At 43.1% G+C, this 72089-nt stretch overlaps 3 protein-coding genes across 3 annotated transcripts; 1 reads left to right on the top strand and 2 right to left on the bottom strand.

Moving 5' to 3' along the window:
- Window positions 1–2600: 2600 nt before the first annotated feature.
- SLC6A20 (solute carrier family 6 member 20) lies at window positions 2601–15925 on the top strand (the record flags this gene model as incomplete). The annotated part of the gene is made up of 11 exons (XM_082479928.1): window positions 2601–2721; window positions 6634–6774; window positions 7453–7544; window positions 8167–8394; window positions 9958–10068; window positions 10471–10712; window positions 11601–11763; window positions 12252–12456; window positions 13599–13758; window positions 14689–14854; window positions 15776–15925. The coding sequence occupies 11 exons, from the start codon at window positions 2601–2603 to the stop codon at window positions 15923–15925; spliced, it is 1779 nt and encodes a 592-aa protein (XP_082336054.1).
- Window positions 15926–17204: 1279 nt separating this feature from the next.
- SNRPD1 (small nuclear ribonucleoprotein D1 polypeptide) lies at window positions 17205–23597 on the bottom strand. Its single transcript, XM_082499054.1, has 4 exons — window positions 23407–23597; window positions 22591–22667; window positions 19788–19979; window positions 17205–17385 (listed from the first exon to the last, which is right to left on the bottom strand). The coding sequence occupies exons 1-4, from the start codon at window positions 23418–23420 to the stop codon at window positions 17309–17311; spliced, it is 360 nt and encodes a 119-aa protein (XP_082355180.1). The 5' UTR covers window positions 23421–23597; the 3' UTR covers window positions 17205–17308.
- Window positions 23598–26215: 2618 nt separating this feature from the next.
- Window positions 26216–65811, bottom strand: SACM1L (SAC1 like phosphatidylinositide phosphatase; the record flags this gene model as incomplete). Its single annotated transcript, XM_082499547.1, is given in 21 exon segments — window positions 26216–26281; window positions 26285–26418; window positions 27092–27149; window positions 27848–27940; window positions 28023–28116; window positions 28555–28627; window positions 28717–28786; window positions 29011–29149; window positions 32568–32666; window positions 35945–36024; window positions 36119–36187; window positions 36650–36736; window positions 36924–37009; window positions 37792–37893; window positions 40644–40677; window positions 42303–42362; window positions 46481–46630; window positions 47879–48006; window positions 50555–50629; window positions 52245–52342; window positions 65661–65811. Coding segments are annotated over 21 exon segments (1851 nt in total). The 5' UTR covers window positions 65717–65811.
- Window positions 65812–72089: the final 6278 nt, after the last annotated feature.

Genomic DNA, 72089 nt, shown 5'->3' with positions numbered 1-72089 from the left:
AGGTTTACATAGGGCAGGTCTCATGCTGTGCCATCAGTCCCTGGCCTGCTGTGGAGATGAACGCTCATCCTTTCTCACCCACTTCCCCCAAACCCCACACTCTCACATTTGTTAGGTACCAGGGGAAAAAAAAAAAATCCTTCTAATCAGTCTTTAATGTGACCAGTGAAATGATCAGAAGTTCTTGCACGTGTCTGTTAAGGGCTCATCTTTGTCTTCGCAGATAAAGCCCAAGTCCTCACCCAACCCAAAGGAAGGAAGTTCAAAGGAGACGAAATCTTGAATAGCATCAGAAATAGCATATTGATTATCTGAAGTGTGTGTGGAAAGTCCCACAGGAAGAATCCGTGTTACCCGTTCAAATACCTTCCAGTATATTTAAAGCCTGTCTCTCAAGGAGCCACTGGATGACAGGCGCTATGCTGAGTGCCTGTGTGCATGACTGCCTTTAAAAACCTCATAGAAGTTTGTGATCCGAGCTGCTTAGCTGCTTATGAGCCTGACGTTTGTGGGAGCGGCAAGGATTCATTTCATTGCATCTGAACTTCCTGCTCTGGCCTGACCCAAGCCGAGGACAGCACACCTCTTTGCCTGCACGGTCTCGCCAGTCCATCAGTAAACCAGTTTGAAATGTGCTGGGAAGGAGGTACAGAGCCGAGGAAATGTTTAACTTGATTATGCTCATCAGTAGCAGTAATCTATTCACACAGAAGCATCCCACGTGCTAGCAATGTGCTATTTTTAAGGCTGTCCCGTTTGCGAGTTATTAAATGCTGTAAGTTATTTATAAGCATCATCTGTAATAAATCCCGCAGGCAGTGACAGACATTTAACTTTTTAATAATTTACAAAAATTTTTGTGATGTGGGACCGTTAACATATCTGTAGCTACTCGGTGTGTGTCTTTCAGTTTAATAACTTATGGACCTAAAATTGCCTTGGATTTTTCCTTCCAGCAGAATTCAGGGTTGCCCATGTGACACATTTCCAGGGCTAGCTGGCACGTTGCAATTCTGTGGGCGAGACAAGAACAGCAAGGATGTTGCAGAAGAGCCACGAGCTTCCACAAAACTGTACTCTGGGAGGGTTTGGCAAACCCTGATGTTGTCCAATGACAACCTCAATCTCCAGCAGCATTAAAACATGCCGTGAAGAATGGATTCGCTTCTGGGAGACACGTAAACCTTTTGCAGTCACCTTTTCTAGCACATGAAAAAGTGGCGTCCCGCTTTGTGACTTTGCTGCTACATTATTCTGCTGGTCCCAACAACTCTGCATGACGTACTCTGCAGTTTGGGCTCGTGTCCAAAAGCCCCGTGGTGGGACTTCTCACCCGTACCCACAGCTGGATGCCTCGGCTCTGCCAGTGCCTTGATGGGACGCTGGAGCAGCGCACGCAGCGCTTCCGGGGAGCAAGTTGCTGGCGCTGGAGGGATGAGACTGCCAGCAGCTCAGCGGCTCTTATTTCTAAAATGAACCCAAAAGGTGCCCAGTCCTGGCATGAAAAAAACCCTCATGTTTAGACAGAGGAGGGAAGCTGAGTCCTTGGACTGGTTCAGACCCTTTTTATTGCTACAGATGCTGCCGGTGGCCTCCTTCACTGGGAGACCTGTCTCAAGTGGTTGAGCTCAACGTGTACCTTGGCGGGGGCCCAAGCGCGCAGGGTTCATGTTCAGACCTGGCATCTCAGTGCCCGTTCAGACGACCCAAAGGTCTCCTATGTCCTCCTGCCTCCACAGCAGGCCACAGACACCTTTTCCCAGGGGCTTTTGTGAATATTTGGTCCTTGCTGCTTAAAAGTATTTTGAAAGAGCAGACCCTCAGAAAAGTTCGTCTGCAGCAGTGGGATTTGAGCATGCAGGTAAGTGAAAGGAGACTGGGCTGTTTCGCGCTCTCGCACACACACAGAGCACGTGGAGGGAGAGTCGTAGTCCTGAAGACTCAAACTGAAGTGTTGTCCTCAAGGCTGCAGGGGACCTGCATGGCTGGTAGGGACTGTTTCAAGGCCACTTCTGGAACTGGGGAGTGTGCTGGGCCAGTTGGGCTGAGCTCCAGTGTGTGAGTGACGGGATGCTCGAGGACCCGTTTAGGACAAGGGACACTGGGAATAAAAGCCAGCTCTGATAGGCACTAAGCTCAGTCCTAATGGTGTGGGAATCCCTTCTCTGTGCTGGCACCTCACACACACCGATGCCACTCCTAGGGAAGAGAGCCCCGTGGGGAAGGAGTTTCCCATTTCCAAAACCAGGCTGCAGCCCCAGTGTTATTTCCTCCCTGTGTCAAGTCAGCATGTGAGCCGAGAAAAATCCCCGGGCTCACATCCTTCCCAGAAATGCTGGTCAAAACCCAAGCAGCTATTCACCCAAAGTACCAATTTTATAGTTCTGTGTGTGTCTATAATCTATTTACCAGCATTCCTACTTCAGTATGTGCCTGTTAATAAGATTAGTAATTAAAAAGCTTGATAGGAATTGGCAAGCGTAGCTCCTCCGCCTTTCCCTCCCCTCCAAGCTGGCGTGGAGTCTGAGGCAGGGCTGGCAGAGTACCTGAAGGAGAGAAGGCAGGAAGGCTCTCCTGAAACCTCTGCCTGCAAGTAGGCGATGGAGAAATCCCGGCCGCTGTGGGACAATCCCCTGCAGTTCGTTTTCGCCTGCATTTCCTATGCTGTGGGGCTGGGAAATGTGTGGAGGTTTCCATACTTATGTCAGATGTACGGAGGAGGTAAGTGTGGCTTATGTTTCTTGCTTCTCTCGAGGAGGAGTGTGGCAAACTTTAAATCCAAACATGTGTTATCTGTGCTAGCGCCCTGTCCACCCAGCGGGATCCAGGGCAGAGCGGGAGGTCAGGCTTTTTGCTGGTGTGCAATCTTTCCTATTGCTGCTCTATTTTACATATTCTGTAGCATAAGGCTTTTACCTGACAGCTGCCCCAACACAGTGGCACTCGTTTCCTAGAAGTGCAGTGAAACAGTGAGAAGGCCCATGTTTTGTAAGAAGGATGGAGGTAGAATGAGAGATGTGGGTCCACATGGTATTAATTTATTACTTACTTGCCTCATTGAACCACTCTGAAGGAATCAGAAGCTAGTTCACTTCCTTGTTCATTCACTGGGAACATAATGCGAAAGGGAAATGATTATGCTGATTTAATTTAAGGATCAGCTGTATCGTTTCAAACTGCTGTCATTAATGTGTTGTCTCTTATACAAAGCCTTACTTTAGGAGGTGATAACTTGGCTGCAAATCTGCCTTGGAGCTGACTGAAACTCCTTAATCAACAGGAGTTCCGCAGCTAAAGCCTCCCAGGAAGTTTTGAAAACGGAGTAAGTTGGTTTGGGCTCAAAAAAAAACAAAAAAAAACAACAAAACACAAAAAAACAGTTCTTTGAAAGTTTATCACTCTCTTAGGTCCAAACTGGAGAAAGATGATGTGTATATCATATACCAGCCACAGATGTTCTTCCTTACAAATCAAAAGTCAGTTAATTAGATTAATTAAAAAAACAACACTAATAATCTCTTCTAGTATACAGCTACCACTGGTTAATGACCATGTTTTGAAGATTCCTTATAAAGAGCCTCTCTTTATAAGACATCCCAGTTTCATACTGCTTCTTGCACTGCATCTGTTGTTGTAGTGTTGGACCCATTTCAGCTGCGCGTTAAGTGCTGTGATGAGCATCTGCCTCATTTATTTGCTTCTGGTCTGCTTCTGCCTTTTCTTCCTTTCAGGTAGAAACAGACTGGGATGTTTAAGTGCTTTTTGCTTGTTTTGTGCTTGTTTTGTTGGCTTGTAGCTTACTTCTAAATGGACGTGCGGTGGTGGGAGTCGGTTCACGCTAGCTGTTGAAAAGCCAGCTCAGTGCTAGGACGGCATCAGAGCTGCTCTGTAGGATCAGGTCAGAAAAATCCAAATAACACACTGGGTGAACTTAGAGTAGAAGCTAGATGCTGCAGTGGCTGAAGCTTTCTTAGATGTTTCAGATAGCAGAAGTGATAGACGCGTAGTAATTCTGGGTGTATTCCTCTACCCAGATGCTTCTGAGGGTAAGGACTTCGTGTCTGACACTGAACTCTAGCACAAAGCTTAAAATGCAAGTGTTTCTGTATGCAATTAAACTGCACGTGATTAGTTCGCTAGCAGCCTATCTTGGCAGACATCCTGAAGGACACCAAAACTCAGACACTGGGGTCTTTGCGTGGTTTATCCTCTTCTTATCGGCCATCAGTAGCATGAAAATCAGATGGTGGAAATTCTCTGAAATGTAATCAAAACTGGAACACTCGATTAACCAGAAAAAAAGGTTCAATAAACCCAAGTATTTTTTGAAAAATATGTTTTTATAAGAGTAGTTTCTCCACCACTTTTGTCCTCCCTGGTTACATTTCCCAGGGGAGAGGCAGCTCTCCCTGCTGTGAAACTAAAACCCCTGACAGCAGGCTTTGCTTTTCTTAATTGTTTTCCACTGCCCTCTTAAAAAGGATTTGGTGGCTTTCCAGGGGTCTGCAAAACCCACGCAAACGAAACATCATTTCAGGAACTTAAAAGCTGGATACACCAGGAACCGGGCTTAAGGGGGGGCTGCCAGCAACTGCTCGTTTGGCACCTTCCTTGTAGAAAAGCAGAGAGCCGGTCCCTGGCCTGCCCAGCAGAGCAATAGCATCCTTATCGCTGATGATACTCATAAACAGGGTATTTGCAGACTTTACAACCTCCGGCATTTCTGTTCATCAGCATATTGCCTCCTTCTTCTTGTTCACCTCCAGAAAGCTTGACCCCACCAGGGCAAGGCGGGGGTGCTCAGCAGCGCTCAGCCCTGAGCGAGGAAGCCCCTGGGCACCAGGTGGGATGCTGAGAGGAGGTGGGGGTGCCTCTGACCCAGCCTGGTGCCTCGACCAGACCCGAGGTGCACTCCACATGTGGTGCCAACTGCAGGGATCTGGCCTGGGGGCTGGTTTTTGCAGGTGGTTGGCACCGTAGGGAGCGACGCTGGGTGTAAATGAGCAGGGAAGTCAGGGGAGCTGTGCTGGTCCACAGTGGATAAGGAGCTGGTGCACGCAGCTGCCCTGAGTCACTTACATGAGACATTTTGGCTCTGCCCTCTAGGAAAAGTATCATCAGGAGCAAGATCTGCGTGCAAACAGGGTGCAGAGCAAGGGGCAGGGGGTTCAGCCCCAGCACCGCCAGCTGCCGGGGGGGACACTGGGGTGAAGACCAAGTCTGGAGGCACTCCTCCTCCTTGCGAGGTGGCAGAGCCTACACCAAGAACATGTCAATGGTGCTGGGAGGGTGGAAAAGCCTTCACAAAGGGCCTAATGCTGTTTCCCCCCTGCGGTACGTGGCAAAACTCCCCTCGGCGGCCACTGGGGCAGCTCGAACCCCTGCAGGATGGAGTGGCTGCTGGAGCTCTTAAACCTCCAACAGCTCCCTTGCGGCATAGGAAGTTATCTAACAGCCTAACAAAGGGGTCCTAATAATGAGAGAGACGGGAGGTGGGAAATTAATTCCCAGAATAAACCGGATTATTGTTCGGTGTTTATTTCCAGTTCTTTGCCTCAGTCACTGCCCGGAGTTCATTCCTCTGCAGCGCTGCACCGAGCCCATTGTAAGGAATGTTAATGCCGCAGATTAAATCCTAAATAAGAGATATTTACGTAAATATTTTTGGCTTGCTGTAAAAAGGGAAGCAGGAAAGCCTTCGCAAAAATCCAGTTTTTGACTCAGTCAGCAGCTCTTTCTAAAGCAAGCCCCAAGTCGAGGACAAGGATTTTTTTTTATTCCCCCCCCCCCCCGCAGAAATTTAAGCTGAAGTGCATCCTGGTTGCCAGGTGGGAAGGTCCTTTCCCCTCCTTTGCTGCCCGCCCATCTGGTCCTGCTGTTCCTCTTCTGCAGGAGCGTCCCTACAGCTCTGTGCCAGGGAAGCAGGGATGAGCAGATGTGGGGCAGGGGGAGGCTGTGTGCCTCTGTCCCGGGGTCTGCTCCCACAGGTGGGACCCTGGGGGAAAAGCCTTCAGCCCTTTGCTGGCACTTGCAGCCTCAGCATGGGATTTGGGGGGAGTTTTTTTGTAATTTGTTGTGGGTTTTTTGGGTTTTTTCTTTTAAGCTAGGCCAGACTTCAATATGTTACTTAAAACTCTATTCAATGCAGATGTTGCTGTTACTTTTTCATTGAGTGCTTCAGCTCCGCCGCAGACCACCGCACAAGAAGTAAATCTTTCCCTCGTCCTCTTTCTCTCATTATCTTTTACAAGGTTTGGCTGGCGGTTAGTTACCCTTTAACAGCCCCAGCCCCGAACATTGCTCGAATCGCCCGCAAAGCACCTGGGCAGCTCCACCACACCGAGGTGGCGACCGGCACATTTTAACAGCAGAAATCCCAGCGCTGCCAAGTGCGCGTGGAAAATTCCCCACACTCGGGCACTCGGTGCCCACCACCATCTGGGATACCACCTGAAACCCCATGAGATGTCCCTCAGGGTTGTGGTGTGCCCTCAATACACAAGGTGCCTGGACGGGACCCAACTCCAGCCACCTCCTGGGACACTAATGGGATGATTTGACCATGAATAGGGTGACCTGGTGTTTATTATACTGCTGATCTGCTGAAGGCCATCTGTTGGGTTTTTCTTGCAGGTGGCTTTTTGATCCCATATTTGATCATGCTGATCGTCGAGGGGATGCCACTGCTCTATCTGGAGCTGGCTGTGGGGCAGCGCATGCGTCAGGGCAGCATTGGTGCCTGGAAAATAATAAGCCCCTACCTCTGCGGTGTCGGTATGTTCTCAGTTTTCATCTTTATTTTTAAGTGCCTGGGGAACGCGGGTGATTTTTGAATGGAGAGTGTTGTCTTTCAGAGAAGAAACCAGGCAAGAACTGGGGTTTTACTGGGGTCTTCCCAGACTGAACAAAGCTGTTATCCGCATGCCCCACAGCATGCATTTACCCCATCCCTCGGCATCAGGGCCAGACCCTGCCTCGCTGTACCAGGTCCCCGAGCCCGGAGGTGTGGGTCCCCTGCCCTCAAGCAGGCTGCCAAAATCATGGTGTGAAGCCCCTGGGGCTGCCTACACTGGGCTTTGACCCCAAGAACATCGTCTTGACAAATTCACCATTGAGTGATAAAACAGTGCCTTAATTTCCTACCACTGCTGCCTACCGTTTACCAATGTCTGCTCCCACCTACATAGTTATGTTATTAAATTACTCTGATAGCCCAAACTATCTCTAATTTGCTTACAAGCACATTCTGTTTTTAACGATACTTTGAATATTCACGCCCCCAGGGGCTAAAGTATAAAATCCAGTGCAGGGTAGCCCTGACGGGAGGAGGAGGAGGCTGCAGCGGTGGGGGCATGCCCTGTGCACGGGGCCGTGCAGAAGCAAAGCCCCCACGGGGCGTTATGGGGTTTTGGGGTTTTGCCACTGACCAAGTGCCTCCCTCCATGTCCGCAGGCGTCGCCAGCGTCGTTGTCTCCTTCTTCCTCTCCATGTACTACAACGTGATAAACGCTTGGGCCTTCTGGTACCTCTTCCACTCCTTCCAGGTGTGTGGGCTCCCGGTGGCAGACCTTGGCCCCACTGTGGCCACGGAGGGTTGCAGTGGCTTTGCGTTGGTGCTGGATGTTGCCCAGCACCATTATCAGCCAGGGAGGAACAAAAGCTCCAGAAACCCATCCAGGGCTTTTCTGGGGTCAAAAAAGGAGACGGGGTGTCCCTCTCTTGGGGGGTCTCCAGAGGCATTGTGTTTTCTTCTCAAAATGTAGGTCAAAGCCAGCCCCCCGATGCCTTGCTTACATGTGCCTTGGTGGTCATGGTGTCCTGCACCCTGGGGTGGGTCTGCCCAAAGGCAGGGAAGAGGTTCAGCCCTGGGAGAGGGGATCAGGAGGGTCATCCCCAGGGAAGAGAGGCAGAGGGGGTCTGTCCTTGGGAGATGGTCATTCCCAAAGGAGAGGATCAGAAAGGGCCAGTTCTTGGGGAGAGGGTTGTTCCCAGGGAGAGGATCATCCCCAGGGGAGAGGGTCATCCCAAGCCCCAGGCAGCACAACGTGAGGACAAGCAAGCCCAGGGTTCGGAAAGCCACCCTCACCTTCATTCCCACCAACACCCTGGCTCTCCCTGCCATGCTAATGGTGGGCACTCACCCTGTGCTCCTCCCCTCCTTCACAGGACCCCCTGCCGTGGGCCACCTGCCCCCTGAACAGCAACCGCACAGGTTATGAGGAGGAGTGCGAGAAGACGTCATCCACACAGTACTTCTGGTACCGGGAGACCCTGAATATCTCTCCATCGCTGGAGGTCAGCGGGAGCGTGCAGTGGGAGCAGGCGCTCTGCCTGATGCTGGCCTGGCTGGTGGTCTACCTCTGCATCCTCCGCGGCACCGAGTCCACTGGCAAGGTGAGAAGCGGGCACAGCCGCACTGAGCCCCGGTAGGACACGGGGAGGATAAGCGGGCACCAAAACGGCAGCAGCCACGGCTGCTGATAATTGGGGTTACGGCATCTCCCCCGGAGCAGCCAGCCTTGCTGCCTCTGCCACCCTGTTAAGCTGCAAATGAAGAAGGCTCAATAAAAACACTGAGTGCTATTAAAATAAAAGAAAAGAAAACAGAAATTCCTTTAAATGCAGCCTCCTCTGCTGCAAAACCAGCTGCCGGGCTGCTGGCCCTGTGGAAAGCCACCTGCCACGGCAGAGCCATGTCAGGAGATGTCTGTTCCTCAGTCTTTGCAAGAAAAAAATTTACACCTACCGGACATTTTTGCTCACTATTTATTTGCAGCAGAAGTTATGAGAAAGGGGGGTAATAAAAAAAGCAATGTCCCGGCTGAGCCTGCACTAAGAAGCAAGCTGAGGGCTGTAATCCCCAAATCGTCTTAGCCGAATGCAGAAAGCCAGGAGACTGTAAACTAAGAATAACCTCTTAAACTTGCTGCAGCTGGCTTTGGGGGTAAAAAAAAAGAAATAAATAAATAGCCAAGGAGCATGGAAACAGCATCGTGAAGGCAGGGTCTTGTTGGGGAGGGAGGAGGGGGGCGCAGGGGGCTTCCCCTGCATCCCTTGTGCAGGAACAGCCGTGGGTTTGGGCAGTGGGCACAGGGCTGTCCTGCTGGGAAAGGTGAAGCTGCTGCATCTCCAGGTGCGTAATGGGGAAAGGCAGATGGCAGCAGGCAGCGGAGGCGGGTACATACCAGAGGAATATTTCATAATTCCCCGGACAATTCTCTTCCCATGAGCTTGGGAAGGTGTGTTTTTTGTGAGTTAGTTTTTATATATGGTTCTGGGTGAGCCATTGAGGTAATCCCAGCAAAGAGAAAAGTGATAGGATTCTCCCTCTTTCTCTTTTCTCCTCTTTTCTTTTTTTTTTTTTTTTTTTTTTTTTTTTTTGGGCAAGTGGCTTTTTCCAATGTGGACATTGAACATTTAGGTTCAAATTCAGGGGGTTGATGAAAAATTCATGGAAGACAACTGAAAGATTTAATTCCCCCCATGTGGGTTACATGAAGTTAAAGTCTTTTTCACATCTGAATTAAAATAGTTTCATTCAAGTTTAATTTTGACCTTTTATGGGACCTGCTCACCTTCCTCCTAGAGCAGATGATGGATGACTTTTGCCTAATGCCTTCTTGACAGAGGGCTGCAAACTGGTGTTACTCCACTAAATGCTGCAGAACCGAGTTTGTAAATGCTGCAAATATTTTAGATTGTGTTCTTATTTTTCCAATCAAAGAGAAGACCCTGGGAACAGTAGCACAGGTCTTTTTCAGTAATAAAAAATTGTTTCCCTAAAACCTAAATCTAAAGTTAGATTTATCTGAAAATATTTCTTTAAAGATTAATGCAAGGTAGCAAACACAATAATGGAAATTATTTATGTAAAGGAAGTGAGAAAGAGCTAATCTACTATGATCTTTTTTGTGTGTTCTTTAGACCAAGGTATTTTCCCCCCTTTCCTTTCCCCAGGTCGTCTATGTAACAGCCTCTTTGCCGTACTGCGTTCTCATCATATACCTCATCAGAGGATTAACACTTCACGGTGCCGTGAACGGGCTCGTCTACATGTTCACACCAAAGGTAGAGAAAAAACACACTGATTTTTTTTTTTCATGAAATGCTATTAGTTACCAAACACGTAGGTTTTTAAAAGGTGGCAATGCTCCTTTTCCTTACATTGGCTTTTTGCAGCAGCAGCTTCGGTCAGGCAGGTGGAACCCCCAGCTGGGAGCCGCTGGAGGCTGTTCTGCCACGGTGCCTGTAAGCAGCTTCCTTTCTCCTGCAGAAAAAGAACCACCCATTAACATAACCTGTAGCATATTACTTCCAGACTGAGCAGCAACTCTGCCCAAAAAACACCCCTGAGCTAAGACGGGTGCACAAAGGAGCCCGTCCCCATCTCCATCCCCGCAGGCTGGAAAGGGCAGTGCCGGCCATCTGTGCACAGCTTCACGCTCCCGCTCTCCCCGTTTGGTTTTGCAGCTGGAGCAGCTGTCAAACCCCAAGACGTGGATCAGCGCCGCCACGCAGATCTTCTTCTCTCTGGGCCTGGGCTTTGGCAGCCTCATCGCATTCGCCAGCTACAATGAGCCCAGCAACAACTGTGAGAGGCACGCCATCATCGTCTCGCTGATCAACAGCACCACGTCCATATTTGCCAGCATCGTGACTTTCTCCATCTACGGCTTCAAGGCGACGTTTAACTACGAAAGCTGTATAAACAAGTAAGAGGCTGGCATTAGTTCACCTGTTTTCCACCACAAACCGTTCTGGGGGAGGTAAATAAGTAACAGCACACAGCGCTGCCAGAGCTGCCCTGACCCCAGCCCTGATACTGCTCTAATAAAGCTAATGGCGCGATTTAAAGCGGCGAAGGATGAGATGAAAGATCAGAGCTGGTGTGCCTTGTGACCCCTGGGTGCTGCTTCCAGGCACGGGCCAGGTCAAGAGGATGAGTTTGCCTGGGCAAGTCACAGCGGCACTTTCTCCTGCACCCCAGTCCTAGCGCATGCTTTGAGGGAGGGGGGCTGATTAATAAGATACAATGAGGCTCAGATTCCCCCCCTTTAAGGCTAAGCCCTGCGCCAGGAGCGCAGCTTCCTCAGCGGTGATGCTCTGGAGGTGCCCGGCAGCCCGTAGGATCGTGCCCCATGGCAGCAAACTCACACGCAGTCCCTGGCACAGGGCCTGCGGCAGTTACGCTTTTACTCATATTTTTACAGCTTTCAATCTATCTGCTGATCAGAGAGGAAACCAAACTGCAGGTCCCTGCTCATCACCAAAACGCTCGTTAAATTGGTGGGGTGCGGACATGGGACCGGAGGGCAAAAGGGAAGAAACGCCAGCTGGCACTGGCCGGCACCCAAAATACCTGCCTGGGAGCGGCGGTGTGGGTGTGGGAGCTGCTCCCTCTGAAGCAGAGATGAGCGGAAGGTTGCCCACATCCCAACGTCCCGCTGGAAGTACCGGGGCTCCTACCCACAGAGACTGGAGCTGTGGGGCCGGCAGAGCATCCCCATGTGGGGGCTGATGGAGGAGGGGTCAAGGGGTAAAATCAGCATCGATCTTATATCTTGGCCTGAAAGCCATCAAGTTCCTATAATCTTTCCCAGGGTGATCCTGCTGCTGATGAACGCTTTTGACCTGGAGGAAGGCTCTTTAACAGCAGACAACCTCAACGAGATGAAAGAGTACCTCATGGCCACCCACCCGCAGGAATATGCCCAATTATTGCCGCAGCTTAAAAACTGCAGCTTGGAAGCTGAACTAGATACGGTGAGTCACTGCTTTGTGCTGGTGCTGGGGCTTCGCTCCCTCCTTTCTTCCCACTGAGCCCAGGCAGCCCCTCAGCTCCACATGGGCACATCCACACCGAGGAGCTGCCTGGCCGGGGACTACCATGGGGCTCAGTTCTGCACGTTGGGATGGGCTGGGAGGCACTGGTTCAACCAGCCAAGGGGCTCGTTTGGCTCATTAGCAACTGAGACAGGTGGCCATGCAGCCGGGGTGCTGGTGGCAGCTGCGGGACAGGGCAGGTTGGAAAGGTATGGGGCAAATGTTTTCACTACGAGCAGGACTGTGCCAGTTTCTGTCCGGTTTGAATAAATCGGTGAAGATCTCATCTGTGTCTGCTGCGCAGAACCCACCACCACGGGTTTATTTTGTCATTGTGGAGGATCAGTCTCATATGTCCTCATTCCTGTGTCCCTTATTGAGCTGAGGAGCTGCCCGTAACTCGCTTCTTACCTGCTTCTCACTGACAGGCCGTCCAGGGAACGGGGCTGGCATTTATAGTCTATTCTGAGGCCATCAAAAACATGGAGGTGCCCCAGCTGTACTCCGTGCTCTACTTCGTCATGCTGCTGATGCTGGGCATCGGCAGCATGCTGGGAAACACCGCCGCTATCCTCACGCCGCTGACCGACAGCAAGGTCATCGCTGCCCGGTTTCCCAAGGAGGTGATCTCAGGTAAGCACCTGCCGTGAGCGGCGTAGGCCATGCAGGGAGAGGGCACGTGTGTGCAAAAAGCTTTGGTGTCCCACAGCTGTTGAGGGGGTCCCTCTCTGACCTCAGGTGGAGTGGAGAATATCAAATACGCTGCCAGAAGGGTTTGCCTGCCCTTGGGAAACCCTGCCCAGCCTGTACAGCATCTTCCCTCGGGAGGTCTCAAAGCACTAGGGCAATCGTGGCCGTGTATTTGCGGGCTCCCCAACGCACCCCAGCTCACTCAGACTGGTGGCAACTGACTGGTGATACTCAAAAGGGCCAGGAGACATGTCAAGACACCTGCAGCGAGTAGCTCTTCAGCCACATCACTGATAGCCCAACTGCGAACCAGCTCAGTCTTTGGCCGAAAGTGATACGTGCTCCTGTTTGGGCATGAAAATCAGTTGTCCCACCTTAAAACCTGTTTTAACTGGATGCCTGGCAGCAACAGCAAAACAGCAGCAACTGTGAAAATTTGGTATTTTTTGTCTGGAGAAAAGATGACTGAGGGGGGATCTTATCAATACTTAAAAGGGAGGGTGCCAGGGGGATGGGAACAGTAATTTTTCAGTGGTGCCCAGTGATAGGGCAAGAAGTAACGGGCACAAACTCGACCATAGGAAGTTCCATCTAAACATGAGGAGGAACTTTGAGGGGGGCAGAGCACTGGCACAGGCTGCCCAGAGAGGTTGTGGAGTCTCCCACACCGGAGACATTCGAAACCCGCCTGGACGCCATCCTGTGCAACCTGCTGTAGGTGACCCTGCTCTGGCGGGGGGGTTGGACTAGATGATCTCCAGAGGTCCCTTCCAACCCTGACCATTCTGTGATTCTGTAACAGCAGATGCTGCGCACACACACGACAGGGCTATAGCTAGGACTCAGTTGTCTTTGCTAAGGAGCAACAGTTAGGATACACCAGCACAGCACATTCACAAACACACGCACAGAGCCAGGTTGTTTCCAAAGGGCAAAAAAAATTATCTTTCTCTTCTGAGAAAGCTGCTCCCCAACAGAAATTAGTAGAAATTCCACCAGTTTTTTTGTTCTCAAGAAGTATGACATTTTGCCCACGCAATTGGATTTCCAGGTGTAACGGCAGGGCCCCTGTTTTATCTGCGCAGGTGTGGTGTGTTTCATTAACTGCGTGATTGGCCTAACCTTCACTATGGAGGCTGGAAATTATTGGTTTGACATATTCAACGACTACGCAGCCACCCTCTCGCTGCTGCTCATCGTGCTGGTAGAAACCATCGCTGTGTGTTATATCTATGGGATAAGAAGGTAAAAGCTTGAACCATCCTTTCCTCATCGCAGGCTAGCAGGGGTGTGGCCACCGGCCAACAATAAAAACACCACTTGGGGCTAAATTTTTCTCTGACGCTATGGTATCAGCAAGGCAATGGGATCCCTGCAGACCAGGGCCTCAGGTTCAGGGCTGCGTGGGGGACAAGCTGGGCTGACGCCTCCTCTAAAGGCAGGGGAGCGGTAATGAGCCGTACACGCTGCTCCCTGCTCTTCTTGTTCTTTGGTCTCAAAAGCACCTTCTGCCCAAACTCCGCTTCTCCTTTCACAGGAGTTCAGCGTGAGCACAAGAGCGCCAGTACGGCTGGGTTCAAACCTTGCACGTTGCTGCTCTCCCAAGTTGTGCCTTGTGGGTAAAAGCAACATCCAGCATCAGGAAAGGTTTTACACAGCAGAGATGTTTGCGTTCAGGGCGTCTAAAGGAAAAGGCTTTAATATTTGCTTTGTTATTCCACTAGCATAGCACCTCTACGGGCAGCAACATTGGCATTAAGTTGTCCTTCACGTGTTCAAAGCTTTCAAGTTAGCTCCAAGTTTCCTGCATGATTTTGGGTACTGTCTCCAGCATTAGTGCTGCCTCAAAGACAGTTGAGTAACAGTGGTGAGAACAACTCAACTACACAAAAATGAGTGGTTTTGCCACCATATTTAAGCATCGTTGCTCTTCTTCATCAGCTTACACCAATAACAGCCTGAACTTACACTCTGGGCCAGTTCTTCCAACACTGCCTCTCTGCTCATTAGTCTCCTGCACAACTATACTCCCCTTTCCCAGCTTCCATATTTAATTCTGTAGGTGGTTTTGAAGTAACTTACACGAAAGTATTAATTGAACATATACAGCTCTTCTCAAAAATATGTTCGTGGGTTGTTTGGTTTGGTTTTTGTTTTTTTTTTATTTAAACACAGGTTTGAGAAAGATCTTCACACCATGATTGGACGCAAGCCAAACTGGTATTGGAAAATTATGTGGGCTTTTGCTAGTCCTTTGCTAATTATAAGCCTATTTATATTTTACATCACTGACTATATCCTCACGGGAACGCTGCAATACCAAGCATGGGATGCCACACAGGTAAATGACTTTTGGGTTGGTGTTTTTTTTTAAAATCTTCCCTTAATTCCTGCAAGGACACAGCCTTCTTTCCTAACTACATTGTTCCACAAAACCACCTTCCAACAGCTTGCAGCTGGAGTTGGGGCCATCCCTTCATTTTGTAGAAAGCTAAAACAGGGAGAACTTGACCTAGTGACAACGATGCCACGGTTCTGTAAAATGGACTCATTTCCCTCTGCAGTTCCTAATCAACCCATTCCAACAGTAAAATTTTATTTATGTTGAAAATCCAAATATAATTTAAAAAAAAAATACACTTTAAACAGAAAAATGACTTCCAAAGTGTAGTGTTTGGAACAAAATTAGTGGTAGAACTGAGCTGCTGCTGGAATAAATAGCTTTCATAATTCCTGTATACATCTTTCTTTGTGGCCAAAATGCTTTTGTACGAACGCTGAACTGTGTATTTATCACAGGGGGATTACTACTGGGTAAGTAATCACTGGTTTCATAACCTTTTGTGGAAATGTTCCTAGCACGCAGAAACAAATTACACACGTTGTTTTCATGTTACCACTCATTTGGCACCCGCGGCAGGCTTGGCCTGTTGACTGATGTCAGCATGAGCCCATGGGCTCCAGGAGAGGAACGCAGAGACCTGACAGAGGTCATCTCATTAAGAAACACGACTCAAGCCAAAATCTGCTCCTTGCCAAAGCTGACAGAAAATTTTTCCCCAATATTTTTGTCAGCAGCTCTGTTGTTACCAATTTTAAGCTTGTACGGCTAGACAAAGAAAAGCACCATGTCACAGGCTGCCGCAGCCTGCAAGTGCTTGTCTAGTGTCCTGTTGAAATACACAGCTTTGCCCCAGACCTGACTCCAGGACGCCGAAAACCACGGACCCCATAGATCCAACATTTCTTCTCTCCCTTGCAGGGGCAGCTGGTGACAAAGGACTACCCAGGCTACGCCCTTGCGGTGATCGGGCTGCTGGTGGCGGCATCCACCATGTGCATACCCCTGGGGGCACTACTAACTTTTATAAGGAAGAGACTGAAGAGGGAAAGCTGTTCGACCGTTGCATGAACATCGACAGCTGGATTTGGGAAGATCTTACCCCCATCGTCAGTGACTGGGCGCTGCTGGAAGACAGCAGCAACCATTATTTGTAGCAGCTATTTATAGAGTCAAGAACGGTGGGTGCTATGTTGACCAAAAAGTGCTCTTAGGAGGTTCCACAATGGTTTGGAAAAAAGAAAAAAGCTCTTCTGTAACAAGATGATGCTTTAATACGGCCTCTGTAAGAGGGGGAAAAACAGAAGAGCAGCTTAGTAAATGCTAGCACAACTAACCAGCATATCAACCCATTACACAACACTAGCTAATTCTTTTCCACCCTGTTGTAGCACTGCCTATGTGGAAACATGAGCAACCAACTAAGCATGTTCCTGCACCAAAGTACTGGCAAATGCCCTTCCCATTCAAGAAAGCCATGCTCAAGCACGCACGTTATTTGAAATGACATCTGTATTTTGTCAACAGATGAAACTGTTGAAGTCTTGCAAGGCGACTGTGAGTAATCCTTTTCCTATGAGGGAGAAGTCAGCAGGATGGTATTTGAGGTAAATGCGGCTAACACTGCTGCTTTTACACTTCTGTCCAGCAAAGCAGTTTATATATATAAATATATATATACACATATGAGCTGCAGAAGTTCTCCCATCTCGAGAAGAAGTAAACTTCCACTTCCAGTATGTAATTGTGCACTGTGCTGTACTTTGTATTTTCTACGGATGCGATTTTTAAATACACTAAAAGTAATCTGTCATAAAGCTGCTTTACAATCCCCACCCAACAAAAGTATGCCATATAATTAGCTTTGACAAAGTTCATATCCAGGTATACTTTAATCATGAGATGTAACAATCCAGTAGTTCCACAGAACTGGTTGATTTCCCTATGTGAATGTTGTATAAAGAAAGCAACATGTTTAAATTATAAGATTCATGTAATAGAAAACAGTAAAATTCTATCTATGAAATTTAAAGACGTCACTCTGCAGAACAACATTAAAGACACACTCACGGGATGTGGGTTCTTAATATAGTGTCTAAACTATGTAACCATTAGAAGAGGGCAAGTGCTTTACAAAAGAGGGATTCATTTCAAATCAAACATTGTTAAAGCACACCAACACAAGTCTCTTGCTCTGGGGCAAAAAGCAAGAGGTAATTGTACAGCCTTCGGGGGTGGGTGAAGCCTTGACAATGACAACCAACACCAACAAGACATGCTTAGTCTGCAGCAGCCTCTAGACACAGGACATGCCTCCCTCCCCAGACTTCACTAACAAAGGAAAGACAACTTTTCCACATTTCCGTTTATTAAAAATGGATACCATAAACAAGACCTGTACAAAAAAAATAGCCAAAATTGCCCAGAATTTTGTAGCAGTTGCGTGGTGAGAAGTTATCGTCTTGGGCCCCCTCTTCCTCTTCCGCGACCCCGGCCTCTCCCACGGCCTCTGCCACGGCCTCTTCCAGCAACTTTGCAGATGAAACAAAAAGGATAAATCAAGTGAGTCTCAGGAATACTTTCATTTTGATTAAAACATTCTGTATCAAGCGTAAACAACATAGTGTCTCATCACAGGGAAGCAGTAAGTCAGATGGTAAGTCTGTTAATGCTCAGTAAGTTTCAGAAAATATTTTCATCTTTTGCATAAGGTTTTTCAGTATACCAATTCCACAGACTGCCCTCTGTCTTTGGCTTCACTGCAGAGAACAAGGGGATATGGGGTCACAGTTGGCTGCTTCCAAATGCTGGAAGTCTGACAGAGAACTATGATTCCTCTTTTTTTTTTTTGATAAATCTAGTTTTTCAGGCATCAGAAAAAGCATATGCAAGACAAGACTATTTTGTTACTGTTAACTACAGTGGACAAGACGTTTTTTTTTGCTGCAGCTTGCATTGTGGTTTATAAAGTAGTCTGCTAAAGGGAAATGCGAGTTTTAACACACTGTGAGGCTCTCAAGCTCAGGCACCATGTGAAAAGGCAGCATTTTGAAAGGGTCCCAGCACCAAACAGCTCCTGCTGTTTTCAACTATGCCTCTGCCAATTTCAGATGTGATTCTCAGGCCAAGGTCTTGGCCTTGTGCTCCTACTTTTAAGTACAGCTATTTAATGGTAAAGGGAAGACAGAATCACAGAATAACACAGGCTGCAAGCAACTGCTGGAGACCACATGATCCATACGGTGATAACGTGTTGTTTTACCTCTTTTTCCTAACGAAACACAACCTGTCTCATCAGGCTGCAAGGCCATCCTACAAACTTTTGAAATTACTGGTTAATTTCAAACAAGTTTGTCAATGTAAGGCTGAAAAAGATATCAAGAAACTTAAAATTCTGTGGAAGTGGGTGGCTGGGCAAGAGACACACAGTAGCATCCACACTCAAGAAGCAGGCTGTAATTACTCTGTTCCATCTGATGGCATTAGATTAGAAATGCAGTAACAACACAACGAGCAGAGGCATAGAAAAAATCTGTGAGAAACAAGGTGTGATTTGTTTTGCTGGTGATTGACTCTTTGTAAAACACACGGCAGCATCAACACCGACCCAATGATTACAGCATCAGTAGAGAGTCATGTTCGCTGAGTGCCAGCACACTCAGACCCAGAGCACATGTGCCACGTACGTCTCTTGGCCAGCATCTTCCCCTCCACCGACAATTTCATTTGCCAGGGACAGACCGTGAGTTACAAGCTTTTGAAGCCCAAGGGCATTTACAGATTAAGGTAAAGTTGCAGCTTCAGTGCAGTGAAGATGCAAAGAGTATTAAACCGAGGTAAATAGCACTCTCACAGCTCCTTTTCTTTCTTCAACGTTGAAAAGAAAGTGATGTTCTTCTTCACATCACATCAAACGTAACCCAACCATACTCCAATTTCTCCATGTGGTCAGATTATTTTTAATGGATGTGAGAGGAGCCAAAAACTTTCAGGAGCTTTATCCTTATACTCTATAAAGATAGCAGCCATAACACTTGCACTCAGCAATGCACACACCTGAGGGTTCCGTATGCTGTTTCAGTAAGGTACGCACACCAATTTGTAACATACGCATGGATCACATACCAGAGATCCAAAAACTTAAAACACTAATTACAGGAGAAATGGTATGATGTTATTTTAGAGCACTGTTAGCTTTCACCTAAAATTCACTATTTTAAAAACACACAGATTGGTCACTGGGCAAAATATATACTGCCTGAAGACAACCTACAGATTTTTCAGGGTTTACTGGATTTTAATCTTTAATAGTGTGGATTAAAACTGAATTACTCTTTGTACTGTTAGGCCTCTAAAGAAAAGGTTTTTCTTCAGCAGCCTTTAAAAAAAAAAAAAAAGTTCCAGGAAGAGCGCAGAGTAGAAGACTATTGGGAGCCAAACCTAGAGAGCTGCTCATCGGAATACAGCCTTGAGTCCCTCAGATTCTCAAGTCTCTCAAATTCAGTTCTTTGACAGATTTTTTTAATCCACAATCAAGTGAGATTTCAGTGAAGCATTCAGCACTGTTGAAGAGGCTGTTCTGTACTTTCCCATTAGGCTATGTGAAGTTCCCCATACAAACTGGGGAAACAGCAGACGTTCAGAGAAGAGGAAATGTAAATCTCTTTGGTGTCAAGCCGAGACTGTCATAGGTTAAGATTTACTCAAGCTTAAAAACATTTACATACACATAATTTCACATGAAAGAAAGCTCTACAGATACTAAGAAAGTGAGCAAGGCAGACTTAGCCAGTTCAGCATCAAACCCTCACAGATGAAAAAACTAGCAGCCAAACGCAGACATTAAGACATTCAAATCAGACATCTTCAGATTAAGAGTACTAACATGCATACAAAGGCAGAACAAACACAGACCGTAAAAGCACAAACTAACCTGCTTCTCTCTTCTTGGACTTGACTTTTGGTTCCACATCCACTAGCAAAGTATCCAGAGGCAAACTGTCCGGCAGAATGAAGTAGCGGATGTTATTCCCTCGAATACTCAGCGTCTCCAGCTGCACGGGTTCTCTGTTCTTCAGTGTCATTTTCACTGCTTTGAGATGCGTATTCATACTGACATCCACTCCTGAAACAACACAAGTCTAATTTCAGGGATGAACGCCTACAAAATGGTCCCTTGGTTATTTTTAAGTATGCACATGCTTCAAGATTTATCCTGTTCATTAACACCTGCTTCTGCCATTCATTAATTAAGCCTCTAACTGAAGGAAACGACATGTCACTTTCTCTCTTAAATTATGCTTGCTAACTTATCAATTGTTGCCTTCATAGCAATTTTGTAAACGGTTAAAACAATTCGTTTGATAACAAATGAACTGCTGCTTATTACAGAAGTCCAATACTAGTCTTTTGACTCTTTTAAAAGGAAGCAAAATGAACCTCTGAGGAGGCAAAATAACCTGATCATTTCCTCTTTCTGTAAGCCTTAGGAAAAGTCCAACTGCCAAAGAAGCACCTATTTTCTGATAAAACACATTTAATATTAGTGTGATACCTTCTATCAAAGTACAAGAGATACACTACTGCAAGGAATGATCATAGTGGTTACAAACTCCACCAACAGCCAGTATGTAAGAACTGTAAGCAGTCAGTATTGTGCCCACTACGCAGTGCTAAGCACAATCTGAAACTACAATGAAGGTATTGAATAACAGCCCTGAAAATAATTAAGAAGTGCCCTATATTACTTTTATTTTGCATATCACAAGTCTTGCATGGGATTTAAGCTCAAACTATGAAGACCAAAGTGAGAGAGAAAAAAATTTAGGCAAAAGATGGAAATCGCAGTTTACAAACACCTGCTAATTCAGTGACAGGGCACCCGCATGTGCAAAATCTTTTGTGCGTTCAAACTTCTGTACAAACAACCCTTTATGGTAAAAATAATTATTGTCTCATTTCATAAACACAGACAGACAAACTGTAAGATGTCTTCCATGTAAATACGTTATTTAAATAACATAAGTGAGTAGCAGGCCAGAACCAGAAGAACCAATTATGTTGCACTTATTCCATATATTTTTCTGTCCTCTCCCCTTATTTCTAGATTTTACACAGCTCTCTGACACCTCCACTCGACTTGACCTGCCCCCTTGGTTTCTGCAATGCATTACAGGAAACCTGCCTCTTCATTGAACCTGCTCTGGCCAACTCGCACACTGGAAGAGAAGATTGTACAATTTGCAGACGGCATAGCAATTACGAACATAATTCACGCACCAGTGTAAAGGGAAGACTATTATTTTAGAAATATGGATTGCATTTGAAGTTTTTACAGATTCTTAGCAGAAAATGAGAGAGACTTTGCTCAACAATTAGGCCTGCAGGAGCACCAAGGTCAGGAGACAAGCAGTTTGTTTGCTTCCTACCTAGCTGGGTTCAACAGAGCATGCTGCAATCAGATACCAGGGTGGTGCATTCAGGTCTAATCAAAGTTGATGAATCCAGCTGCAAAACAATGCCAATTTTTAACTGCCAAATATCAGCAGATTGATACCGGCCAAAAAATCGCCTAAGCAATCGCCCAGAATACAGCTCTGCCAAGTTTGAGTTTTATTTTCTTTAGGTGTCTGAGCAGAAGAGCTTCTAAAAGTAGTCTGGGGTAACTGAAGGAGAGGAGATCAAGCACGTTCATCAAGTTAACCGTAAAGGTTTGCGTCATTAAATATGGTGCCCCACGTACATACCTGATTGTCTCTAATGTAATGCCAACACAAACGTTCTCGGAACAACATCCTTCATTAATAGTATGCAATCAAAAATAGCCTGCGCATTTTTCAATATGTATGAGAATCACATAATGAACCATCAAGGCTTTTCCTGCAACTATCAGTTCAGCAATACAAAGAAGCACCTGTGAGACGATAACACCCACAAACTTGTATTATATGATAAACCTTTGGCAAGAGCAGGGGACCAGATTCCTGACACCTGGATTCCTTTCTGCCCTGTATCAAGCTATCTGTTTTCAAATCAGTTTCATGAAAACAGTGCAAGTATATGCAAAGATGCTTTCCATAGAAGTTCTTCACCATAACCAGAGCAAAAACATGTTCAATAGAAATTAACAATTTTTAGATTAAAATTGCCTATGCACAAAGTTTAACTGATTTAAGACCTTATCAACATTTGCCATTTATCTGTACTACCATTACAAAAGTCTCCTCTCTTTTGGCCATTCAGCTGTAAGATTTTTATGTGACTATAGCTTACTACAATTTCACAAATGAAAGTCAGATGTACTAAAACACCTTATAAAAATCTAGCTGTATATCCAGTACCAGTTTGATTCAGTAGTAAGACTGCAACACCAGCATTATCGTGCTGCTAAAATTCTAAGAGAATACCACGCTTACACCAGCTTTGCCAACGGTTTGGAAGTTTACTTCCTTTGCCCCCAAGCCTGTTTGTAAGCAAAGCATGCAGTCGGGTTCCCAGGACTACAGTGAATTTGCTGCCTCCCACCAACTTCTGCAAACATCCAGACTTGTCTGTAACAAACACACCTTAAGCTTGCACATAAAGATGTGAATCAAAAAGAACATCTCCTGCATCTTACAGAGAAGGTCCCCACAAGAGGGAGTATGAAACACAAAATCCCAGTCCAAACCACAGCTGCCAATTGTTAGCGGAAAGTTAACGGCGACACTTTGCCCTAGTCTCCCATGCCACCATACCTGTGATAGTTCCATGCACCTGTGTCCCATTCTTCAGTTCAATGGTCACAGTCTCATGGCTCAGCTTCATGAGAAACCTAGAAATTAAATAAAAAAAATTTGTTCACTCCCACATAAAGCCTCACATGCTTAACATACTGACACAAAAAACCAATATGCACCAAGTATTCACACATTCTGAGCTTCCAGACATCGTTCCCAGACCTCATGGATCCTGCTGGCGATGTTTAGTAAAGCATTACATGAGAGCAAGACACAAAAATCCAAACAAACCCACATCCCACCCAACCACTGGCAACTGGGACACTTGACTTGAGACACTGTTGAACCCAGCATCCTACTTCCAGGCCAAACAATCATTATTGTACAACGAATAGAAACGTTCTGGACTTTGTTAATACACCAGGAAAGCAATTCTAACCAAATCTGGGTGGGGTGATGTGTGTGTCGTCCCGCTCCCCCCCCGGAAAATGTGGTTTTACCGAGGAACCCGGGCAGGCCCCGCTCCAGCAGCCCCCAGCCCCTTGCCGCACAGCCGTGCAGGCCGCCAGCCCAGGGCTGAGGTAGCGGTACGGCAGAGCAGGGCACCCCCTGCCGCCGGCTGAACCCGCGGCCCGGCCCGGCCCGGGCCGGCGGACGGCCCGCCACCGCCGCCATCCGGGGATCCGCAGGCGGCCGCTGCCCGCCGTCCCAACGGCCGGGGAATGGGGAGGGGGCCCGCGAGGCGGCCGCTAAGCGCGGACGGCGGCCGTTGAGCGCGCGGGCTTCCTCGCCGCCGCGGCGCCGGTCGCCGGCAATCCGCCTCCATCCGCTCACCTGACGAGCTTCATGGCGGCGGGAGGCCGGCGCGGCGGCCGGGAGGCCTCGGGCAGGGAACGGCGGCCGCCCCGCGGGGAGAGAAGAGCCCCTGGGCGGCAGGGCCCCGAGGCACGGGCGGTACGAGGCCTCCTCGGAGTAGGCCGCGCCGCGCCTCTGGCGCCAGGAAGCGGCCACCGTCCACAGCGATGAATGGGCGGAAAGGGCGGTGCAGCGCATGCGCGGTGCGGGGCAGAGCCCCGCCCAGGGCGGAAGGTAGGGGGAAGTCGGCGCTGACGGAGGGAGGTGGCGGGGTAGGGGGGGTTGAGGCTGTTACCAGGTGACAGAGTACAACCTTGAAAGAATTAATTTATTTAAAGAAGGTACAGTTTTAGCAGCAATAATTTTGTCTAAGTATGGGAAGCTAGTCAGGCCACATCGGTTTAAGGTGTACAAAGCGCATCTCAAGTTTGAGTTTGCAATGGATAGACAGGACTGTCTAACAGTCTGCAATACAACAATGGGGAAAAAAAAATGCAAGAAAGCAGATACATGCCTGCAGTGAAGGTGGGAAAAGGAGGCAACTTGAATTTTCACACCAAAGTACTCTTGCTATGGGCAGTAAAAACCCCTGAAGCAGTCTGGTGAGGGAAGTAGAGACACCGGTACCAAGCAGGGGTGACACTAAAGATGAAGCATCAGAGAAATCCAGCCACAGTAGTTCATCCAGACCTGGTAATGAAGGCTGGAAGGTGATGCTAATGCCAAGTTATATAGGGTATGGTGCAAGATTATCAATATTTAAGCACAAAATAGTAAGATCTTCACATGCACTGAGCAGACAAAACTGAACCATCCTGGTGAAAAACAGCTCCTAAGGAACAGTTTGGGCAAGTCCACTCCAAAGCACAAAATGCACCACAGACAGTATATCTAGAAAAGTTGAACATTTTATTGTCATTTATGAGTACACCATTTATGATTTTAGAAGTACAGACTCTTTGCAAAGCACTGAAATGCCGGGTGCCTTCCAACTTCTAAAACCTACATTATTCTGCCTTACAAACCTTTTATATTAGCAATTCAAGTTTGGTCTTTGCTGCAACAAGTTCTTCACCAAAGATGCAAAGATTTAGTTCTAGACTGCAAGACAACCGAACCGAGTTTCAAACCCCACCAGCCAGTGAGCCATCAAAACCCATTACATTCAAATACTGAGTCTATGATGATCTTGTACTTTGTGCCCATGATGGAGTTCACCTTTGAAAATTTTAAGTTAGAGGATTTTCCAGTTAACTGTCAACTGGCACTTCCATTACAGCATCTAGAAGCAAACAGATACTTTGCAAGTACTAGTGCTTATGAACAGGTTATGTTTACACAAAACCCAGAGAGGCCTCCAGAAACATTCAAGGTTAAAATGGACAGTTAACAGTTGCAAAAATCTGTACATATTTTCAGTCATAACACAAGGAAACACTGGAGCATCAGTGCTTTGTGTTCTAGCTTCAATAGTGACGACTGTGCTAGTCCTAGTATTCTACATGTTTCTCCCTTCCCCCCATTTAAATTTTATAATTGCAATCTGAATATACAGCTGTACTTACAGGAAATATTAAACAATGCGCAGCGCCTTAAGCAAGTTCCATGTCTGGTTTTGAACAAACCATATAAAGTAAGTGACAAAATAGTTTAAAATTGGTCCTTGATTAGGATTACTTATTTTTATACAGCTTGGAAGCACTAAATTTAAAGACACACATTTATTATTAACCAGCACAAATTATTCTGTAGCTTTTTTTCCTTTTTTTTTTTTTTAAAGAATGTGTTACAGTATCATGCATGAAAAGCAAGCTGCTGCTCCCAAGTGCAAACATGGAGTTTAGACTAAAGGCTTTCTCCTCATGTTGTTACTCCTTCTTTCATAAATTATTTCAACATAACCAGGAATAGAAGCAGCTGACTAGCAAAACAATATGAAGTTCACCTTTTACGTTGTGACCCATTCTTAAAGTAATGGAATACTTTGGACCTTTAGCATAAGGAAGGTTTGATAAACACTGCAAAGGATTTTTACATTCTTTGATTTCATTTACATTTTTAGAAAGAAAATGCTATCTTTTAATTCACTAACTAATGAATCATGATCTGGAGACTTTAGTATTGAAACAGTGCAAGACATTTGCGACTTCAGGAACATCCAATTACACCGTCCTTTCACCCAAACAATGATTAGTAGAATATTGCATCAGTCCTAGATAAACAAGACAGGACAAAAAGCTCATTTTAGAAGAGCATTAGGATTCAAAAATCTTTTATATTTAGTGAATAGAATCCACACACAAATATGCACGAAGGACTCCATAACATGGACTTTATCACAACAAATGTAATCCAGCTGTAAGTCTTGGAACTAGACTTTGTATTTGTATGAAGCCATATTTGTTCAGAGACCACAATTAGAAGCTCCATTATTAATGCTTCAACATCTGGGTTTTTTGACACTTGAACAGCATCAGAGCTCTCTCCTGTCAAGACAGAGACCAAAAATTCAGCTGAAACAGCCCAGGTGGACTATGAGCTTAAGCAGTCCACTTGCGTCCTAAAACTTTCCAGATACCAAAAAGCTGGCTTTCATCTTTGCATTACCTCAATAAGAGTGGAGCCCACTCCACTAATGCAATATTCCAAAGACCATTGCAACTGACATGTCAAGTCTCAGTTGAAAGCTTCCACCACCAAAGGACATGATTTTCTTTCTCCCCCACCCTCCCCCCCCCACTGCCAAGGAAAAATGTTAAAAAGACAACTAATCAGTGTGGAAAGCAGGTCAGTAGAGACTCCAAGTGTGGCTTGAGGAATCCTCAGTACCAAGCCGCTTTCCACACACACAAATTCAGTCCATCTTCTCCTTCTGGACCAGCTTAGGCGCATCTACAAAATCCTTGCCGTTGTAAAGGATGATAGCAAAAGTTCCAAAGCTTGCACTTCCCCAGAAAAGCACATAGGCCAGTGTCTCAGTCCATGTATCACCTGTTAAGAGTCAGATAAACATTTTAGTCTATTATCTCCAGCTACCAGAAAGTTTTTTTTTCAGTACAAAAGCAAAATATTACAAGCCCTTCCTCAGAGATCTGCTGTCAAATGAAGTTAGAAGTCCTTCATGGGTACTGGCATCTTTTCTATTTCCTTACCTAGGAAAACTGTGTTTGCCACACAGTTCCTAGAATATTTTGAACAGACAGCTACAAATGTCAGAGTCAAGAACTCTATTGGCACTGATGTTAGAAAAGTGAAGGCAAAAAGTAGAAGGCAAAAGCCTTCACAACTCCCAACACAGATTGAGATTAGAGGGATATCTATCAGAACAGGCTTATGCCTGTATCTGACTTGACTGAACTGTCTTTCCTCCCAGAATTAGGTAGGTATTCCTCTGGGGATTCATCCAGCCTATAATAAAGCTAGATGTCTACTCAGGTGCAATTTACTGCCTCCTAAGTGACTTAACATTATTTTCTATAGTACCTCAGTTTTTTTTTCCTGTATTAATGATAAAGTGCTAACCCTCAACGTCCAGATCCATGCTCAAACACCTCTTAGTATGACCAAGAAACAATTTTATACTGGATTATTTCTGGTAAACATTTATAGGAAGTTCACATACAAGCAAGCTAATTTTGTGAAATTAAATTCAATAGTGACTTACCAGCCATTAGCAAACAAATAATGCACATGGAGAAAGCAACCACCATAATAATAGGCAACTGGGGAAAAAGGAAAAAGAATAATCACTTTATATAGTAGCACATACATTCCTTAATTTCCTTTCAGATGGGCTGTACTGCAAAGCTGTATTTATTACTGACTTTGCAATAAAGTTGCTTTAATTGTTTATTCACCTGCTGCCAGGTACAACTAAAATTTTAAATAGTTCCAAAAGTTGGAAGAGTGCGTTCAACAACTAGGTTAAGAATTAAAATACCTCCTATCCATTAAAAAAAGTGGATGTTTTGTTTAAAAAAAAAGGTACACCAGCCACTAATGAAACCCGTGATGTGCCCAAATCCCATTTCACAAAATAGAAGGGGGTGGGGAAAAAAAGTTTTGTGTTACAGTCTATGCTTCTGCATGAAGTATGAGAAGAGATCTTCACAAGTTTCTTCCACAGAAGGAAACAGTCATTGATGGTGACTAGTAGAATTTCTCCCTTTCAACTTGATGAAGCAGATTTAAAAAAAAAAGAGAAAAAAAGAGGCAGCAAGCAGCAGTTTTTTCAATACCTCAGGGACACTCCGTTTTCTGTCAAGGGAACAGTCTGGGTTTAGTCCAATAAACAGGCATCATAGAAACATACCAGATTATAGGGAACACTTCATTACTAAATAGACAAGTTCTACTTAGTCACATGAAGCAAGAAAGTTGTATGTGTTTCTCCAATCATGAATAAAGTCTCCATACTCACAGCTAAGAACTTCCAATCTTTCTTGACATGTAGAGGACTAGCAGGTTCTACTTCATCCACTGAATAATTTCCAAGAAAAAGGTCAATTGCATCCTGGACAAGAAACAGAGAGCAAGAGTTAAAATGCACAGCGATGTTTATCAAATACATTTCCCCAGTTAAAAGTGTAACTTACTTGTCTAAATCCATCAGAAAAGTTATTTTTGTAGTAGCGTATTAATGAGTTCCAGCCATCCATTATTAAGCCCCACTGAGTTCTCTTCCCAGTTCTGCAAGAAGTTTTGAAAAACATTTAAAATTGATTTATAAAATCAGGAAGATAATTTCAGATTGCAGTTCTTTCATTATTCAAATGGGTACTATGTTTAATGAATACCTGCATGTAAATACATTTATCTAGTGCTGCTTCTGCATTATTAACACATACTTGTAACAAAGTAGGAAAGTAAAATTACACTTCTCTCTATCCCACAATATAAATGTGCCTTGAAGAAGCACATTCTTTGGTTTTATTTCTAGATAGCCTTTTCTCCTTTCATATAAACACAGTGAAGAATGGTGTTCTGTACATTTTACCAGTTGAACCACTGAAAGACTCATTCATGGTCTAAGCCCCAAATTAATAGCCTTCTCAGATATGAAGACTTAAAGAAAATCCCAAACATGCCCCAAAACACAGAAGGCCTTTACAAGAAAGGCTGACTTGCCTTGTGTAATCGGTCTTTAAGGCACCGGTTCCAGCATATTGTTTGGCACAAGCATTTGCATTATCAGCCCATGCTGTGAATAGGAAAACATTAAAAAAGATTAAGGAAGTCAGGTACTCTGTTTGGAAAAAAGTGCTTGTTTGAACTCTGTAAAGAGCCTACCATTTTTGTAGATTTTCTCAAAGTCTGCTTGCTCTTCAATTCTCTGTCCAACATGCAGAACACCTAGCCTCTAAAACAGAAAGCATATTGAAGCTTACTAGTAGTTCGCTAGAAAGATTAGGATTTGCTTTCAGAAAAAGCTTTATTAAACTAGAGTCTGGCCAATGCATTTCAAGAAAGTAGTACAGTAACTCAAGTATGCAAGCTCTTATTGAAGTGTTAAAATTACATTTACGTTCTAAACGGAAAACCTCTTTCCTCTCCCAGCTTGCTAAACAAGAATAAAATATTTACCTGAAGCTGGGCTTGAAGAGATCGGCGTGCTAACAAGCTCTGGATCACATTAGTTCGATCAAGGCAGTCCATGCAGTTACTACGGAATATTCCTTCCTGCTGAGTCACAATTTTACCATCGGAGTCAACTAGAAAATAACTAACACATACAATCCACCTAAGTATATATAGATAACAGTACATATAAACCACACATTTTCAGAAGTAAATATTCTAGCAACCAAAACACAGTTGTCTTGAGCATATGAAGAGTTCTTAGCCATGGCAAAGAACTCTGATACCTCCCTGAATTCCCCCATGCTGAAAAACAGCATCAATATATGAAAATTTAGTAATCTCGGGGCAGTATTCATGATCATTTAGACTGCCAACCAGCAATACTGAGTTACGTGCCACTGGGAAGAAGAGCTTCTGGTGCAAAGTCAGCCGTTTGTTTTTTTTTTGTTTTTTTTTTTTTTGTTTTGTTTTTTTGTTTTTGTTTTTGTTTTTGTTTTTTTTTTTTTTTTTTTTTTTCCCCCCCAATTATTACTGGGCCCCAGCTCCACAGATATCAAGATCATTAGCAGAGTGTAACATCAGAAGTAACCAGATTTATATATAGCTGGTCACCTGGTTCAATCCAGTCACCACTGCATAAAAAGTCATATACGCTATCAGGCACACTTCTTCCAGGAAGGTATTCAAATCTTGAAGGCCACTACTTAAAATCTGCTACTGTCACTTACTCTTCTCTCCATTATGTGAAGATCTGGGGGAAACAGATGTTCCCTCTTGCAACTGCATATGCTAATTGTTACCTCAGTCTTTTTAATCAACTAAGCCAGGTGTTTCTCGTAATCAATAACAAACAGATCATTTTAAATATTGAATTGCATGCAAGTATTCTGATAACTGAGCTGGTAAAACAAATATGCTGATCAAGTTATCAGTTTGGTGTGTGAATGGGACAGAACTACACTCATCCTGCCACAGCATTAAAATTCCAGTTGCCTAAAGATGTACAGACTACCTTGTGTAGATTAAGTTACTCCATTATGTAATTATGAACTTTGAATGTGGACTAGCACATGATCCACTGTTACTGTACAGCATTATAAGATTATAAAGTCTTGCAGTCATGCAGTATTAAAATCAAGAGCCTTAGAAGCATATGCATTTACTTTGATCAACCTTGTGTTAACAAGACCCATTTTTGTCATTCTTCGAGAACTAGTTTCGTTAAACCAAGTTTTACATTGTTGTATGATTAAAGCAGACAATAACTCCTGTGAAATATTCATTTTCCCCCTTCTCCCACCAAGCTTTGCCTCAAACTGGTATTAGGATAACCAGTGTAATTGAAGAGCAGACATCTGTGGTTAATAAGATAGTTTAAATGCTGCATCTCCTATACTTGCTCTAAAAAAAGTTAAAAAACCCAGAACACCACTACCAAACCCAATACCTTTCCCCCCCACCCTAAACCTCAGCAAGCCAGCTTTCCTTTCTGACAGTTCTTTCACAACTGGATTTAACCTGCAGAAAACAGTTGTTTAACCTCCATAGAACTGTTTACATCCTGCAGTATTGCAGAATTATTTTTTAAGAATATTAGGAACAGTAAAGTCTGAGTTATATTTAAGCAATAGTCACTCTAGATGAAACAAAACAAGGCAAGGTAGACCCAACCTAATCTTGAGGAAGAACCTTCATTTTTGTATCATTTGAAACATTTGACCTTCTCCCCCCTTCATTTCAAGGAAACCTGGCTCTTTTTTAAGCCTCCAATGGCAGGTGACAGTAAACAAGTTATAGGATTCAGTATTCATTCTAAAAATAAAGGATCCTTGCTGTATAGAAGACCTACATGCTTATTTCTCCTTATTTGAAGTGCTCAAAACCAATTTATTGTTTAGCTCTTCAGGTGTTTTTTTTTAGTTTTTTTTTTTGGTGGTGGGCAGAGAATATTCACTATCATCTGAATAACTTATACTATTACCACAGCCTTCATTTCAGAAAAGATATTTCATTCATGAGACTCCTATTATAGTCTGAAGCTCACCTCATTTTTTTTTTTTTTTTTTTTTTTTTTTTTTTTTAGGACAGGACATACCACTGCCAGTTTTTTAATGTTTTAGCTGATCTACTTTGTGTTTTAGGCACAAGACTTTGCTTCCTTCCTGTTTCTAATCAGAAATGCAGAACAAAGTAAACGTTTTCCCTAACTATCTATACATCTGCAAGTAGCAAAGACAAAGCTTAAAACAACACACTCGTGGGACTAAACAAAGGTTTAAATCTATTTGGACATTTAGTCTATGACCAGACAAAATGAGAATTTGTTTCCTTGTGGATTACTTATGTTAGCATGGGCTAACAATCAGTGCCAGTGCCAAGGTTTGGTGCCACAAACAATATGTATTAGAGAAAACACTTTTAAAAACAGAGCAGGTGCCTGTAGAAGGAGCATTAAGTGTTTGACGCTATGTAGGAGAACAGTTTGTTTTCAATACCACATGGAATTACTCTTGGATGAAAGAAATATCACCTAAGGGGCCTTTTTTTTTTTTCCATTAATAGTTTCAGTTGTATGCACGCTCATTTCTTTATCTAACCTTTTACCCAAAGGTACAAAGGCAGCTCTTGAGTCACAACACAGGGTTGCTAAGATTCTCAGAACCATTTTATCGGCACATAACGAGGACTCTAGATCTTACCCACTAGCAGGTCTCTAGCCTTGCACGTGGTATCAAGCAAGAGTTATGGAAGCACTAATGCAAACGAATGCATCTTTATAGGTGATAACAGGCCTGTTTTACTCTGCCCTAACTCAAGACAATAGAAGCTATGAGAAAGTGGTTGCAGAAAGAGACCTGGGGGTTCTAATTGACAAGCAGCTGAATATGAGCCAGCAGTGTGCCCAGGTGGCCAAGAGAGCCAACAGCATCCTGGCTTGTATTAGAAATAGCATGGCCAGCAGAAGTAGGGAGGTGATTGTGCCCCTGTACTCAGCACTGGTGAGGCCACACCTCAAGTATTGTGTCCAGTTTTGGGCACCTCAATACAAGAGAGAGATCGAGGTGCTGGAGTGAGTGCAGAGGAGGGCAACGAAGCTGGTGAAGGGCCTAGCAAACAAATCATATGAAGAGCGGTTGAAGGAGCTGGGACTGTTTAGTTTGAGGAGGAGAAGGCTGAGAGGAGACCTCATCACTCTCTACAACTATTTGAAAGGACACTGTAGAGAGGTTGGCGCTGGTCTCTTCTCACAGGTAATTAATGACAGAACAAGAGGGAATGGCTTCAAGCTCAAACAGGGTAGATTTAGACTGAACATTAGGAAAGAATTTTTCACAGAAAGAGTGGTTGGGCATTGGAATAGACTGCCCAGGGAGGTGGTTGAGTCACCATCCCTGGATGTGTTCAAGAGACGTTTAGATGTGGTGTTGGGGGATATGGTGTAGGGGAGAACTTTGTAGAGTAGGGTAGATGGTTGGACTTGATGATGCCAAGGGTCTCTTCCAACCTAGACAATTCTATGATTATAACAGTACAGAAGTAAAAGGACTGCAGAGCCTTACCTAAACTCATCTTGCTGTTCTGCTAGTTGATCCATCAAAATCTGAAGTCGATCCCACCTCATCCGACTGCACTCTTTATGGAAGTCAAATGCTATGTATCTGTTCAGAGAGAGAAGCATCTTTTCAGATTACATATGTACTGCAGTGAAGTTCTCAGAAAACGCCACAGGAAACGGCTGATCTATAAAACAGGTAGTGACAGAGGATTTGTTTTTCTTTAGAGATGGCTTCCAGCAGATATCTATGGATTTTGTCAGTGCTCTGTAATCTTCTTGAAGATGCACCCTTAGCGTGCATGGCAACATTTACAATTCTTTACAATACGCCACTAGTCTGGGGAAGCACACATTCAGTTCCAAGTTACTCATTCTAAATTCTGGCTAGTATTTTCCCTCCAGAAAGTACAGAAGGGACATGCGTGTCATTTCATCTCTTTTTTCCCACCAGGATTCTTTGGCCCTCCTCTTTTCCAAGCAACTGCATTGGGAACTTCAGTTCACTTTGAAAGAGACACAGGCTTTGAAATGCAACATTCTTTGCTGGCATGCAGCATAATTCCCTTGACAGCTCTTTAGAAACCTGAGACAGGTTCTGTTTAAACAGCTAACCTACTCTGTCATAAGAAAAAAATAAAAATCAAACAGCTACTGACTTGGAACAAGATTTTAACAGCCAGTTCATTTCTGGTAAGAAGCGCTCTAGACAAGCAGTGTTTGATTCAACATTTATATATGTACACATTCACTGTAATGTGAATTACAGGGCATTACATTCCTCCCCTCAAGTATTCATAATCCAAAAGTTATTATTTGCCAAGTTTAAGACTATTTGCATGAAGAAAGATAGCATACATAGACTGGAGACTCAAGTCTTTGTCTGACAGGTAAATGCTACCAAAATTGGTTAACAAAGAAAAGGTATTTTGGCAGCATTAAGAAAATGCAGCTAGCAAACACCGCTTTTTAACATATACAGAACAACAAGCATCACTAAAACACACCCTTACAGAATTTTACATCTTGATTTCCACCAGATGACTGTATAGCAAAGATGCACAGAATTCCACAAGCTTTGTACAGCTAAGGTATCAATACCAGCCTAGGCATGAAAGTGAGGAAAGAGCCCACCTTACATGCAATCTTTTTTTAATAAAAAAAAAAAAAGTAGTACACAAAAGTGAGACAGACATCTGGTCTCTTCTCACAGGTAATTAATGACAGAACAAGAGGGAATGGCTTCAAGCTCAAACAGGGTAGATTTAGACTGAACATTAGGAAAGAGTTTTTCACAGAAAGAGTGGTTGGGCATTGGAATAGACTGCCCAGGGAGGTGGTTGAGTCACCATCCCTGGATGTGTTCAAGAGACGTTTAGATGTGGTGTTGGGGGATATGGTGTAGGGAAGAACTTTGTAGAGTAGGGTAGATGGTTGGACTCGATCCCAAGGGTCTCTTCCAACCTAGACAATTCTATCACAGAATCATGGAATTTTCAGAGTTGGAAGGGACCTCTAGAGATCATCTAGTCCAACTCCCCTGCTAAAGCAGGATTGCCCAGAGCACATTACTCTGGACTGCATCCAGGCGGGACTTGAAAAACTCCAGAGAAGGGGACTCCACAACCTCCCTGGGCAGCCTGTGCCAGTGCTCTGTCACTCTCACCGTAAAAAAGTTTTTCCGTGTATTTGAACGGAACTTCCTGTGTTCTAAATTGTGCCCATTGCCCCTCGTCCTGTCACTGGGAACCATTGAAAAGAGCCTGGCTCCATCCTCCTTCAACCCACCCTTTAGATACTCGTACGCCATAATAAGGTCTCCCCTCAGCCTTCTCTTCTCCAGGCTAAAGAGTCCCAGATCTCTCAGCCTTTCCTCATAAGGGAGATGCTCCAATCCCTTAATCATCTTAGTTGCCCTTTGCTGGACTCGCTCCAGCAGTTCCCTGTCCCTCTTGAACTGGGGAGCCCAAAACTGGACACAGTATTCCAGTTGTGGCCTCACCAGTGCAGAGTAGAGGGGGGAGAATTACCTCCCTTGACCTACTGGCCACACACATCCTATGCAGCCCAGGATTCCATTGGCCTTTTTGGCAACAATGTCATGAGGATGGAGCCAGGCTCTTCTCAGTAGCAACCAATGACAGGACAAGGGGTAATGGATTCAAGCTGGAACACAAGAGGTTCCACTTAAATTTGAGAAGAAACTTCTTCTCAGTGAGGGTGACAGAGCACTGGAACAGGCTGCCCAGGGAGGTTGTGGAGTCTCCTTCTCTGGAGACATTCAAAACTCGCCTGGACGCCTTCCTGTGCAACCTCATCTAGGCGTTCCTGCTCTGACAGGGGGATTAGACTAGATGATCTTTTGAGGTCCCTTCCAATCCCTAGCATACTGTGATACTGTGAACAAGGGCACATTGCTGGGCCATGGATAATTTACTGTCTACCACAACTCCCAGATCCTTCTCCTCCGAGCTACTTCCCAGCGGGTCCACCCCTAACCTATACTGGTGCCATGATTCTATGATTCTATCTATAACTACCCTGGTGAAGGCAGCAGCAGGGCATCATACATGCAGAAAAAAGCTTGGAAAAAAATTCAAAGTATGTCAGGACTTACAAGGGCATATTGATTATACTCTGCAATTCCTTAGTTAGACAGGAGTGAATCCTTATTAAAACAGGATGCCTTTTTGCTTACAAGTAGGATTTTGTCCTTTGACATATGAGTGACAGTAATAGCATACAGCAATTTCAAGGAAAAGGTAGAGGTAAGCATCTGTGGGAGCTGGACGGCAGCCCTCCCTCTGGAAGTTAGTGAAAGCAAGCACAAGCAGGTTGTAAGGTTGTGTACTGCACTCAAGATTCCCACAAAGAGATAGAATTTCTCTTGTGATTCTCCACTGTCTTGGCCCATTGTCACACTGAGGTCCAGACGTTTAAATTACATGTTCCCCTTACTGTTTCCTCTTTATCTCAATACTGGCTTGCTCACACTCAGCACTCCATTACCAAGTCAGCAATGTAACCAAGCCTTTTCACCAGAAGCTAGTATAGTATAGGACATGATTTATTTTTCCTAAAATGCAGAAGATCTCCACAGTTCTCAAAGCATACTATTACTCCAATATTGGCATTACCATTGCCTCTGAGCTCCCTTCTTTATTCTGTCTCCTCTTTGTCCCATATTCGCTTCACAGTCTCACTTCTGCTTAAAATGTGAGCTCTGAGGCAGAGGCATTGGTCATATGCAAGTTAACTTCATAAAAATAAAATTAAAACAAATCAGACAGTTGGTAAAGGCCTCCAAAGAACTGATCACTCTGTATGTCTCAGAGACAAAGCTCAACTTTTAACATAGAATGTATTATTTTACTTCACACATACCTGACCATTCCATTTGCCATGCTGTTTACCATTTTTGCAAATGTTTGCTCAAGAGGTTTCTCTGAACCTTTTTGGTTAACCTGGGAGAAAGAAAAGGAAAAAGAGAGACAGTATTACTCAAAAGCCTGCTTAAAAGAATAACAGCTTTTTCAGGAAGAACAAGTGAAAGCATACCAAGTTGACAATCATCTGCTTTCCATAGCTAATTATTTGCGAGTCAAAATGTCTTTGGAAGCCATCCATCTAGAAGAGAAAGGAAATGTGTTGACAGATGTATACTACTAATAAGATCCATGATTTACAAGAAATCTCTGTAATCATCTTTTTGATGATACCGCATAGGTAACTTTATAGCTAAGAAAAGCGTTTGATGTTCTCTATTGCGCTAACACATTTCTACTTTCATCCCCTTAGTCCATTCAGCAGTCCTTATTAAACAAGCCACAGATAACAAGTACTGTGCAGCTACCAAAACTGTTGCAAAGAAGAACCAAAGATAAACTACCCTCATTGATGTCTGGATTTTTTTTCAGGTTCTGAACTCATCTTAAGGAGCACAAGGCTTCCTGCTACTACTTTTTAACCATAAAGCTCAACCGAGTATTGCTAATTTTTATTCTTCTGGTGACAGTTTTGTTACCCTATCACACAAATACAAGCCCAGAAATATATTAAAACCCCAAGACACAACAAACACTCACATACATGATTTACTGACTTGCTGATCTGTGGCTTTGGTTTATACTTGAGGTTTGGTCTTTGAGACCAGAAAAAAGGAATCGATCCACGGGTCTGCAAAACAATGGAAATAGTTTTAAACAACAAAACTTAAACTCACTTGCCATTTAAAAATAAAGCAGACTGGTTTAGTTTATTTGTGTGCGTGCACATCTTACATGTAATCTATATTTAGAAGCATAGACAGAGCTATCTATCTATATATCTTAAGCCACTGAGCAGTTCCTTCCACTGACTTTACCTGGACAAACGATGCTTTGCTCCCCTTGTAATGCACAATTTGTTCTGTTTCAACAAAGTTAGCAGCATGTCCTTCTGAATCAATACCTATGTAGGAAAAAGACCTTGTTAACCAGCTCAGACTGGCTGCAGAACAGTGACAGTTTATCAGCAAAAGGCTTCCTACCCTTCCCTTTCAAGCACTCACAGAAAGCACGAGAAATACCACAGAGCTGGCTGAAGATGGTAAATCAAACACCTTTGGCAAAAGTCTAACATGATCTGTACTAAATTTAACTTGAAAAAGCAGTTGTGCTTAGCACATTTTGATATTTATAGTCCTAGAAATAGAGTAGTTTAATACAAAATAAAGTGCTTTGACACTGAAATATTCACAATTCAATAGCAATGGTACTTCAGAAACTGACAAATTTCTTCAAGAGCACACATGGTAGGACTAAGAACAGAGAAAGTGATTTAAATCCATTTCCTTGTTCAATTTTTAACTTGAAAAAAAATTAGAACACATAACTTTCCAGGGATCCCCTGCCAGCACCAGTGATGGTCTTAGTTGAATTTACTGCTAGGCCAGAAGGGCTATTACACACTTGCATTTAGCTCCAATAAAAACAGTAAAGTGTTAAAAACCCTTACAAAGCTTTTGCAGTTATCTCTAGGGGGAATAAAGAAGAGTCAGTTTTAATAACTACCAGAACATGCTTCAGTTCATCATACAGGTTCCTAACATTTTCTTTGGAGCAAGGACCTCTTTGAGACAAACTATTATAAGCATTTTTTGTTCAAGTCATTTTACAGCAATTACTCTTAAAGGTAAGTCACGTGCAGATGGAATTAACATTATTTTAAAATAAGTCAATTTGCTATTTTACCTCTTACATAGTAGCGTACACCAGCCCTGAAACAGCTTCTTCTGGAAACAAGCAGCCAATCAAAACATTTGCCGTTTATAGAACAAGAGTGCATAGTGATAACTAATGAATAACACTAAGGAAAAAAACCCAAAATTTCATCAGGATTTTTTTTTTTATTAAGAGGTATGAAACATCAAGAAACCAAGCGACCACACAAAGAAATTTTTAAACATTTCTCACACCACTAAGAGTAACTTAATATTAGGATCACTATGCGCATCACAAAAGGAAACGCTATAAGTGATGTCACAATGAACACACATTAAAACTGCTATAATTTTGAGAAAATGGGATTCTAAAGAAGATTAATCTGGTTTCATCATCCTCTGGATACCATTAAATGGACTTGCTTCTGACATTCTATTCAGCACAACATCCATCTCATCCATGATTTTATTAAGTTATCTTAATAGTTTCTTGCCCCTATTGCTTTTAACAAAAATTACCACTCCGAACCTTTTTTCCTAGGCTTTTAGAAGAGTGAATATCTTGGGCTGTTATACCTTGCACCTGTAAGTGCAACACACATCACATTTACAGGTACCAGAACTAGCAGTAAGGTAGACTGGCTTTCAAATCCATGCCAAGAAAGAGAACAAACATGTAGGAAGTCTCCAGTGGGAGCTTCTTACATAAGAATGCTTTCCAGCTCAGGCCGGATGCCCTGTGGCAGATAAACCACAGGGTCTAATCAACAAACAGCAATAATTGACTAGTAGTTTGGTTTTAGAGTCTTGTTTCTGTGCTGCTTATAATTGCCTTTATTTGGACTATAGTGAACTATCAAGTCTAATAGGGAACAGCATTCATCATTAATAACTTCTTCAGGTAGATTCACAGGCTTCCATCTTTTGCCCCTAAAAACTGAAACCTACAACTTTAAAGCAAGCAAAAGATCAAAATGGTCGATTTTTGCAAGCTGCAGTATTAGCATACTATTCTTTGAGGAATCTAGATACTTTGTCTTAAGGTTGGCAAAGTAAAAAAAAAAAAAAGATGTATTTTCTTCTTAAAAATAGCACATTTTACAGTGAAATCTAGATTCTGCATTTGTGATTCAAACGTGACATAAAGCAGCTGTGTCACACATGAGCACCTAAGCTATGTTAAAGAGCACACTGACTGCATACATGGAACATCTTGATTTATATGTGCATTAGTGCTAATATTGTTTGTTAAAAATTCAAAAAGTGTAATACAAATTGGCCCTACATAATCCAGAATGTTCTCACAATTTGCAAGTTAGACTGTGAAAAAGACCTATTCGTCTGCTGTCCTGGACAACTACTAACCAGGTCTTACACCCTTTAATCCAACACTTGTAGAGCCAACAGTTTCCTGCAAGAAAGGTTACCTCTAAACTTAGATGCTTAGCAATAGTCAGCCCATTTTCTGTCTGCTATCTCTGTCCTGACTTTAATGGCAACTTGCTATTGGCTACTTTCCACACACACGAAAAGGTAAAAACCCATAATTTATTGTTCTTTAGAAAGTTGTGTGGGTTTTTTTTGGGGGGGAGTAAGGGAAATATTAAACATAGCTTAGCCTTTGGGTGATCAAAGTCTTGATCACCCAAGTAACTCCATTACTTCTCATCACTGCAAGACTAGAATCCCAGTACAGGTAGCTGGACAAAATATATTTAGGTTTACATGGGGGTGGGGAAGAATCTTTGATTTAACTGAAATAACTGCTAGCAGTGCTCTAACAGTTCTGCTTAAGGCTCTTCCTAGCCTTTTCATCACTAAAAATCCAGTTTCTTTGAATTCCCAAATTCTCTAAGGTTTTTGGTTACGATTAGAATTACAGCAAAACATACATTACTTATGCTAATTATTCATATAGTGAAAATAGGACACAGAAAGGTGTTAATTGCAGTCTGCCAATTGCTAATTGTAATCCACCCAAGGACCTGCAGGATAAGGACTGCGTTGTTCTGACAGTTCCCTTTTGCTATCTTTCCTTGCTTCTCCACCTACTCCCACAACATTTTCCATTAAATGAAGCCACAGGAAAGAAGGACTGGAGATCTGCCAGCTGCTAACAGTCCTACCAGAACAACTGATCCATCCTGGAAGCTGTTTTCCCTGCACACACCTGAGGGGCCTTTGCAATGGAGGAACTAAGGAGACTGCGGCATGAGTTGCTCTGTCCAGTCTTGCCTGTCCTTTACGCTGCCAGTTCAGGAGCACCTGGGACTTACTGTTGATCACATGCTGCATGAGGAACACTGCCTCCAGTAAGCATTAGGCTTACTCACAGCATACACCCCTTCTCAAAAATAAACTCATGACTAGTTTGCTAAAAAGGCTTTTATCCAAAGTGCTGGTGTAGGAAAAGCAGCTGGGTAGTACAAGTGGTCCAGGAGCCTTCAGCAGAACTCCTTATCCTTTTATTCATCAACAGGAAGATCCATAAGCACTCCTTCAAGTGAAAACTGTTCTCCCTTATTTGAAAGCCAATGTAAATGCTCGGTAGAAGGCATCCTTACAGCAAGATAAAAAGTAGTAAGGCTGATGTGAGAGCATTTCCCATATTCATCTTAACCTTCAATCCCATTGAAAGACAGTTATGCAAATCATGCCTGTAAAATTAAATAGATTAAGCCTTAAAAGCAGACTATTCAAGTGAGTTAACATATGACCGGGCTATCAAAGAATATATAATGTTCATATTTGAACAAATTACATCTTAATTCTGACACTGTTCTGTTATAGCTGCCAACATAGCCAATAGAACAGCCTCATCAGCAATCATTTTGCTGTTAGACTACCAGATTCAGCACTGAGCTTTACAATATAAAAGGATACATCCATGCATCACAGGTGTAGCAAACCTATGGATCTGAAACACACACATAATACATGTTAAAAATACTAAACAATAGCAGCCAAAAAAAGGTAAGTGAGTGACTATGCTTTGTCTAGGAGGTTTTTTGGTAGTTTTATATACTTTATATCCTCTACTTTAAGGTGCAGTAATTCTTTCTGAGAAAAGAGTTCAAAGAAAACTGTCACATGTAACCCTTATCAGCAGCAGGGAAAAAGTGAAAGTCTAATCATAATTAAGTGATCTTGACAAAAAAAACCTGAAGCTAATACATCCTCCTGTACACTGCATTTACTCTTCTACAAGTGTGCCAGATATAAAGCAGTACACACTGAAAACCTTTTGACATTGTATTTGCTGTACCTCTACAGTGGGATGTAAGCAGAGATAGTAGTAAACAACACAGGGCTTGAGTAAGGAATACCTCTACATGATTAATACTTGAAATGCTTGTTCCAGAGTTTCCCCCCCCCATCCTGCCACTCCTGTATAACTTGATCTTTCAAAAACATTTAAAATTAAGATTTTTCCAATACTAGAAGTCAGAAATACCACATCTCAAACTGCCTAAAACTGTTACTACAGCAAGCCACCTGTAGTCAACATTAGGTCACGCATCTCCTCACAGATCAGCTATCTCCCTTTTCAACGTCTGTTTTGCCTCCTACGCCTGTTTTCACCAACCAGCCACACTTGGCTTTCTTTGCTGTTCCCACCACAGCTTCCCTCTCATTTCCCAAGCTTTGTTTGCATAGCACTATCCATATCCAAACCATACCCAGTCATATGCCTCCAAAATATGCACAGCAACCTTTTGCTAATTCATATCTTCACATTCCAGAAGCACTGCACAATCCAGCCTTTTGGAACAGTGCTGTCTCATGTAAGAGCACATCTCCACAGGTTACCGAGACAGAAATAGAAGCAGTGCGTCATTCACTTTGATAAATGAGAAGTACTGAGAGAGAAAAGGTTGCTGTAGCGCAGACAGTTCGAGAAGCTTAACACACATCTGAAGTCTCTAGTAGGAAGGAGCTTAGATCAATCTGGCCATTGAGGTACTACAGTTGTGGTTCATGGCCAGGCACTTGTATTTGCTGGACTAAGTGAATACAAAGGTTACACTGTGCTAGTCTTCATTTGAAATAAACTGAAAGAACCTAAACTGTCAGTTTAACTCATAATTAAAAGCTTTATGACCTATTCACTAGGCAAATGGAGTTTAAACTGCACTCAGGAAGAAAGACGCTAGCCAGTCAGGAAAAAAAAAAAAAAAAAAAAGCAATGAGGTGAACCTTTCCCATACCTTAGGATAAGTAGCTAAACTTCAGAGAGCTTGAGAACCACATGCTGTGCCGTGTGACTTCCCCTTTGGTTTATATGAGCACAGTCTCAACAAAGTATCTTCAAATGCAGACCTTTCTAAAGAGTCAGCTTTACTATATGTACTACTGAGACCACTGAAAGAGTTGGAAGTTTGAAAGCAGAAGATTGTCACTGTGCTAAACTGGAAGATGAATAGCCACATTACACTACATTCTGGCTGTCTGAAATAAGAGACAGAATTACAGGAAACTGTTGTATGCATGCAGTACAAGTACACTCGTTCCGCGTTAATATAATCATTACAAAGTGTTTACCTCTGGTTGAGCAGCAAATTCTCTAAGAAGATGCCCATTCCATACAAACCGTGGATCTGCCTGCAGCCAGAAAATAAGCCATGTTTTTAGAGACTGTCAGTTCTGTTTAATTCAATGAAAAGAGAGTATGACAGTACCCATGCATTACACAAGTTTAGGTGAACAGATGTACATGGAGATGGAACACCCTTCTTTCATCAGTACCATCCATAACATCAACTACAAATCTAAATAAAATAAAAATAGTCAAAAGAACAACAGTTCTCTCCAGTCTTTAAGGGTGTTACCTGACATTTCAGGCATGCTGAACCATTAACTGAGCTGCAGTATTGGAAGAACATTCCAATCTTAGCCTTAAGTAAGCTGTGCTTGAAAAGTATCCAAAATTTTAAGAACAGTAGCAAGGTAACACTCCTAAAATGGGCAGAAGGTAAAATGCAAGGAGTCCTGCATGCAATAACAAACAATTCTGAGAACTGAATGTTAAACAATACTTGCAGCTTAAAAAACAAAAGTATTTTGTCTTTGTATTGTAGGTGAAGATCAAATGTGAGACCACCTGAGGAACCTGAAGGTGCACAAGTCCATGGGACCTGATGAGATACATCTGTGAGTCCTGAGGGAGCTAGCAGATGAGGTCACTAAGCCACTAGCCATCCTATTTGAGAAGTCGTGGTGGTCTGGCAAGGTTCCTGTCGACTGGAAAAGGGGAAACATAACCACTATTTTCAAAAAGGGAAACAAGGAAGACCCAGGGAACTACAGGCCAGTCAGTCTCACCTCTGTGCCTGGCAAGATCATGGAGCAGATCCTCCTGGAAACTGTGCTGAGGCACGTAGAAAACAAGGTGACCTGTGACAGCCAGCATGGCTTCACCAAGGGCAAGTCATGCCTGACAAATTTGGTAGCTTTCTACAAAGGGGTTACAGGGGCAGTGGACAAGGGAAGATCAACTGATGTCATCTACTTGGACTTGTGCAATGCATTTGACACTGTCCCACACAATATCCTGGTCTCTAAATTGAGTGCAACCATCCAGCCAGTTCTTTATCCACCGAGTGGTCCATTTGCCAAATCCATGTCTCTTCAAAGAGTTGCAGTCAACAGCTCGATGTCCAAGCAGAGAGCAGTGACGAGTGGAATTCCTCGGGGGTTGGAACTGGGACCTGTACTGTTCAACATCTTTGTCAGCAACATGGACAGTGGGGTCAAGTGCACCCTCAGCAAGTTTGCTGATGATACCAAATCCTTTGGCTGGAGGGGAGGGATGCCATCCAGAGGGACCTGGACAGGCTGGAGAGGTGGGCACAAGCCAACCTCATGCAGTTCAACAAGGCCAAGTGCAAGGTCTTACGTCTGGGTCAGGGCAATCCCAAGCACAAATACAGGCTTGGCGGGGAATGGCTGGAGAGCAGCCCTGAGGAGAAGGACCTGGGTTTGCTGATTGACAAGAAGCTCAACATGAGCCAGCAGCATGCGATAGCAGCCCAAAAGGCCAACCGTATCCTGGGCTGCATCAAAAGAAGTGTGGCCAGCAGGTCAAAGGAGGTAATTCTGCCCCTCTACTCCACTCTCGTGAGGCCCCACCTGGAATACTGCATCCAGCTCTGGAGTCCCCAACATAAGAAGGACATGGACCTGCTGGAGCGTGTCGAGAAGAGGACCACGACAATGATCTGTGGGCTGGAGCACTTCTCCTATGAGAAGAGGCTGAGAGAGTTGGGGCTGTTCAGCCTGGAGAAGAGAAGGCTCCATGGAGATCTTATTGCGGCCTTCCAGGACCTAAAGGGGGCCTACAGTAGAGCTGGGGAAGGACTTTTTACTCAGGCAGGTAGTGATAGGATGAGGGGGAATGGCTTTAAACTGGAAGAGGGCAGGTTCAGATTGAACATTAGGAAGAAGTTTTTCACTTTGAGGGTGGTGAGGCACTGGAACAGGTTGCCCAGAGAGGTTGTTGAGGCCCCATCCCTGGAGGTGTTCAAGGCCAGGCTGGACGTGGGCTTGGGTAACCTGGTCTAGTGGGAGGTGTCCCTGCCTATGGCAGGGGTTTGGAACTCTATGATCTTCAAGGTCCTTTCCAACCTAAACCATTCTATGATTTATATTCCACTGCATAAATGATCCTCCTCAACTTTCTGTATTTCCTATTCCTAATTCACCTCAAAATTGTCTTGAGCAGGTTGCTGAGCACATTCCAGAAAGCTCCCAGATTAGTCACAAAAGTGGCATTTGCTGCAGAACATAGTGCAGGCCCTGGGGAAGTGGCTTAAGTCTCAAATTTAAGATGAGGCAGGCAGACAATGCATCACTGAGGATGAGGGTTAATTCAAGCTCACTGTTGGAACCATCCTGTGTCTAATAGAAAACAATAAATACAACTATCCACCCGAAACTGATGAAGATACTGCAGATAGGATTTGAACTAGTGAGAAAACATGACATGATGCTTTGGTGGCCTTATATTGGCATTGTTTCCTTCTACCTGTACAGCTTAAAAAAAACCCAAACAAACCAAAACATCCAACATCCACACACTAACCACAGGCCAGGCTTCTCTTATACAGGTGAACCGGAAATACCCAAGACTGTCACCATCCTTTTATTAAGTGATTATACTGCAACCACATGAGTGTGAAGTTACATGAAAATGCTTTTAACCATTTAACCATTCAAGTTTACTTGAAAATGACTCCCTTTTACTGTATATTGCCTTTCAAACAACCTTCTCAAGTGCCACAATTTTAAGGCAAATCAATCCCTTCGTTTCAGCAACTGTTCTTCCAGGCAAAAGTACGGCCAGAGCAGCATTTTATAATGCAAAATAGTCCCCAACTATAAACTGATTTTTTAACTTTTTTTTAATTAAATCTTTGAAAAAGTGTACTGCTTCCCATTTTAGACAGTTTCAGTAACTAAGAGACAACATGTCACGACTCCACTGCCACATCTTCTGCAAAGGAAAAAGTACTATCAACTTCCAAAGTTCTGGTATTTCAGTGCCTAAGCAGTTTAGACCTTGTTTACGCTGCAGTATACAGCAAGTTTACCAGACTAAGGATTTTGGAAGTCTGTGGAAGCACAAGAGAATTTTAAGTTCAAATTGCATGTGGCTGTGTGATTCCGTTGCCTTTAAGACAAAATCAGCCTGTTAAATTCATGCTTCAAACATAAGGAATAGGCATAGCTTAGAGAGAATGCAACATCTTAGGGCAAACAGCCATAAAACCCACAGTTCTGTTCCACATTATCCTGAAAGAGAATCAGAAATAAAGTGACATTTATTCTATCTTGTGTTCTGCCCTCCTTCTTCCCCCCAATTCCAGGTCAGAGGAATGACTTCCTCTCGATTCTTCTGCTAGCTCCCTCTTGTTGCAGTTAGAAGTGTTCAATATTGAAGTCAGAGGCAAACTTTCGTTTATTTTGAGTTTAAATTAATTTAAAGCAGATTTCAGAAAGTACTTCTAACTGCCTGATCTAGAAGTCTGACAACATATCTGAACAGATTTCTAGACCTTCATGTGGCTCACAAGCTATGAGACACAGAAGGATGGACTAGTATGCTCAGCCACATCCCCAATAGTTTCAATAAAACACCAGTGCTGAACAAACTTGTGTACTGAAGCATTCAGACCAGCAATTTCCACCCTTATTCTAACCACCCTATGAAGCAAACAAACTGTAACTTGACTCAATGTACTTTGCACACTTGGTTGCTTCTTTTTCCTCCTGCTGTCAGCTTCTTATTCCAGAACTACCACAGTACAACTCAATTAGCAAGACAGAGATAGTATAGTTACACAGTTTAGCAACAGTTTAGCTATTTTTGGCTAGTTCTATTATAAGGATTTGCGTCTGAGCAACAAGCAAATCCATTTTACTAGTTTAAATTAATGATTAAAATAGTAAAGCCATTTTTAGTTTAACAGAGGGCCATAAATGCTTTCACAGTATCTGCTACCATTTAGCATATTCCTTGTAAAAAGGAGACAGTTTAAGCTCAAGTGTAATGGGACCACTGATTATCAACATCATCCTCCTAAGCTTTATGTAAAAAGTTTCTTTTAGTTTGTCATAGTTTGTTTAAATGATGTCAAAACACCAGCTGCATAAACTACACTTAAGCCATGCAGAACTGATTGGCAATGTCTGAGACACACTAAGCAAGATAAAATCCTTACCCTCTCTAGGAGGCTCATTTCCTGGAACTCTGGGCTTGTGTTGGCTAATCGTTGCAGAGTGTGTGTTAGGTCATACGTTGTTGAGAAGTAAAATCCATCCACGCTCAAGACATGACTAAGCATTGATAAAAATACTTTATTGTCCTGCAACTGTTAAGAGGAAAAAAAAAAAAAAAAAAAAAACACAAAACACACAGAACAGGAGAGGTCTCATTTATTACTGTCAAAAAAAAAAAATCTTATTCTTATAAGCTACTACTACAAGTGATGAGATGAACTTTGCTAGCATTCTTGCAACAAATGACATCGTGCAGAGATTATCATACAAGAAGAAAAACATGAGATTGTAATTTTGATAATAGTTCACTGACAACTTGCAGCTAGCACACTGCAACCAAATTCTGCAACAGTGGAGAGCAGAGAACAGTACTGCTGTGAGATAAATAGCTACTGTTATCAACCTATTAACAACTTCCAAGCAAGAAGGAAGCCATTAGTTTCCTTGAAAACCATTCAGTCAAAGAAAAGAGACAAGACGGTCAATGAAAAAGAAAGGATATAACTTACTGTCAAGATTACCCCAATAACTAATCTGTGTTCTGGTTAAAGTTTTGATTAACCTCATTCCTTTCCTGAAAGAGTACCAGATTCCCTTTTAGCTCCATGGGTTAGACACACTTATCTACTCTTTATCAGTCCTCAACATATCTGTTTTAAACAATCATTATCCTTTCCCTCCCACTAAAATAAATAAAAAAAAGGTAGAAAAATCAATTCTTCCCTGCTGGGCAATTATGTAATTGAACAATTCCATAAATTAAGCAAGACAGATAATTAGATGACAGCAAGGCAGCTTGTAGGGGCTATCAGAATTGTATAGCTGTGAGAAAGACATAATAGAAAGAGCACTGTGATTTTGTGGACTGGCTCAGGAAGCTTGCTTTATAATAGGCTGTATTTGTGCAATCTATTACAAAGCAGCACTAAAACACCTCTGCAGTATGCCAGGCAAGCAAAGCCTTCATGAAGGTCCACAGAGGAGAACAGAAAATACAGGATTTAGGAACAAGAACAGAGATGCAGCAAGACAGTACACCTCATCCTCCCATACTGCACTACCTTAAAAGGGGGGGGAAATGTACGATATGCAGATCAAACTCTGGGGATGATATTCGAAGTTGCACAATGTGAGTTTCTTACCTTGAATGGCCTAACTTTATATACATCTATACCCAAATATTGCATCAATTATAGCAGCCTGAACAAATCAGAGAAGAAAGTGTAGTTCAAAGAACTTTTTAAAAAATTTTCTCCATAGTTTCATCAAATTAGGTCCTGTGGTAATGGACATTAACATAAGATAACATTCCCCCATACTCCCCTAATCAATCCACCAACCTGAATATCAGTTAAGTGCAGCATGGTTTTTTTGTAGGAGAGGATGTCAAAGTCTGTTGCTTTCCAGATTGCATGACTGAAAATCTCACCTACTTTTTTCTTTTTTGTTATTACAATAAGATACGTGCCTGTGAATCAGAAAGAGCAAAGTTAAAAAAAACATAGATGCACATATTAAGAAAAACAGCTTAACAGCTTATAACCATACCAGAAAACTGAAGTCAATAGGAAAAAGTGAGGTTCCTTCACGTTATACCTAGGATTTTTATGTTCTTAACAGTAAGAGGCTAGAACAGAAAACACACTTGCTAAGCTACCCACTTCTCTATGCTTACAGAACTTGAGCTACTCATTAAGCCTAAGGAATCAAAAAAATTGGACCAGATTAAAAAAAAAAAAAAAGTGTAGCTACTCTTGCTTCAGACCAAAGACAGTCTGAAAGTCTTCAGGATAGCAAATGCAGAAAGAGGCCAATGGTCTTGAATGTGGTTTGGAAAGCACAGACCAAGTCAGAAATACGCAAAAGGAAGCACGCTACAGAATCTAAAAAGCCTATTCATCTTATATTGATCCGTTTTGAACCTATTAGGATTTTTTTTTTTTTTTTCAAAGAGAAGGAAGTTTCCTTTAATAATTTAAGATGGGAAATTTGCTGTTTTCCTAGTTGCATAAGTAACAAAGCAAAAAAACCCATAGTTATGACAGTTCATTTAAAGCAATTAATTTACCCTTGTTGGCAAACACAACATAGTGTTATTTCCAAGCCTATCATATTTCAGTGCCATCTTGTTGAAGAAAAAGGTTACTTTATTAAATAGTATATTGAGGGATAAAAATGTCTCATCTACATCTTATCACCATTAAATGCTTAACACTTTAATAGAATAAAACAATGAGCAGGCCATGCAGAAGTACAGAAGCACAAATCTAGTACATTTTTGTACTAAAGCAAGAAGTATATATGCCAAAGCAGAACATTTCACTTTGTGTGCTGTAACTTCACCCATTATTTGCATTTACTACTATACCTAGATATACACCAAGTGTTATGGGCAAGTAAATTACTGTATCGGTGTCTCGTCTATATAGTTAGTCAAAGAACAGGTACCACCACCACTTTTTTTGACCTCCACAGCTCTCGTCTTACACCTTATTTGGGTGGAATATTCAGGCACTTGAAGATGCTCTAGCATGTTTGCATCTTAATTTAAGTATTGCTTTTGGTTGGTATGTCAGAAGCATCCAGACACCTTATAAGAACAGTATATTACATCCACAACTATGCCAAAGATGCTGAACAAATAGACACATTTAATCTGACATGAATTTTCAGGATTGTTTTTTCCTATTTTGGTATGCAACCTTCTGTTTAGATTTCAGAGCTTCAGATATTACTTCAGCATTTTTTCCCCCCCCATTACTGTAACAGGTAAAGAATATTTATGCTTGTTAAAGATGCTGCATTGCTAGACACGGAACCAGTTTTACAGTTAACAGATAACAGTGAACTGCCTAACAACACTTAGCTAAAACATTTACTTTAACTGATACCATCTTTAGTTTGACAGATGTATACTAACAATCACTGCAATGCTTTGAGGGGTGGAAAGAAAAAAAAACCCAGGCTATCAAAAGATGTTACATACTTCTATATATTATACAATATTCAGTCAGACAAATGAAAATCATTACCAAGCCTGGAAGCTGTGAAAATTGGGGCACTTTAGTTTTAAAACAGTCAGAGCTTGTCAAGTACTCAAGACACAGCTGTCCATTACATTGGTCTTACTCCGCAAGATCCACAGTTCTTTAGAATATGAGCATATAAAGTTCAGTAGTTTAAGATCCTATCAGAAGTTACCACATTTTACACAATGATGCTTTGCTTCAGTTAAGAATACTGCAGTGAGTGAACTTAAATCCTTTGTACCTGTGAAGGCTCTTATTCAGTATGCATGCTCCTTATTACATCATTTTTCAGACTACATTACTCTCAAACTCTAACAAAGTCTACCCACAAAAGATCTTTTGAATAGCAACACTTACTTTCCCAGAAGCCTAGACTTTACACGTCAGGTTTATTTGTAGCAATGACTGTTTAGATCTGAACATCACTGAGATACTTCAAAAAAGCAGACATCTTATTTTTACCTTATCCTACAACTCCTTAAAATTTAGGACTGTTCCAGGCTGTCCTTTTTCTTTTAATGCTGAGTTTTCTTTGTATTTGTAGGATACTTGGAACACAATCATTACATGAACAGCTACATCTACTAATCTATCACCCTGTCACTCTTATTTGTGTACCAAGATTATTGATTTAAAGTCAAACTTCATGACCCAGTATTTGGCTGTTGCATCAAGTACTGCAGCTGAGATTAACACAGTTATGAAGAGTAAGTAGATTAAATTCTTTGAATGCATTTGAAACACATTCCTTAAAACTCAACAAGCAGTCAGTTAACTCTACCCATACAGCACCTACAGGTTTAAGTACATCAACATTCATAATAAACTATATATGGATACCTCTATCCTCTAGCAGCCACAAGGAATGCCCATAATACTGATGAAAGTGTAACCTCAGATACTTGCAAATACTATTTGTCTTTAAAGCTTCTTTAGCAATATATTTTTCCTAAGTATTTTTAAAGAGCACAGTTCTGTTTTCCTTACCTGCCACCAATCGGATTGTTCCCAAAATACCATATATAGGCCTTGTAACAGCTGAAGGGGGAACATCTTTCTTAACTGAAAAGCAGAAGAAAAGCCATCAGAATTTGACTGCTTCTTTTATGACTATATCAGAAAACCATTAAACTAGGTTTGTCAAAGCTTCTTGGTCAAATCTCAAGTTTTGCTAGAATCTTAAGTATAAGAATTGCTTCAGAATTTCAAAGGGGGAGAAGGATTCTAACCCAATTTCTCATGTTGTTTAATCAAAATAGAAATTCAATTGAATAAATTCAAGCTTATTTACATGATAGTATAGCAAGTAGACTCCTCAATAATGTATTGTCCTGCCAGCTTTCAGAAATTTTGTTTTGAAGCCATCAAGGACAAAAAAAAAACCACACACATAAATGCTTCTGCCTCCCACTTTTGACTGCTTCTTCTGAGCCTCAGCCTATTTCCATTTCAGAAGACCTAGTTTACTTTTTGGTCTATCTCTGCAAAACTACCAACAACAGCATAGATGTGGCAATGGATACAGTATTCCAAACAACATACCAAGAGATCCAAAAAGTATCCAAATATCAGTTAAAGAAGTCCTAGCGTGTTAAGCTTTCATCTATCCACATTTCTAAAATAGCAGAATGGATATCAGAGAAGTTTAAAAACAACAAAAAAAAACACACACACAAACACAAAACAAAACCAAAACCAAACTCCAAAACACACACCGGAGTTCGGCATTTTCCCAGAACTTGGAGAACAGAGAAAGACAGGTCTTGACTTTTCCTTTGCTTTAAATGCCTTGCAGGTTCATCTGATAAAACACCAGTAATGAGAACAGATGAAGACTAACAAAAGACAGCTATCTTTACAGTTTTGAAGGGACAACTTTAAAAGAGAAATTGAAATATTATACTACAACACCAAAATTATCAGCGAGATGGGCATACTGCTCTTACACAAGGTATACAAAAGACATAAAACTAAGAGAATGACTGGTTTTATATTAATACTACTGTAGCATTTCTGTCTGTTTAGAGATTAGTAATTCTGAGGTACAAACTCCTAAACTATTAAAAGGGAAATCACCCATTGCCTTAATTTCATGTTATCATTTAATGCAAGTTCTTTGATTGTTTTTATGCATTAGTTTCATTCTTTAAAAAAAATTAAACTAAAATTTTGAAGACCTCAGCATCAGTATGCTTAAGACTACTTACACTGACATTTGAATCTAGATTTGCAACAGAACTAGTTTTACAGTGAGGGTTTTTTTATTGTTCTTGTTTTTAGAGGCTTTATGAAAATTCAGTTTTCAGTATTAAATAAAAGACAGCACTGAGACAATTCAGCAAAAGCTGCAGAAGCCCCATGTTCAACCCTTCCCATATATAATCCTGGGCTTGTAGCACCAATCCCAACTAGCTTGGATGAGTCAGTTCTACTGTTGTGATGCACAGTCTTACCAAAACCAGGCAAGTACTATCACCCTACTTACCCACAGTGAGAAGGCATTTCAAACAGTGCTTTGCAGGACAGAATAAAAAGTACTATTTTAAAACAGTAACTGAAGATGATAAAACCAATTCTTCCACTATCAATTTAAGGTTCTGAAAATCTTCTGCGAGTGCTTAGAGCAAGATAGTAGACGATAGAAACCCATATTAAGAAATGCTGTCGAGGAAAATACCTGTAAGAGTGACTTCCGTGGAGACTCTATCAATAGCAAGCACATCATCTGCTCCATCATCACAAGCTTCCACATAGAATTTCTCTGGTGTTATATGCCTTTAACAAAACAGATAGGAAAAAGGAATTCATTTAGCAATGCTTACTTTGGGTTTGTTTATTTATATTTAAGCTCTTCACCAGGTGAATATAAAGCACTCAAACCTTATTTCAGCTGCAAAACCAACATTGCTTCCCAACAGCCACCGATGTTGACAGTGCATACAAAGCAAATAAAACTAACCAGTTACTGCAAAATACATAACTTATTTAATAATCTTAAGTCTTATTTAATACTGGAAGTTAAAGACATGAAAGCAAATTTGTGTACATAGTGGTCCACTATAATTCATGTAAGCTTGAACTATGACACTTAGAAGACTATTTTGAAGTTTAGGTTTGGCTTATCAAAGAGTTCCTTTTAATAAAACACTTTCTAATATGTCAGAAACTAAAGCACCACATCCTTGACGCAAGTCTAGTAAACACAAAAATAATATTCAAAGTGATAAAAACATCTGGTTCACATTAAAGTGTTCTAACTACTGTTAAGAATCCACTAGAAACACTACAGGAAAAAAATGCAGAAGAGTTAAAGTCACTCACTAGTTTATTGAAGCAGGTGTTTCAACACTACCATTCTCCAAATTTGTTAGCCAGGTCTATGTGACACAGATGTGGTAACCTCTGTCCTCAACATCAGACACATTAGATGCATTACAGACTGACATCACACTTCATACCTATCTTTCCTTCAGATAAACTGTGTACAGTACAACACTAGCCATAAAATTAAACATTCCTTAAAATAGACCCATTGAGATAATTTTAAGAAGCCAGGCACATTATACTGTGCAATAATACAAGAGTTATGCAGAAATGACCCATAGCTGTACACAGGAAATTATAAACAAACAAACAACCCCAGACACTCTTGAACTAGTATTCTTAACTCTCACAATGATTTTTCTTAGTTTAAGGATTGACAAGACTAGGGCTCAGAGTTTAAACATCTCATTCTGGAAACTTATTTTACATGATAGATATTTTTAGGCTCCTTCTCCCTAAATAGATCTTACCTTTCTTCATCACTTTTGTACTTTTTTTTTTTTTAAACCTTCAAAAAGCTGAATTAGAATCCTAAGTAGATCAGAAGGGCCCTTTGAAAGAGGCCTAGAAGACCTCTTAACATGTCTTAACACCCTACCTTCCACCCACTAAAAGCAGGGCCACCTTCAAAGTTTACCCAACTTCAAAGTTAAACCCTATTTCTTAAGATGCATTTTTATTCTCCCCAAGGATGGTGATTCTACAGTGTCTTTGGGCAATTAGAAGAATACCAAAGGAGACCAAATACCCGACTGAAATAAAAAAAATACTCAAACCATAACACAAACTGTAAAGCAATCAATAGTTAACTGTTCGTCAGGTAATTTAATATCTTTTAAAGGAAAATTAGTCTATGGATCCTAAAAAGGGAAACACATCAACAGTATTCCCCTTGTAAGTCAGCCTTCTTCATCTTTTGTGTACCCTTATGAAATGCTTTATCTTTGAAAGTAAAAACATCAGAGTAAGAAATACAAACATGAAATTCATTGAACACTGAATCCTTAAAACCCCTACTTTACTTTCATTGCTTCTGGTTTTGAGGAAGTGCACATGTGCATCCTTGGCTCTTTAAAGGGGGTTTCAAAGCAGTCATGGGAGCTGTTTTTACAGTGAAGAGCAAACAAGCTTACACAGACAGAATGGACAAGACAAGCTTAAGGACATTTATAAGCCCTCAATTTGTTAAAGAATTTAAGAGAAACCAGGATACACTATTTAAGGTGCAGTCAGAAACCTATTGCAGTTGGCAGGGGACAGCAGTAGACATTTTTTCCACAAGAGCAAGCTGCAGCTACTTCACTTCTGTTGGTTTAGTTGAACAGACAGCTTTTTCTGGGAGGTCGGTTGACATACAAGAATCCAGCTAAAAAAACTGGGGAAAATACACTGCAAAGTTTAATAATGGACCTGTTATGCCTTTAATGCAGATACTCACACTCTTCTACTAAACTAAAGTTGAAAAAAACCCAGTCTTAACATGGCAGACTACAGTCCCAAACAAGGTGTCCAAAGTAGTGAGACCAATAGTTTCAGTTTTTGAATATTCTGTATAAAGAACACAACATGAACAAGACACCTACGCAGACCAAAGCACAACAGAGCATTTCCACCTGTGATCAGTACTTTCAAAACCTGCTCTTTTCATTATAAAGTGCAACATGGGCATGACTATTATAGTCTCAGCACTGAGATTCACCTGCATATTAGTTAAAGCCTGTTTTCAAAGAACTGAGAAAAAGCTTATAGGTGTCATATATATAAATATAGCTTATATTTATCATGTAAGCAAGTTTTCTATTTACAACACTCAAAAACAATAATTTCTCTCTGAAAAACATGAAGTCTTTTACCTTCATCATCCAGGAGTTAAGAAAAATGAGAGAATTAAGGCTGCCAGTGAAAGTTATGTCTAGCTTCTCAATACATCATATGCCCTGCTTCACTAGACTAGCCCCCAGCATTTCTCTCTCTCAAATCCTAGCCCATATTTTGTCTCCTGCCACTACCATTGCCCTTTTAACAATTTTTTTTTTCATCACCTTTATCTCCTCTTACACAATGCTTGTATGTTTCTATCTTTACTTAAACTACATTTGACCCTCAACACACATCCAAAAGAAAAATTTGCAATCAAAATCCTCCTTCCTGCAGTCTTCTCCAAGACCAGATTTGGTAACAAGTGACACAGAGAACACAAGCCAAGTGATCCCTGTTTTCAGCTCAATGGACCAAACTGGCTCTAGGCTTCAGCAGCTTAAAGCACACTGGAACAGTCTTGGCATCGACTGTTTTGGAGCTTTGGATGTTTTTGTTTTGGAGGTCTTTCAAGGGGTGCAGGAGGAAATCAAGTTGCCAGTTTATGAAGTTGAGAGAACTTAAACAAATACTTCTCTGTTGGGATCACCATTAAAAACTGCCTAAAATACAACTGTACAATACCATAAATTGGAAATCCCAATGCCCTGCAAAAAGTTGCTTCATTGCTTCAGGCGTGGGAGAACTAGCGCTCTTTAATTTTTTTTAACATAACAATGATTCACTTAGTCCTTGCTTCATTTCTGTAAATAGTTGAAAGTTTTCTAAAATAAACATAGTTGAGGATGCCAAGACTCAAAGAGGTTGCAGCACAAATGCCAATTGACAAGTTTACCAATTACCAGAACTAGGCTAGTAGGCTCATTCTTGTTTAGATGACCTCTTCAATTGTAAAATTGCTGTAACTGAGATAACTGCCTCCCACTTCTCTTTCAGGATGGAACCTGAGTAACATTGCATACAAGAACGGTGGTTTTCCACAGAATCTACTCACTACCAAGTCCGTATCTGTACCACAAGCTTCAGAAGATAACACACATGCTTATTTTCCTGATCTAAGACGACATTGAAATACTTAAAGGATGATCATTCACAATGAGAATTAGTCTGTTTGCAGATTCCTAATGTTCCTTTAATGAAACCATAGAATTGCTGAGGTTGGAAGGGACCTTTAAGATCATCAAGTCCAACCATTAACCCACCCTGACAAAAACCACTTCTAAGCCATGTCCCCAAGTACCACATCTATCCTTTTTTTAAACACCTCCAGGGATGGTGAATCCACCATCTCCCTGGGCAGCCTATTCCAATGTTTAATAACCCTTTCAGTGAAAAAGTGTTTCCTAATATTCAATCTAAACCTCCCCTGACATAACTTAAACCCATTTCCTCTCGTCCTATCACTTGTTACCAGGGAGAAGAGGTCAGCCCCCACCTCTCTACAACCTCCTTTCAGGTAGCTGTAGAGGGTGATAAGGTCTCCCGTCAGCCTCCTCTTCTCCAGGCTAAACAACCCCAGATCCCTCAGTCGTTCCTCATAAGATTTGTCCTCCAGACCCCCCACCAGCTTTGTAGCCCTTCTCTGGACACGCTCCAACACCTCAATGTCCTTCTTGTAGTGAGGGGCCCAAAACTGAATGCAGTACTCGAGGTGGGGCCTCACCAGTGCTAAGTACAGGGGGATTATCACTTCCCTGGTCCTGCTCACCACACTATTCCTGATACAGGCCATGCTTAAATTCATATAACCCAATCTAGTACAATATTCTCTGGTCTCTGGAAATCCGATACAAATGCTATATAAAAGGAAGTAATGCTAAATGCTGTTGAAATACAACAATTGGAAAGAGGACTTTGTTGTACCTGCAGACCATCTCTACCCATTCTTTTTTCTTGAATAACCTTCGACCTGAAGAGTTCACAGTCTATATTCACACGGGCTGAGACTTGAACTTGCTGTTTCACTTTAACAGAAGCCCAAATGAGGCCAGTCTGCATTCTCCAGCATGACAATAACAAACAGAAAAGTAGCTGAAATATTCTTCTTGTTTCTAGGCACAAAACATTATAAAAGCCCTATTGATATTCTCTCTCCTATGCATCCTACTCACAACAAATGCATACTAGTTTTCAAACAGCCACCTGCTAAATTCAAAATATTTTCTGAGGACTTGTATCGCTAACACTTGCCAATTCTTAAACTTAGAACATCTGCATCACTCTAACTATAGTCACGTAAAGGTTTTATGCCTTTCAACTATATAGTTATATGCAAGAGTTTTATATACTAGATATGGTTTTAAGGGAGCATGCAATAAAAGCTACAGTAAAATTATAGGGGATAGGAAATACTTGAAAACAGAACTATTTATTCTTAATTTAAAAATGCTAGTCAAGAGAACAACTTGCACTACACCCAAACATGGAACACACTATGCAGTACCTTCTTTATATATCCTCTCAGGAGTTAAAAGGTTGGGCTTCAAATTGGACGAAATCAGTTGCACACAATTTACCCCCACCACCATAAAAATACAAGTATAATCTGTGCCTACCTGATGGCTTGTTTATAGATTTTGAATAACAGACTATAATATCAAAGGTTGATCATGACATACACTAAGAGGAGTGTTCTTAAGAGTTTTTAAATCAGGTTTTTTCCCCTAGTACAGCAAAGGTCCAAAAGTATACGTAAATGTTAAAGAAATGTGTATCACGGCAGATAAAGACTCTCAGATTCCTCCCCCCAAAACTTGTTCTATTCATTTTGCGCTTGTATCTAGCTTTTTGTTCCCACACTTGCTATCCACCACTTCACACCAGTACCAGCTATTCTAGAGTTATTCACCTATTAATTCTGCAGGTAGGTATATGTAAATATATGTATACATACACACACAAACATATGTATCAACTCCATCTAAAGAAACGTCTCTGACCCCCAGTTTTATATGCAACATCTACCACCAAGTGGATTCAAATGGGGAGGCAGAGATGAAGTCTAAACTGAAGGAACAGAGGGAATGGTGCAGCATCTCCATGTTCTCTGTGTATACTGGAAAAAGAAAAACACGTTTGCCATATCTGAGTGAAGGTGTCAGGGAGACCTACCCTTACTGCTACTCCTCCCAAGATCAAGAGCATTAATTCCCAACTCCTTTCCCTTTAGGAGCTGAGGTGGGGTATCCAGGAGCTCCCCAAGTCACTGCAACAGCACTAGTCATCATGGGACCAGCTACTACTCACCACCCCACCCCAGGGAATAAACAGGCCAGTCAGCAGTCATAGTGCACAAGACTAATTCTTCAGCTTTTTGGGCGACATCTTTTTTTGATGTCTACAGAGGTAGAAATCTTACCATTTTTGCTTACAGCACTATTTTTTAACATGATGAGCATTGCTGGCAGATTAGATTAGTTCAATTTAAGGCCTTGAAAACTCTGTCAATGTCAAAATGTTTAGCTGCCACAGACACAACCTTAACAGTTCTTTCTGATTTAGCATGGAAACAGAAGTGGTGCTGATAAGGACTATTCTCATGCAAGACAGATTAAAATGCTTAGGAACACTTCAACCAATCTTTCATGCTAGCTTCTCTACAGAGAGAATCAGTCTTTGTCGAGGTCTACTGTTAACTCCAAGTCCCCTTTAGGGCATGGCATTTACAAAAGATGCTTCTTCATTTTTCAAAACTGGGCAACATCACTGAAAAAATAAAGTCAATCTTTGCAATATTAGCTTCAAATGTGAATTCCCGAGACCTGGTTTTATCTCAAGCCTTATGGTATAGATATTCCTTCACTTTTATTTGTAATGAATTACATTTCTTTTATTATCTTTTAACAATCTCCTACATTGAATTACTAGAGCCTTATCTTTTGGACCATGTACAACAAACTAACTGTATTTGTAGTTTTCACCACTCTCCCCAGCTCTTATTTTATAAACAATACTTTCTGCACAGGTGTTACTAACATCACTCCCACCATGACCTGAACTATGGTAGGCCCAAGGACTGTTGGCAACAGTGACACTTAAAACATACTTCAGCAGTAATATTTTTTGTTATAATTTTTATAAGCTGTAGCTTATGAAGACAAAGCAGAGAAACCTTGAGAGGACTGAGGAAAGAAAACAGGATCTTAAGGTTTACCGGTGAGATATTTTTGCCAGAGCATTAAAAGACCTCTATAAAATCCCACTGGAACCTCCTCTGGAATACTTCATACAAGTCTGGTCAATGCATACTAAAAAGACTAATTCATATATGAAAGATGGCAACAATGGGATTTTAGGATGATCAGGTGAACAGGAAACAACTCACACGAGAGAGTCTAGTTTACCTGGTTTAGCAAAGTTATACCATTACTCTGTAGAAATACACTGAAGATAAGTGAAACACACACTACAAAGGAAGAATTGCTATTTAACTGAAAAATTATGTCAGTGGCAGTTGCCAACATTAACTGCTATCAACATACAATCTGAAAATTACAAATTCTCCCAAGAATCAATTATTTAATTCTGAAGCAGTCTTCCAATAGTTAGATGACAAAACACACAAAGCTTGTTTTGTTTTTATCATCATCATCTCATGTAAAGAGATGCAAAGAAGAAGAAAATCAAAGAAGAGAGGAGAGAAAAAGGTCCAAAACAGAAGCCTTCTCCCATTTTCTGGAAAACAGGGAGAAAGAAGAAAATAGGTCACCACACTAGTGACCAGCAGCACCAATAAAGTGTGCAAGTCAATAGTCCCAATAACATAAATAACAAACAGATGAAAGTCCAAGTGCTATTATAACAAAAATAATAATAAAGAAATCAGTATTTTCTTGAAGCCCATAATCTCTGTAGTTTCTTTTGAAACTAGTTTGCATAGACCACTATATTCTGCTTTTGTATAACCTTCATATTTGACACTGAAGCCTGCCTTCTCCTTGGCTACACTGTCACTGCTGTCTATAACCATCCCAAATATCAAGAACTCTTAACAGCAATACCTTGCTTCCATTACAGCACATAACATCTTCACAAACTCAGAGTTCCTCCCATTTACTTTTTCTTTTTTATTTTTTAAACCTGACCACCATTATCATGGACCATTTCTCAGTGTTGCTAAAGAACAAAGGGAGCGATAAATGGAAGTAGTTGACATTGATAGCATAACTCAGTACTCAAGAAGAGATATCAAAGCACTGCAACCAAACTCAAGTATTACTGAAGGTGACTTGAATCTCATTTTTAAAATCTTCTCCAACTGAAACTGTGTGGATTGCTGCCAGAATATAAAGCAACTCATTCAGCAGATTTCATCCCCACAATTCAAAGTTGATAAAAAAGTACCTGCAAGTGATAAAGATGACATAGAAGGAAAACACAGCACAGTGACACATCAGGCCTTAGTTTGAAGTTTGAGTTTGGCTGTAGTTTTTGTTTGGGGTGTTGTTTTTTTTTTTTAAACTAAAAGGCATTTTTTCATTATTTCAGTTCATGTTGCCAAAGAATCAGTCAAAAGGAGAACCTATGTAAAAAGGGTGCACAGAGGCTACAATTAGAAAATGTTTTCAACTATTTTGCCTTTAGGAAGGAGAAAGAAAATTCAGTGAAAGTCTCACTAAAAATTATGTCTTTTGAGTTTCTAGTTTCTTTAGTTCAGGGACTACCATTCTTGTGAAATCATTCTGATCATTGACAGAAGTGAGTACACCTAGTAGTGTAGTAAAGAAAAAACTAGATGGCTCTACTGAAGTTAGTCCCCATACTCTCAAAAAATGGGCTAAGTGCTGTGTTGCAGCATAAGTTTAAGATGCAAGAGGCATTTTTAATATTCAGATGAGAGACTGTTCAACATGGGCCTGAGAAGAGGCAAAAAGGACAAGAGCACCTATGACCAGTTAGAATCTGAATGAGAGTTAACTCAGTATCTCTCATTTCTGTAGTTATTTCGGTAGCACCCAAGTCACGCTTTGAATAAAAGATGTTTTCCACGTTTATAGTGAGGGTCTGAACAAGGTTGGTGTTACGTCAAAAGTAGCTTTCCTCCAAAACTTTGAGAGTTCCTACAAAGGCAAAGATACTTAAAGCAGGAAGTTTCACAGTTTTTGTGGTTCTTCTTGTTAGCTACTTATATTGCAAAAGATTCTCTAGTCGTCTTCATTGAATTCAGGTTTACCATATTCCTATGCTTCACAAGAAATCAACACAGGAATTAATCCTACCTCAAAACCCTCAAGCTGCATCTTAGGATCTTCTAAGAAAAAACTTCTTCCATTGTTTTAACCGATCACTTCAAAAAGAAATCCATGAAAGACATTGCCTTCTCTTTTAAGCCATTAATCACAGAATTTTCAGAGTTGGAAGGGACCTCTAGAAATCATCTAGTCCAACTCTCCTGCTAAAGCAGGATTGCCTAGAGCACATTATTCAGGACTGCATCCAGGTGGGTCTTGAAAATCAAAACAAGAGTTGTCCCATTTAATAATCCAAGGTGTCGTGGTTTAGGCCAAAATCCACAACTGGGGACCTGAGGGACCCCAGACGAGACCAACAGATGCTCCCCTCTACCCCTCTTCAAAGGGAGAGGCAGAGGAGGAAAAAGAGACTTATGAGTTTAGAAGAAACTAAACTACTTTAATGAAATATTAATAATAAAATAAAAAGAAATAATGAAAAATATACAAAACCATATCAAGCTCCCAAGATGACAATCACGTCACCAGCTAGCACTGGGGCAGTCCCAGGCTGGACTCAGTGACGGACAGGAACTGGATTCCAGATCTGGATCCATGATTGGGATCACAGGCAGACGAACAGAGTCCTCCTCAGATGTCGGCCATTGAAGGAAGAGTGACCCTTTGATCCCTCAGCTTTTATACTGAGCATGAGGCAGATGGGATGGAATACCCTGTTGGTCAGTTTTGGGTCACCTGTCCTGTCCGCTCTTCCCTGCAGGTGGGATCCCACTATGCTTTTCCACTTGTGACCCTCCAACGGGGCAAATAAAGTTGGTTGGCCTTGGGGGTTATAGCAATAAATATAAGAAAGAGCCTCATTGCATACCATGCCTGGGCATCAGCTATAAACAATTGATCTTATCACTCTGACAGAGTGAACACTGCACAATATGCAGTTAATTTCAGTTGTTAGAAGAGGCCCAGCTAAGAAGCAAAAGTTACTGAACAAAATTGGTCCTGTTTTACCTCAAACCAGGACACAAGGTAAAAGACTGCCTTACAAAAGAAAGTGTTGATTTTCAGCACAGAAAAAAAAAAAAACAAAAATATTGTTTGCTTATACTATGTATAGCCAGCTTAATTTACAGTTAAGTGAGACAGTCTTTTTTAGTTTGTATATTTGTTGTGAAGTTTCACTTCATTAGTTACATTATATAGCAGTGTTGTACATCATGAAGACGATGCAGAGTTGCATCCCACATTTTAGTTAGGCAAATCTTACAGACAAGAATATTCCTATGTTCAGATACAGCATGAAAGAGGACCCATCATGCTCTAATGGCAACTAAAGATCATACTTCACTCAACATCACTTAAGCCTTCTAGGCCTCAACAGCCAAACTCTTACTTCAGTAATTGATTATTTCACCATAAATACTTAAAATTGCTCTAATGCAGGAAACTCTTTGATGTCAGCCTCTAAATACTGTAATAAAGCAAGCCAAAAGCACATCCTGTACCATGCAGCAATGCATTTGCTGTACTCAAGATACCAAAGTAGTCTGCAGTGAGGTATAAGACAGACATTAGTATATGCACACAGAGTCCCAACAGTGCGTTAAGTAACAGTGCTAACACAATGACGGTTTCAACACTCCAGAGATTCCAGATTTTCTAGGTGAGCAGGTGTGCTAATTATACGTCTACAATAAATATTACTCCTCAAGCAGAAACAGCTCAAGGAACTGGAACATCTCCCATGGAGCAGTAGTTGTTGCAGGGAGGAAAAAAGGAGTATAAACCCAGGATTAAAACAAACACGAATGCAAATACCATTCAAAAACAAAAAAGGTATGTATTAAAGGCATAGCTTCATAATAACTACTTCCAATGAAGTTTCACTTAAGATGACAAATAATTTACTGTATAAGTTAATGCCCTCCTCAACTAACATCCCTGAGCTTCGCTATGACAGCCACTTAGATTAAGCAGAAAAAAAATGATGTGTAGCTGTTCTTTCTAGAAGTATTATCCATGCACTGAAAACTCATTTTAAAAGAGAAGCCAAAAAAAAAAAAAAAAAACAAACCCAAAACTCAAAGACAAGATATACTTTTAGACCTCTCCCCAAATACAGGCAGGTGGAAGGCACTGCATTCACGTGCAGTAGCTACTAACAACTGACCAGCACATTCACAAAATACGTATGCATAACTGTGTGCAGGAAGAGTTAAATTAGAAACACAGCTTGTGTCAGAGACCCACAGGATACTGACAAGGTTATCAGCAAGATAAGTCTTCACACAAGCACAAAGAAAAAAAGTTATTTTAAGTGAGCCAAAACAACAGAACAACAGTCAGGAGTCTTTCTAGTCTGCAGACAGCTTTACCAATAATTTTTTATTGATTAATTGGACTGGTAGTTTCACCACCATCCCCTAGCTTGCTACCTGAAATAGCTGTTTGAGTTCCACAATTTATTCCTAAGGCTACGACAGGAAGTTAAATAAGTACAGCAGTGACACAGATGTCACAACTATGGATAGCAGCTTTCAGGTTAATAATTTTCCCCAATAACTGTTGGCGTGACTTAATTAGTTCCAACAGTAGTGCAGACACTAGACATCAGCATTTTTACTGGTATCACCTGAACTTGACTGATGACACCGGTCAAGGAACAAAAGGGTTTGAGTCACTGCTTTTGATAACGTGAAAAACACAAGAGTTTTGCATTCAGAGCTAGAACCTGCCACTGGATGTACAAAATGGGACCCCACAGAGTGACACAGTCAGTGAAGCTCCATACCGGGCCACCAGACTACCCAGAAGAGGTGAGGTTGCAAAATCTGACCTTTTCACAGTGAGAACAAGAAGTCAGTTAAAAAAAAAAAAAAACCAAAACTGTTAACACTGTTACCACTGAATTACCAATCTGAAGTCTAGCCTGGATTACTCAGAAGAAGGTTCTCCTTTGACTTTGCCAATCTAGTAAATCTGGCTCATCACCCAAGTTATGGCCCTATATCTTAAAATGCTTAGTAGAAAGTCTGCAGGCATTACCACAGCTTGGTGTTTTTCAGAACAGAAAGCAATTCTGTTTTCAAGTTTATGAAAAAAAAAAAAAACCAAACCACCACGTTAAACATTTGACACAGCCTTGTTCTAAAAAGATCAAAACTTACTTTTAGTTAAGACTAAACTTTAAATGAGAGAATTCTTTACTAGCCTGTATCCAGAAGAGAGTTTTTACTTAAAAAAAATTGTCAGTAAGAAGGACCATGTACTACAAGGCACATAACTGCTACTCATACAACTCACCTTTTCTCCTCTGCAGGCAAAAAGATCACAAGTTCAGCTTAAAGAAAGACAAACATTGTTTAGGTGACAAGAGGGAAGAAAAAAGAAGAAAAGCTTTCTGCCAAATAAGCAAGTCTTTCAACCATCACTGATAATCTTACTCTTCAGTAATACTCTGTTATCTCCAGTGTCTGTATACCCTCACATAGCTACCTAATCAAAATAAGGAAAGAAGCCCAGTGATTTTTAAACACGTAACAGCATTATGACAAACTGTTTATACAGATCTCTAAGAAAGATCTAAGCATGTTTGCTCTGAATCCAAACGATGACTGTCAAATGAAATTTAACAGAGCATTAAGTACAGTTAAATCAGGCTTAAAAATCACTTTCAGATACTGCTGCCTGCAAATGGCATCAGTAACTCAATTATAGAGCTTCAAGCTATTATTTAGAGGTCAAAAGCCTGGGAACGCCTTTAGGACACACAAGGACATTTCACCGTTGGCTTCAGACAGCCATGAAGCGTCTCACACGCTCAGAGGAATATTTTCAGGAGTTTCCACCGGCCAGTGTGAGGGCTTGTAATGGGAACGCCTCTTCAGTTTTAACTTTGTATTGCTTTGGTTATGCAACTTCTTTTGCTGTATAAAAGGCAAAAAGCAAACATCTGGCATATGCCTGTTCAAAGGGTTAAATTCTCCCCATTGTTTTAACGAAGGGATTACACCAGGAGGTCAGAAGAATTCATTCGGAAAGTCACAGGAGAGCCCCAAAAGTTCAAAACCACCAACTAGCATCAAAACCATACCACAAAAAACCTGTGCCGCAAAGGACTGCCGGGCAAGCACGCTTCAGGAGCCTTCCGCCGGCAACTAACATCGCCTATACAGAGCTTTACGTTAGCATCGCTACTGGAGTGTCTACGAGAGTCACCTATAAGGAAAGCAGAAGGCGCCCGCGGTTCCCCCGGCTCCCTGTGCACCACCTCCTCCTCACAGCCCAGCAGTCACTCCAGCGCTCGCCGGGCAGAGCAGCCGCTCGCTCCGCCTGTCACGCCGAGGCGGGCACCGGAGAAGCCCCGCGGGCACCACCAGCCTCCCCCGTACATGCAACGGGGCGGGGGGGGAAACGGGACAGACACGGCAGCGCTTCCACCCACAGCTGCGCTATCGGATGGACGCCGAGAGGGGGTCGGACCTACGCCCGCGGCCGAAGTCCTCCTCCTCCCTCTCGCCCCAGGCTGCCGCACGCAGCCGCGGGCCGAGCCCTCCGCCCCGACCCAGGAAGCGAGGGAGAGGCGGCCAGCCCGGCACAGCCCTTCGGCAGCCCCCGGGGCGCAACGGGACCCCGCGGGGCCATGAAGAGAGCACCAGACGGGGAGGGGGGACCGTTGCTCCAACGGCCGGCCCCTCCCCGCCGGCAGGTGACAGAGCCGCGTTCCCCCCACCCCGTCCCCCACTCCCGGCGGGTCAACTTACAGCTTCAGGCTGGCGTAGGCCGCCGCTGCCGCCGTTCCTGCCGCCGCTGTCGCCATTCGTCACCCTCCGGCTGTCTCCGGCCGCCGCCGGCTCCGCTTCGCGTCGCTCTCACCCCCTCCGGCCCGGCCGCTCCCCTCCAGTCCAGCCTGACGCGTCCCCCGGCCTTGAGGGACGGGAACCCGCACAGGACAAACCTACTGGGGGCACGTTAGCAAGCGCCACAGGGCGGGGCACCACCTATGGAGGAAGGGGGAGGACCTGGGCTGACTCGCAGGCCCCGCGATTGGCTGAGCCACCCCATTCTAACCCCGCCCCCGGCGCATCAGGGGCCACTAGGACACCGCCAAACGGTGACGCGCAACGGGGGGCGGAGGGGGCCGCGGGGGAGTTCTGACGATGGCGGTGGGGATTGGCCAGCGAGCGGGTGGGGCGGTAAGCCACGCCTCAGCAGGGGGCTGGGAATGAAGTGGGCGGGGGGGTTGCGTTGGATTGGCTGCCCTCCGAACGGCAGCCCCGCCCCCGCTCGAGATCTCTGGTGAAATTCTTGCGGGCGATACGTTATTCGCGAGCAGGGCCAGTGGCGCAATGGATAACGCGTCTGACTACGGATCAGAAGATTCTAGGTTCGACTCCTGGCTGGCTCGGCTGCTCATTTTTTCCCGTCCTTCCCCCTTCACTCTTTTTCACCCCCCCCCGAGGGTGCTGCCTGTACCCCTCCGCTGCTGGGCAGCCCTCTCCACTACTGCACTGACCCACCCTGGCCACCCTCTTACCCCCAACCTGGGGGTCTGCCAGGTGGTGGGGCCTCCAAAGCATCCGAGGGGTGGGTGGTGTTGCAGGGAGTCATGGGCTTCCGCATGGCTCTTGGCAGCCCCCCACCACAGGCATCACTTCGGGGATGGCGACTGCAAGGGAGGCCAGTGCCCACCTGGGCTGCAGGAGAGAGTCCAGTTCTGGGGGTTCAGCATAGAGCAGGTCTGGGAGGGCACCTCCTGGCCAGTCTCCCACTGGATCCAGCCCTCTGGGTGTCATCCCCTGGTTTTGGGCAGCTTCTCGCCTCAAGGAGGGCAGAACCCCAAAGTATAAATCCAGGTAGTCCTATTTACTCGCTTCATCTTAGCTATTTGGCTCGTGCTGCTGTGGTGCTGCTCAGCCAGCTGTCCTTAAGCACCCCATCCTCAGACATGAGGTGTCATGGTTGCTGACTGCAGCGAAGCCTATAGGGGCACCTCATGGCTGCCTGCCTCCCGGAACCACGGGAACTCTCCCCAAAACCCTCCCCCAACAACACCCCAAAGGAGATACCCGTGCTGGGACTGGAGCCTGCTCCCACCCGCAGCACATCCCTCCCCAGCTCCTCACCCCAGGACCAGGGTCTCCCCTGAGGGACGCCGGAGCAGGACAGCAAATCCCAGCCGCCTGTGAAGGGCTGGAAATCCCCAGTGAACCCCACAAAGAAGGTTTTCCCCCCACCAGTCCCTGCTTCAGCTTACTGAGGCAAGGGGAGAAGAGGAAGGCAGAAGTTGGGAAACCATCATTTCACAGCTTAACTCTCTCCCCGCGGACCCTGGGCGACAAAAATCATTGTAATTTTAGGAAAGATTTGACGCTGAGCACTGCTTTACGGTATTGTCTTTAATCACTGAAATCACAACAGGCTAGCGGCTTCACCCCCTCTGCCAGCCTTCGTTCTTTATAAATATTTAACAGCACAGAAGAAAAGAGGGCTGTGTTCACAGGTGGCTAAGGTTAGTTACACCAGCACAAATCCTAAAATACTCTCTCCCAGAGTTGAGCTTTGAAGGAAACATAAACAAAATAATTAGTACCGTTCAGTATTGTTAGCCAGGCTCTGGATTTGTTTTCTGGATACAGAAATCCACAGCCTGCGTGTGTGTGTGTGTGTGCCAGGGTCCCCGTCTGGCTGTGCACCGCAGACCTGCTGCGTTGGGGACGAAGGTCGGTGCCAGCGGGGCTGGGAATCGCAGCCCGGCCATCCCTGCACCGGGGGCAGCAGGGCATCCCTGTCATTCTGCCTTCAGGGGCTGTACGCCATGTATTTTCACAGGGGGACAGTTTCTTCCCTTCTCTCATCTTGTCTTAGCAGGCTGCTACTGATGCATATTGCCACGCGAGCTTCCGACTGCCCTGGAAGAAAGCAGGGTGAGGGGTTTTATTGCTCAGAAAAGCTTAATTTTGCTTCTCCTTAGGATGGGGGAGCAGCTCTGGGCTCACTCTGGGCTCATGGCAGGAAGACATCTACCTCATCAGCTCCAGTAAGTACACCTAGTGCCACTGCAGCCAGTGAGTGGCAGGATGCAGGAATGGAAAAGAAAAATGAACACACAAATGCAGTGTGACAAGAGGCAAACCCCCCTCCCAGCTTCTCCCAGTGACGCAGGGGCTTGGCCTCAGAGGATGCAGGAAAAGGGACGTGTATCTGGCCCTGGCCTTTCCCTGCCCGCAGGTACTGACTCCAAAGATGCTTCTCCAGCAATAAGCCTGGGTCAACTTGTCCTTCTTACGTTCACGCACAGAAGGTTGCTCAAAATGCATCTACAAATACTTGGCATGGGCACAGAGGTGCGAAAGGCAGCTCTCTTGCCGGCAGCGCACACCGCATGTCCGCATGCATGGACCCGACAGCACACACGACACCAAAAGCAGACACGGAGCACACAGCCATGGCTGACATGGGAGAAGCACAGTCCAGAGCAGTGTACACAGGCACATTTCCCCTCGAACCGCCCTGCAATAAACACACAGGAATACAACAAACAAAAGTGGATCCCCTCCACACCGCCTTCTCCCCTGCTTTTTGTAATCACCTGTCCTCTTTTCCCTACAGCTACTGTATTTTAAGTCACACCCTCCTTTCTCCATGCACCCCCACTGCTTCAGTACATGTTTTTGTTCATTGAACAAAAAAGTTCATTTTAGTGATCATTTCAAGGCAACTTTTCACACTGCCGCAGATTCATCCTCAGGTATGTCTCGTCCGTAATAAAATCACTCTGCCCTTGATCCAACACTGACTTACGCACACACATTGATTTTCACGTGTGTGCGCAGCCTTATTGGTTTCAGTGGGACTTCAAGTTTAATGCAGACGGAGTCCTTCATGCAATTTTCTTAGCAACAGCAGTGGAGTACAAAGCTGCTGCCGCATCGACCAGCACCAGGCTGATATTCAGGTAATTTGGAGGATCAGGTCAAAGCGTTCAAGTAAGGATGGAGAGTGTATGTCCATTTTCCTTTAAGCAAGGACATGGTTTTGCTGTTGCTGAAATAATAAAGTGTTGAAATTTCCAGGGAAGTGCAAAATAGGGACTAAATTCATTAGAAGTGTGTGTCTGTGATTCTCCCCTGGGCTGTGAACTTGCGTGAGGGAGAGGAGGAGGTCACAGCAGCTCTTACGAACAGACCCAAATACTGAAATTCTGGGATGCCAAATATTTGCCCAGTACTAAAAATCAGCACAAGGAGCAAGCACAGGAAGATATTTCTTTCTTCTCTTGGCAGCCAAAGATACCTCTTCCTTTTGAACGGCCAGACAGACCCATACCAGCTCTTACAAGCTCAATTTCCCCCTTTCACATCTGCCATAGCACACATGATGCTGATACGAATCCACCATTTCAAGACTAAGGAGCTATTCACTTTGTAGTAAAAAGATCTACAAAAAAAATCATTTAAACCCCGAAAGACTGGGAAAACATTTTAAAAGCCCCCAAATGAAGCGCAGAAACTGAAGAGCCACAGAGCTCATCAAACGCTCCTCACCAGGGTGTTTGAAAATGCTGTTCCCTGTGTTTAATGTAGGGCAGTTTCCTAAATCACTTTGATCACAGCTGTTTCTTACACTTTAAATTACACAAAAATGTCTGCGTCTTCTATAGCTGGGGCTTTTCCCGTGGCTTTTATGCAAAAAACCCTATTTAAATGAGTTTCCCGTATTCTAAACAATAGAAATCTAACAGCATGATCTGAATGAAAAAATCTATTAAGCTCTGATTCCTGAAAGCAAGTTTCAGGGAATTCACTTGAATAACTATTTGCATGTGAGTTACTCATTACCAGCACAATGGGACTTCCAAGGGTCCCTTACCCTAAAACCAGTCAGAGAAGCACGCTGAGGGGGGAGGAATTAAGACTAACTTTTCATAGCACGTTTCAGCATCTTAATAAATAAAAAGACAACAAGGTTCACATGAACAGCAAAACCCAGTGTGTATCAACCAGGTGACGGGCAGAATTTAACATGTTTTCTGAAATTCTTCTGTGAAACCTTGCACCTCCAGCTCCAGAGCTACCTGCCTGCCCACTTTTTCCCTTTGGGGGAGCTGCCTGAAGGCAGGCAGTGAGCGCTTGCAGCTCCACAGATGCCTGGTGGGGGTCCAGGAGGGGCAGAAGCCTCCCCTGTGCAGGATGCCCCTGCCTCCCCCTTGTCCCAGACCAACCGTCAGGCAGCCACAGAGCCAGGACAAGCCAGGGACGATCACTGGGGACTCAGACACCCACAGCCTAGGAGAAATAATAATGAGCTTAAATGAATTCAAACTCCCAAAGATAAAAGCGGCGCAAGTCAGGACACGTAAGGGAGCAGGGCAATGCAGCAGATGCTTTAGCTTCAGAACCACAAACTCACACGTTTCATTTTCAATAGCTTCACATTGTCACTCCCAGCTCTTCATGAATACAGGAAAGGAGAGCATTGACACTTAATAATTTACACAGGACCTCAAAAACGAAAGTAGGGCAGCCTTCATGTCCCCAGCGCTGAGGGATACGGGATGGCTGACAGAAGTAACAAGACACCCTGTGGGACCCGAGGCCAAACTTTCCATTGATGGAAAGGAGGCTCCTGCAAGACAGCTTGCTGCAAATGGGCTGCTGGTGGCTTTCCACGAAGGAAAACTGACTTTCTCCCCCTCCCCTTCTTGCCTGCTTATTTTGGGGTTGTGGGGAAGGCTGAAAGAGCGAGACAGTAGCTAACACCGCATCTTAAAAAGAAAACATCAGCCCTGCTAGAGTTTTCAGATCGTTTCCCAAAATGGAAGTCAGAAAACGTGCGTGAGGGACTGCTCTAAAAATCTAGAGCAAGCAAAAGCATGAGCCATGCAGTAGCTGGTCTCTCAGAGACAGAACAACAGATCAGGATCAATGTTTACAGCTCACTTCCAGAAGCCACTTTGATATCTCACTGCCTTCCCTGCCAAAGAAAGCTCAGGGGGGGAACCGCTTGCACAGGACTATCCGAATTATTTACCAGGGACACTCAGCTGGCATTATTTCCCACCTCAGTTCCTTTAGACAGTCCTAAGATCACAGTAGCATCTTGAGACATCCCTCCACCGTGCCCAGCTGTGTGCCAAACTGACACGGCACACCGGGGTGACAGCACTGCAGGATCTACCCTGGGTGTTTTGTTGCCCCCAACCCATATTGCCTGGATACAGCACCAGTTACATATTTTGTGTTGGTTCCCATCCCTTCACTATCCAGCATATGGAGGCCAAATTTAAGGCTCCAGGGAGGTCAAGTATTTGGGGTCAATTTTACCTCCTTTAAAATCACAGGTAAAACTCTTCAAAGATATATATGTCCCAGAGCCACGTATACTGCAGTGGGAACGTCCCCCTCCTTGAGCTTTCGGCCACTCACTGAGGGGTTGCACGTCCCCAGGAGAAATGGTGTGGCAGAGCCAAGCTACACCAAAGCTCGGGATGGTTTCCAGCGCGGGACTGACCTCCAGCCACGTGCCACCATCCCCATCCCAAAGAGCAGCAGCAACAGGCGGACGCGCTTACGGCTGGATGGGGCAGAAGGCGGGATGGTCTGCCGGCCCGATGAAACTTCATGCCAAAACCACCAAGCTCCCCGAGCAGCTTCAGACGTTCACGTTTCAGAAAAGGCAAGCCCGTACAGATGCGTGGGAGGGTGCTAACAGGCCACTGCTCTCCATCTGTTTCACAGCAGATGCCTGTGCCTCTGTCTAATACTTGGCACAGCAACTTGCACCACTCAGAACGGAGGCCCGTGGTATTTATTAGCACAGGCAGAGACAGGCAGCTTGCTGCACCTAGCACCTGTATTGCTCCAGATGGGTGCACGAGGCGGTCTGACGACACGGTGTGAAGCCCAAGCACCTATCTAGCTACATCTGCGCTATGGGAAAAGAGGTTTGGTTGAATGATAGTGGGTTCTCGGCACAGGCTCACGTCAGGAGTCCCAGTGCTGCTGCTGAGCTAATTCATCGTCGTTTCCTCACTAAAAAGATCTTCAAGGATGTCATCCTGTCCCCTATCAATCAGAAATGAATTTACATCTTTCGCATGGATACACGAAGATTTAACTAGTTTTCCACACAGTATGTCAGAAAGGGTAGCTAAGACCTCTGATTGCATCTAAAACTTTAAATCAAAAGCT

Source organism: Vanellus vanellus, assembly GCF_965231255.1.
Source record: "Vanellus vanellus genome assembly, chromosome: 2".
In the NCBI taxonomy this organism is placed as follows: Eukaryota; Metazoa; Chordata; class Aves; order Charadriiformes; family Charadriidae; genus Vanellus; species Vanellus vanellus.
This window is presented reverse-complemented; position numbering and strand designations above follow the sequence as displayed.

What these genes read in the sequence shown, in the direction of transcription:
- SNRPD1 (XM_082499054.1), bottom strand. An exon ending in GGTGCATGGAACTATCACAG is followed by an intron (nt 19,980 to 22,590) that starts GTATGGTGGCAT and finishes GTGTTGTTTCAG; the next exon opens with GAGTGGATGTCAGTATGAAT. An exon ending in GTCCAAGAAGAGAGAAGCAG is followed by an intron (nt 17,386 to 19,787) that starts GTTAGTTTGTGC and finishes TCATCTGCAAAG; the next exon opens with TTGCTGGAAGAGGCCGTGGC.